Here is a 62,865-nt window from a genome sequence, read left to right on the forward strand (position 1 = left end):
ATACCAACATTCTGCAAACAATCCAATGGCATTTTCATTGTCTTTCCCATCTGTAAGCCTACTCAGGTACATGGCTCTGAAAATGCCCTCCACTAGACGTGGGCAGCACTCCTGCAGGATTTTGAGTCATCTGAGTCCAGCTAAGTAGATACAAAGTGCTCCTGAATGAGAAAGAGGGACAAGAACCTCCAAAGCTGAGTAGAGAGCAGGCATTTCTTGAGCTAACAGATTCAAGTATCCTCACAAAATTCTCATTGCCGTTCACAGACTGAAAACAGCACTCATATGCTTTGAAATGCTTAGAAGAAACACATTCTCCTGAAAGTTGACTCATTTCTCTTTCCATACTATTACTCTCTAGCTAAATAATGACATTTGTCATTATTTAAAAACTGAATTTATTAAATAGTTTGCTAAAAATTATTCAATCTTATTTCAACTATGCTCATTAGCTACAGACTTTTAAAAGCACTTGTCATCTGCCTTTTTCTGAAGGTCCTCACTTAATATAAATTTCCAGTAAGCATACATAAGCCAAAGTACTTGTTTATTCATCTGTAATTATCTCATATTTATTTGGGTGGCATTAGCTTAGGTGTGAAACATATCCAGTATCATGCTGTCAGAGATATCTTATTGTTTGAATACATTCTTCATGGGAAAAAAAAATAAAATTTAAAAGGAAAATTAAATCTTTTTTTTTATGCAAAAATTATGAGACTCTCTGAAATTACTTCTCACAGAAACCTAGAGGGGTTCTTCTGCTGATCTAACCATACATTTCTACCAGCAACAAATTAGCAATTGTGTTTTGCAAAGTATCATTGTTCCAACTTTGTGTTTTGTTTGAGTTGTTGAACTGTCACTTATATGAGGTACAACTTGTTCAAGATTCAAGAGCGTACACATGCAATAAAACATCCGACCAGAGATGCAGGAATGATTTAAAAACCGCAAGTATGCGTGTTAAGAATATCTGTAGATTACTTGCTTGGAATATCCTACAGTTGTGCCCTAAGTGAATGCTGTCTTTTGAACCAAAGATGTCACCTTATTGCTATTAAGAGATTATGCATGATAAATTGAAGAGTGAGAAGAATGCTGGATCTTGACAGGAGATGGAGTACAGTGGCTGTACCTGGTTTCGGCTGTACAGGTCTCAACATCTAGCAAAGCCATTTACAGCAGAGTCAGTCTGACAAAGGAACCTGCTGTGTCAACACTGTCGAAACTTTGGCAGATACCAAAAATATAATCAGAACTAAAAATATAGGTTTTTCATTTCCCCAGTCCTGTTGTACACAGGTGTCAGATTTTTGTAGCTGCATGTTCTTCTTCCAAGACAGATTGCCTTCAGTTTCTAGGATTGAGACCAACATTTTTTAAAGGTTCTGATAAGAAAACAGCACTTCTTGCCATAAAATTACACTTGTTTAGGGCAGATTTTATTTAGCACAAGTAGGATTGACTTTAAAATAAAATCCTACAGGTTTCCCACTTGATTTTGATTTAATGGACATCTTCAGATGAGGACCTCAGGGTAGGCTGGCTCTAGCTATTTGTCTTTATACTGGGTAGTTTATATATTTTAAGAAAGTGACAAATAGCAGCTTTAAAAAAACTCATTATGGTAATTGATTATTATAGGAAAACCTTGGAAACTTTATGAAAGAGAGACATATTCTCTAAATGTCTTAGCTGTAATCCAGATCTGTAATTAGATGAATCCATAAACATTTATCACATTCAGAGTGGTTTGGTCAGAAAGTTTAGAATAAAACTCTGGAGTCACTTTATTGTTCTGTGTTAAAATCACATACTTTAGCAGTTTTCCGTTACCATAGATAGATTAATTTGCCCATCTGAACAGAGGCCTGCACTCTCTCAGGACCCCTCTAAACTGAGTCCTGCAAGACTTTTCCCGTGCACAAACTCCAGGCAAGGTGGCTGGACTCTTAGACTGATATATTTATGAGTTTTCTTATTTATGAGTTTTCACTGTAGAATTTGTTCAAGAATTTGAGTTATCTATTATCCCTCCACTTTTTCTTCTTGACCTCTCCATCTATCTGAAAACTGAGTGTTCCAGCAGGAAACTCACTGATCTCATGTTCCTTCCTTGCCTCATCTCCCTTATTTTAGCTGTAGCTCATTCTGAACAAGTTTTGAGAGATTCCAATCCTGGATCCATATGTAATGGCTTTTAACTCATATTTAATTCAAGGCCTTTTGATTAAATAACTGATTTATTTAAGGAGGCAAAAAAAACCCATTTTATTAAATTACAGCTAATGCGGCTAGAAGTTTATTTTGCTTTCATTAATGAAAAAAAGATAGATATCTCAAACATAAAAATTGTGACCAAATTTTGTCTATCTAATGTTACATCACCAATGCCTCTGGAAGACAGAGACATTTCTTGTCTGTCTTTTACAGACACAATAAGCACACAAGAGTCTTACTGACTGTTTTCAGAAATACTGAATAGAAAAAAATATCTCTTTGATTTCTAGTCCTGCCAAGTGGTCACTGTTCCTGTGTACAGAAACATAAATATTCTGCACCTGATTCTTTAAGAATCTTTTGCTCCTGATTTTGGTCTGTAATATGTGACTCAGTTTTTCATATATATATAAGGGGGTATATATTTAATGTTTCTTCTAAGAAAGGAAGGAATGGTTGGAGTGCTCAGGATAAACCATAATAGAGCATAAAAGACAGAAAACATTTGCAAAGTTATACATATTACTATGGTACATATACTTCAACAGTTTTCAGTCCTGAGACGGTCTTTTGCAGCATGGCTTATCAGGCATAACCTACCATGTATGTAGTAGTAGAAGTAGTAGTAGTAGTAGTAGATATACAAGGTATTATTTCTTTTAACCAGATTCCATAATGGTAAACGTCAACATTTTTAGTGTTTTCTCTTATGGCACCACATCCTGAAGTAAAAGCACTGTATGAGAATGTCATCTTTCTTTTCTAAAAAGTGATCCTCTAGGTGTGAAAAGATTGACTTTGTCTGCTTAGTTATATATAAGGCTCAGAAGTGAGAATGTAAGTGAAAGAACTATAAAAAAAAAACTTAAAACTTCAATTGTTTTTAACAAAAATAGCTATTTTCAGAAAACATTCATGACATTTTTATGTCCAGAGTTGACAACGCCATTTATCGATCTTTCTTTAAACATGTTCTATTCCTTCATATAATGTCCTGCATATAAATTTACATATGTCTATAACAGGAACAAGCCACAAAATCTGAGAAACAAAGTTTTTGAAAGCAAAGATTTTTGACTATTTTTAGCAGACATGTAATAAAACCAAGCCCATAACAATTACATTTGTTCTTTCCCCAAAGCAAGCTCCATCTTTTAACCATTAAAATTTTTCTATTCCAAGTTTGCCTCAGTCTGTAAACCCCTCTTTAAGCATGAAATAAAAATCATTGTTCCTTTGGCAAGTGTACAGTTTCTTTGTCAAAAGCTGCTTAATTCAGATAGTCTGCTCACAAAGATATGTTACTTGGCAGCTTGATGTATATAGTAAAAGTGAAAGATATTTGTTAATAGCAGAGAAGAAAAATCATACTCTTTTTGTTTCCACAAAGCAGAGATTTTTCAAGTCAGACATTGTTTCAAATGGATAAATGTCAGGTAAAGAGTGCAAAGTCCAAAGGTCTAACTCTCTGAGTTCTTTTATCTGTATAGTCAGTGGGAAAAGAACACATTGGCATGTGGCAGCATCAGACCATAAGATTTCAAAGTCTGATGCAAGTGTACTTTGAGGTACAGCTGTGTCCTGTTCTGAGGCCCTCAGAACAGGAAGAACATTGAGATATCCAAAGGACAATGAGGATGGTGAAGGGTCTGGAACACATGTCCTATGAGGACCTGTTGAGGGAGTTTTGAGTTGTTTAGCCTGGAGAAAAGGAGGCTCAGGGGAGAGCTTATCACTCTTTACAACTACCTGAAAAAAGACTGTAGCCAGCTGGGGGTCAGCCTCTTCTTCCAGGCAACTGGTGATAGATCAACAGGACACAGTCTTAAGCTGCACCAGGGAAGGCTTAGCTGGACATTAAGAAGTTCTTCACAGAGAGGGTTATTGGTCATTGGAATGGGCTGCCCAGGGAGGTGGTGGAGTCACCATCCCTGGAGGTGTTTAAAGAATGTGGATGGATGGATGGATGGATGGATGGATGGATGGATGGATGGATGGATGTGGCACTTAGTTCCATGGTCTAGTTGACATGATGTTGTTCTGTCAAAAGTGTTGGACTTGATCTCAGAGGCCTATGCTACTTAAAATTTAAAATTCTGTTATTTTTATCCAAGTGAAGTTGGAGTCATTACATCTTTCATTGCCTTAAGATATAAACTATTGCTCTTTACAAGAACTTCAGACCACATCTCACCCTCTGTAGATGCAGCACTGTAATTCCTGAGAAGCTTGCCAGACTTGTGTATTTAGGTAAGAGTCAAACCTCAATACAGAATCCTTTTGTCACTTCTCACAGGAAAATTTCTGTAGCAAAGATAGAGCATACTCCAGCATGTTCCTAGATTTGGACTAGTTGGTTGGAGGCATAGAGTGGTAAATGGCATTCATTGGCATAAGTGAAAAGAAAGCCCCACAGTCCTCACTTTTGGAATGGGATTGGTTTTACATGTCATCAGAACTTTAAAAGATAGATATATAGAATGCAGCTAGTCTTCCTTTACTTCTTTAAGGGAAAGCATTTCATGTCCCAAAGCAGTTGGTCTGACCAGTCTTGAAACATGATGGCTGGTATATTTAAACTGAAAGAGGGTAGAGTAAGATTAGATGTTAAGAAGAAATTTTTTACTGTGAGGGTGGTCAGACACTGGAACAAGTTTCCCAGAATAGTTGTGGATGTTCCATTCCTGGAAATATTCAAGGCTAAGCTGGATGGGGCTTTGAGCAACCTGATCAGGTGGAAATTGTCCTTGCCTATGGCAGGGATGTTGGAACCAGGTGGTCTTTACTCGCCCTCCCAACCTAAACCATTTTATCATTCTATGATATAAAAAGATGACCTACAAGTCTGATCAGCTACATGTTGTCATCTCACCTGGGCCCATACATTTCTGTGGCAGTGTTATATTTATTATGCACTAAAGAGTAAATAAAAGAGAGTAATTTTAACTCACTCTACAAGCTGAATAGGGACGACGGTCCAATGATTGCAAAAAGGCGGCTACGCCAATACATCTCCTGATTACTGAGATCTGTGTTAGAATGAAGATGCCTTTTGCCTATGTATACTGGCAGAAAAGCTAGCAAGAATTCAATTCTATTTTAGTGCAATTTATTTTGCATATATTTGTCTGTATTCAAAAGCAATATTTTATGCTTAAAGGACAGAATTTTTTCTCATTAACCCTGAAGAGGTCAGTAGGATGTACAGAAATTGGGCATTAATTTTATATCATTTGCATACAGCAGCTTCATCTGGCATTTCCAGGATGCAAAACACTGTCATATGGAAATGCATTCACCAAAAGGATTTTTCACAGTATAAAATTTATTAGGAAAGCATATGCTTAATGATATATATGTTTTAACGCATATTTTATAAGGATTTTTCTTTCTCCTCTGTTATTTTTGCTTTTAAAAGTTGATTCATTGTCATTAAACAAAATCAAAGAGGTAAAGAAAAGCACGTGGCAGCTCTTTTTGTTGCTATCACCTTGTTTTATTATTTGTATTCTCAGAAGCTGTCTATTGTACTTTTATTGATCAAGGAATAGAATCACTTTAAAATCCAGGTGTTGACCACATGTTTATCAGACTTTCCATAAACAACAAAGAGGTTTTCTTTCCATATCTGCTTTCTTTGTGAAAATCCAACTGAGCTTTGCAAATATGTTAATCCAGGTCTGCAAACTCTTCAAGCTCTTGATTTGATTCATGCATGCTAGGAAGGGTCAAACTGAGGGGAAAGAGTAAAGCAACATTTCCTCTGAGGTGATTGTATTGCTCATGCCTTTGTATATCGCTACCAGCACAGAATGGTGGCAGGTTTTCACTGCTGAGGCTTAAAACTAATTTAATGTTTCTAAAGTAAACAAGCCTAGGATGCAAAGTTCAGACCCAAATCACAGATTTATCAAATTAGGTGTTCAGATATAGTGATAGGAATTTGTTTCAAATATAAAAAGCATTCAGATCTAGCTTTTTCAATTGTTCTCATATTTTTAGGTACTGATTTTTGACAACACTGTGAGGCTGAAAAAGACTCATACTTTAAAAATAGCCCTCTAATTTTATACCTCTTCTTATCTCACTCCTGCTTGCCAAGGCAAAGAATTAAAGATTAAAAGAATGGATTTTAGATACCCAACAAGAATTTTCTGCTCCTGGGAATCTCTGTTTCTGTAAATATTATTTTACATGTTCTTTATTTATTTTACAATGCTTGAATAAATATATATAATATGCATATAAAAAGAAATTGCTGAAACAAAACTGTAATAAATATCGATTTTTAAAATATGGAATAAATGAACAAACATAATATATCTTGAACTTGAAGATCTTGCATAGTTGTTTGTAATAATAACAGTTCCCAAACAAGTATTCAACAGTGAAAAGGAAGAAAAAATGAAGGAAGGAAGGAAGGAAGGAAGGAAGGAAGGAAGGAAGGAAGGAAGGAAGGAAGGAAGGAAAGGAAGGAAGGAAGGAAGGAAGGAAAGGAAGGAAGGAAAGGAAGGAAAGGAAGGAAGGAAGGAAAGGAAGGAAGGAAGGAAGGAAGGAAGGAAGGAAGGAAGGAAGGAAGGAAGGAAGGAAGAAAGAAAGAAAGAAGAAAGAAAGAAAGAAGAAAGAAAGAAAGAAGAAAGAAAGAAAGAAGAAAGAAAGAAAGAAGAAAGAAAGAAAGAAAGAAAGAAAGAAAGAAAGAAAGAAAGAAAGAAAGAAAGAAAGAAAGAAAAAAGAAAGAAAGAAAGAAAGAAAGAAAGAAAGAAAGAAAGAAAGAAAGAAAGAAAGAAAGAAAGAAAGAAAGAAAGAAAGAAAGGAAGAAAGAAAGAAAGGAAGAAAGAAAGGAAGAAAGAAAGGAAGAAAGAAGAAAGAAGGAAGAAAGAAAGAAAGAAAGAAAGAAAGAAAGAAAGAAAGAGAAATGAAAACGCATCTGAAATGACTGTAAAACAAAGGGATGAAGTTTTGAAAGAGTAAAGCCATAAAAAGAAAATTATGTGGTTGTTTTTGTTTCTTTGATATGTTGGCAAACTAACACCCTTACAAAAAGGCAGCATCTAGCTTTCTGTTTTTTCTTTCTTTCTTGACTAAACTTTTTGGGTTTTGCGTGACATAGTAAAACTCAACTGGCCGAAGAGCACATACTTCCCTGATGGTTGGGGTGAATTTCTCTGTATTATATTTGGTGCTTCATCATGTGTGAATGTGAGAGAAATTTATACAACTTTATCTAATTAGCACAGCAGACCTTTCAAACACTGTTAAAATTTAATTAGGATTCTTGTTAATTTGGAGTAATGTTAGCTTATTTTTCCTCTTACAATTAATTTATAAAAATATTTTCCTTAGCTCTTGGTGTTTATTTCTTCAGAGTTCAGTAGGATTAAGGTTTCAAAAGTAATGCCTTAAGTTACTTAGATGTATGGTTTCGGGTTTTTTAAATAAGATCACTTTATGCTGACAGCTCAGATTGGGTATTTTAAAAAGTAATCATTTGTTTGGCAGCATGCCAATTTTAAGTTTTTGTTATTGATTAGTTTTTCTCTGTCTTAATAAAGAAAAAATAAGTATATTTAAAATTTAGACTGCAATTCACTATCATTCTTTTAAAACTAATACATTATGTAATAATAATATGTCTCAGCAATAATCAAATGTATCATCGTGAAGGATTGTTCTGGTCTTAACATAAACAAACTGACATGTTTCTGAGAACTGGAAAAATAGAGGGAGTAGTGGTCATAACACCCTGATGAGTTTAGATCGCTCTTTGTTGTTTTTAGGTAGGGTCATTTCACGGGGCATATTTTCACTTTCTGTAAACTTATCCTTTGCTGATTAAAGATAGTCAGTCTAAAAGGTAGCTTCAGAAATTACCTTTTTAGTATCAGCAACACAGAATAGTTGAAGGGAAAATTGTTGCTATTCCTCATGATTTAGACTTAAACTCTAGGTTAATTGTGAACACAAAAGTGTTTGGATTAAAAGGTAGAATTAACATGGTTTTTGTCTGTGGTGTCATGTTGTCTCTTCCAAAAAAAGTAATATTTTCTACAAATATGCAACAGGCACATGGCCTGTTGGATCAGGTTACGTCAGTTTATGTTGTGTTACATGATATGACATGCCCTGCAGTGACCTGAGGCAATGTCAGCTTGTGTTACCTCGGTAAGGAAATACTGTTCTTTATTAAGCAAGTGAAGAGAAGGCTAATCATCTCTAGCCATGAGGAATTTCTGTGCTCTCTGTAGGTAAAAGCACTTAATGATAAGCAGTATGTTCTTTTGATTTTCTTTCAGCTACTTCTAGTCAGTCTAAACCCCATATGAATCATGTCTTCCTGTTATTTACTAATTGGCATGTACTTTTGAAATCTAATTTAATATGTACCAGAGTACACACTGAAGAGAAATTCCTGTAGTGCTACAAATACTTGTAGTACTTGGAGAGTGGATAGACAATAGCACCTATTTGGTTATGGAAATGAGAGATTTTGCAAAAGGGATATTAAGTAATCTTCTTAGATGGAAATTCTTAGTGTTGGGAGTCTAACTATTTATACATTTTTATGCATAGACTGGTCATTATTACTCTTCTACGGTTCTTATAAGATTCTTGCTTAAATAGTACATTATGAAAATGAGCTCTTGCAACTGCAAAGTATGATAAAACTGAGTCTGTAGTGTGACCCTACCCATGACTCTATCAGGATAGGTACTCTCAATAAGTCTTGAGTTATTGCATTATGGGATATTATCAAAGGAACCCATTGTACTTGGTCATTCAGTGTAATGATCTTTTATATTATTTCCTATTGATACATTCGTCATGTCAATTCACTTTTAAAACATTTGCACAAAGAAAGTGAACACTATTACACAGGTACAGCTATCTACTGATTTTGCAGTAAATTACTGGTGCGTGGTACAGAATGTAACCTCTTGGTTATATTATGCAGTAAAAGGAATGTGTTAGAGAGGTTTTTATGCAAATTAGTAATGCTCTGTGTTGGAAGCCTAATTGTACTTTTTATTGTTGGACAAGTCAATATGCTTTAATGCACATTTTATAAGCTTCTTGCTAAAATTGTATATGGAAGGGATTAGTTCCCATAGATGAAAAGCATAATCTGAACAATGAGGCCACGTAAGCAGAATGGTTGAAGTACTGATAAGGGATTTGTTAGCTTCAACATAGAATAAGTCTTATTAGGGTTATTAGTCATCACTATTTGACCCACTACAGTTCATTGTACAAGTCACATGTACTCAGTGATGGGACGAATATCAGCTACTGTATTCTGGCCAGATACAATAAATAGGAATGTGTGAACTACCTTGCCATAAATCAGAAACAACATAAATTCTTTTTTCATTAGTTATTGTTGAATGGGGAAAGCAAAACCAAAATAATTTCAAAACTGAGCTATTTTATAAAAACTACTAGGTAGCACATCTTGAAGGAGGCTGGAGGAGAAGTTCAAGGTTCAGGTTTTGCTTGCTGTCTCAGTTGATCTAAATCTTCCTACAGGCTCAGCAGTGATCATTATCACAAATAATAAAATTCAGATGTTTAAGAACTAGAGTTCAGTTCATCACAGGAAAATCTGAAGAAAATTATCTTCAAAATGGAGGTTTCACATTAGAAAAAAATTCAATTGTGTGTTTTCTTGGACAATCCCTTTTTTGCTTTTTTAACTTATAACCCTTACACAGCTTACACAGCAGCTTTTTTTTTTTTTCCCCTATGGCCATAACAGCAGTAGAGACAAGTACAAGAATCAACTTTTAACTAAAGGCTTTCTTTTTCTCATATTCCTTAGCTTCAAATAATTAATCAAAGTATATTAGAATTACTGAATGATGACAGCATAGAAAATAGAGACCAATGTAAAGCACAGCTGTAAATATGATGAGGCATCCATGGTCTTCAGTTATGTAATTTTTCTTCCTCTTATGCTGGATCATGGAATACTAATGGAAGGGTGAACAGATCCTTCAACTTTATCTGCTCAATCAAAATAATGCCTAAAAAAAAAGTATTTTTATATTAATATTTCTAGTTAATCTAGACTACAAATTGTATACATGCTTCTTTCTCAGCAATACATTTACTAATTTCTACTCTTCCCTGTGTGACCTAAGAAAAAGTTTAACTGTCAATATCAAGAATACTGTTTGGAAGGGCTTTTCCTTTAAATTATGCTAACCAATCTCTCCCAGCACTGCAGTGTGTTCACTGTGTCTGTCAGGAATATATTTCTCACATAACAGTAAATGTAGATGCTCATTTTAGATGAAAAGAACACCTGTCCTACTTCTAAGGATGCAGTTACTCAGCATTTACAGGTTCATAAGTAGTATATCTGCACATTTGGTCTTTGTCTCCTGGAAAGAGTTCTATCTATGAGCCACTAGTACAAATGAATATTTGCCATCAAATTATTTATTAGTTTCCCTTGTTTAAAGAGGTGTCTAGATAGTCAGACATCCTTCTATCTTGTTCCCTCTTTCTTATTTTTCATGCTAGCCTTTCCTTTTTTGAATATATAGATTTATTTATTTATTTATTTATTTACTGACTTACTTACTTGCTTATACTTTCTGGCTCATTTTAAGTCCTATTCTAGATTTCCAAAGAAAACCTAATTTTCACAGAATCACAGAGTCAACTGGTGATCAAGTCCAACTCCTGGCCCTGCACAGGACAACCCCAAGAGTCACACCATGTGCCTGAGAGCATTGCCCAAATGCTTCTTGAACTCTGTCAGGCTGGTGCTGTGACCACTTCCCTGGGGAGCTGTTCCAGTGCCCAACCACCCTCTGGGTGAAGAATCTTTTTCAAATATCACAACTTCAGGCCTTTCCCTCGGGTCCTGTCACTGGGCACCAGAGACAAGAGATCAGTGTCTGCCCCTCCTCTACTTGTGCTTTTTTTATTTTCTCATGCTAGTCTTTCTTCTCTTTTTAAAATTTATTACTTTATTTATTTATTATTTGTACTTTTTGTCTTTTTTTAGCTCCTGTTCTATATTTCCAAAGAAAACCTACTTTTCTCCAAGTCTAACAGACTCACACTCATACAGTCCTAGTTCTGCTTAAAATGAAAGGCACATGGTGGTTATTTTGATAATGAAATTTAGAGTTCAATACTCAAGCATTTCAGAGCAGTGATTGTACTATGTTGTGCAATATGAGATTTTGGCAAAGCAGAGGGTAAGATGATATCAAATTGTCTGAGAAATTGAAGACATTCCCCACTCTTTTTAAAAATATAGATATAGAAGTCAGAAAAGCAGATATTTATGGGGATGAGATAGAGGAAGACAAAGGCAAAGATCAATGGAGCTTGCTTAAGCCTTGTGCCTCTTCCTCATAGTGCAAGCAATCATTCATTTTATCTTACTTTAGCAGTTTAAAAGGCAGGCACCCAGGTTAAACAAATAATCTAGGTTTCCCTAGAGGCAATTGGAAGAGTTAGGCTCTTCCAGAGTGAATTTACTAATTATTGAAGCTGGAATAATTGTTTCAATATTTTATAGCCTGCTAAATGTTATGGGTCTTGAAATAGTGCCCAAAGGTGCCACAGCAGTGTTTAACTTGGCTCAGTTTTTAGTGTTAACCATTATGTTTGCTTATCTGTAGCTTTTTTATATATACATCATACAAGTAATAATAATTTTATTTACTACTGCTGTGACTAAGGTGAATGACAAAACCTTTTGCTCTTATTTCTTTTGTAAACAAATGTTGTTTTCTATGGTTTTGTTTTGTTTTCTCCAGTTTTTAGTTGAAAGATGCATTTTCAAAAAGAGATTTATCTGAAATTAGTTTATTTTTCTGATTATAGAAAGAAAAGCCTTATAGAACTAACTGTCTATGTTGGTGTTGAGATTATTCATGTATTGAATGTGCAGAACTTTAGCCAGATTTGTGAGGAAGAAACCTCCCATTACAGAGCACACTATCTACCACATGACAGAGAAACAGCTAGGAAGCTACCAGGTTCCTCCACTCCTATGATGTCTGTATCTATCACAGTCTCCAGAGATGGTGATATGAGGTCTTCCTTTGGTTGTCCTCCTTTACACAGTTTAAAAACCCCTGCTTTGATGGCATTGCCTTTAGTAAAAGGTCAGTGATTGTGCCCTTGTTTGACATAATTGATGGTGTAGTTAATTAGAATTATACTGTACTTAGAATAGCCTGTGCTTCTAAGATCTGTAGTGGAAGAGCTACCTCCTGCAGAGTTTCTGAGATCTGAAGAATGGCAGCTTCCTCAAGCACTGTTTACAAGCTCCTTTAGCATGATTGTAGCATCTACAATCTATAGCAGAAAGACTCCCTCCTGTGGATCTAATAAAATCCACAGAAGAAGTGCTGCGGATTTCCTGAATCCTCATTTGCCTGAAAGAATTTAATATGGTTGCGGAAATCTTTAGGTATGATGCCATTAAAATTCCATCACGTATGTTTTAGGTCTACAAACACAGGTCCATGTTTTCATTGTGTTCCTTCACTTTTAAGATGGTATAACTTTTATGACATAGGTAGTAACACCAAAACCCTCAAGATCTGATAATCTGATTAATGCATATACCGAGTGGTATCTTTAAATACCCCTGAGTATTCTAAGCAGAAGAAATAGGATGTTTCCTGAAACTATATTTTTCAGTAACCACTGCTGAAAGGACCCTAGTATTAACTCTAAATAGATCTGGCTAGAGCCTTTTACATTATAAAAGGCATTGATATTATTACAGAAACAACAAATTCATATATAGAATATATCAGTTCCAATAATACACCCCCCCCACATTTTGCTAGAATTGTTTGCAAACCCAAATTTTAGTGTATAAAAATTTAACAAATGCCTAACCTATTCCCAAGCCCCCTGAACCAAAATGGTTTTGGAATTCAGAGATTTGGATTCAGAGAATATGTCTAAGCTAAAATTAGAGGAGGTGACTTATCAATTAATTCTTTTTTCTATTATATAATATAGGAAGATAAAAAATCACCCAAAGAACCATTTTTTAACATAACATTTTTTGTTTATGTCTTCTATGAAAAGGATACAGATTTTAGATTATATTGGTATTAACTTTGGCTGACAGGACAATAACTGAGATCCTTTCCTTTAAGGATAACAGACTTTAAAATAAAATTACAGTATCTTCTGGTATGTTTAAAATTAATTACTATCTATTGTAGCTTCAACGCCATTTTAACTTCAGAATCGCATGCATATCTTCATGCATAAAATGCATTAATTTAGGAATGAAAAAAAATACAGTAGAAAGGAGAGTCTACTTTCAGTTCTTTCCTTTTGAACAGGCTGCTTACTTAACCCAGTACAAGAAGCTAGTGTGAATTTCATTGTCTTGATTAAAAAAAAAAAACAAACAAAAAAACCAACAGTTAATCAAAGAGTAATGGATAGGATGTCTTCATCTGACAACATCTGTTGATCTGAAACAGGAGAATAGCCACTGTGACAGTGAAGGTGTTCTCTACTTTTTTTTCCCAAGCTGAAAAAATGGGGCATAGAGCTGTACAACCCATAGCAATGTGCATGTCTTTATAAGATGTTGTTCACCAGAGACCTGTCAACAGACTGAGCCATATTGGTTCTGGCAGTCTTTCTATTGGGACAATATTTGCCTTGAAGTACTATCTTTTCTCTTTTTCAATGTCAGCCTGAAGGCTCTTAGACAGCATATGTTCATTTCATGTCTTAGAGATATTGCTTCTGGTATTGCAAATGCATTACCACATTGAGCTTTTTTTTTTTTTTTTTTTGTAAAACAGATGGTACATATTAAGGTCTCTGTTTCTTAGACAATTTCTGCAACAATTGCACCACATTCTTCACATTGACAAAAACATCAGCAACATGCAGTGAGGCACTAGATTATGTCAGAATGGTAAATGAAAGACCATAACAGGAAGAGTTACAAAGGTGAATCAGTTCCCTCAGAGAAATGGGGAAGGGTGTTACATTTGGTAGGCATTCAGTTAAAAATTAGTGCCTTGATCCTGTAAAGTGATTTGTTTGGGTGTAACTTAGCTTGCAAGGAGTGTTGCTGATAGTGTAGGCACCACATTTGAATAGATTTTATTTCTTGTAAGCCTGGGTTCTAAGACATGGTGGAGAAGGCAAAGATTTGAGAATGAGGTGAGCACAAGGGACAAGCCATAAAGCAGTCACTGAAGGATTGTAAGAACAGTGAAGCAGAGGTTCATGGGCCAGCAGGCTGTAGCACAGAACTGGGCCAAATTAGAACACCACCTAAGAGAGGCTGTCAAAAATCTGTGTCCACAGTGAGCAGGCAATGAACAAGGAGAAAATTAGTCACAGTCTCCTGGAGAGAGTGTAGATGGTACTCTGTGGTAACGTGAAGGTGCCTTTAGGCAACACTAGGGAAATTGGTCCAACTACAATTGCCATAGAAAAGAAAGGGAATGGTAAATTGGCATCAATAGGCTACTTTTGTGGTATTGTGTCTTTGCTGCTGCAGCATCAGCCTTTTTTGAAAGGGCACTATCTTAGTGACTGTAATGTAAGCTGGACTTCTTTGTCCTCATTTCAAGCATCAGATCAAATTCAGAAGAGTGGAAAGTGGGACTGGGTAAAAATAACATTTGAGGCCAGAAGTGAGTTAGTTGGCACAACTGGATGTCAAGACACACTCAGAAAAGTCCAAGTTTGCCCTGTTGTCATTGTTTCTTTTGCTAGAAGGACTGCTGAAAATACAGGATTGCTTTGCCATATTCCTACCCCATATTGGTTCTTCGCATAATATTGGTTCTTCATATAAACAGATCATATTAATTTGAAATCTACGTGCCTTTCTTCTGAGTGCAAGATTTGAAGAACATGAGATCAAACAAAAGAGATGGAGAGCAACATTTGAGCAATAGATTCCAGTGGGACATTAGTGTAGTGGGTGCATAGTGTGAGGGCTGTGTATACGTGTACATACCTTGAGAAAATAACCGAAGTTTCAGAAGTAATTGGTCCCCCCATTCCATATGAAAATGCAGCTTATTTTAAGAACTCATGAGAAAGCCATGTCAAAGTGTGTCAAGACAGCAGAACCTTACAAACCACAGTGCTGTTTTATACACATTACTTTTTACAGGAGCAACAGGTCATCTTGAAATGTCACAGATGGTGAGCACCATTTTCTGAGCTGTAGAGGTATTCTGAGGCTGCATTTGCTGACTATGTCTATAAATAATTCAGAAGGTCAGGATTTAGGCAAGAAAGCTTTACATTTACTTCTGTAAAGTGATAACATTAAGTGTGGCTTGTAAAAAATTGTACAAGAGTTTAGGTTGGTATTTCCAGTGTTACTTTGAACTGTCCAATAAGTGTGTCTCAGGAATTTACTATTTTTTTTACTTCAGCAACACCTACTCTCTTGTTCCTTTTTCCTATGTTCATCCAGTCATGGGGTCATTCTTTCTGTGTTGCACTTCTATTAGTCAAAGACAAATGGGACTTCAGGTTTCAAACTTGGTGCTTTCTTATTGTAAAATTTTTACCATTACATATAAAGCATTAAAGTCATCAGTTTTAATCAAAACACTCCAAATGAAAAGTGTAGCTAAGTCCTAAAAAGAAGATGGATGAACTCAAATGACTTCGTAATGTATTAAACAAATAAATAAATAAAGGAGTTCAAGGCATAGTTAAAAAGCCCCTATACTTCTAAGAGACTAGAATTATATATCATATGAGCATATAATATATAATAATATATAATTTTTATATAATAAACATAATCACCATTATTATTAAATATATAATTATATAATATGACCATAGTCTTCTTTTGCAGAAATAAGGACTTGTGCTCTAGGTTTTGGTGAGAATAGCTGAGTCCAGTGAAGGAGGGAGTAAGATAGATGATACTTTGCCTCTTCTTTCCCTTGGGGATCCTTTCTACCTAAATAGATAAGGTCAAACTTTTGACCTTTGTCATATATTATCAGACTTACTCAATTCAGTGTTAAAGGCATTTGGAAACTATTAATTATTCTGGTGGCCCAGACTGAAATGGCTTAAAATTGCCTGACTTTAAAAGGTATCCTACACCACTAAGTATTCTGGAGACTTTTAGTTTTTTTTTTTTTTTTCCTTGAAAACTAATTAAAAGTCCTATTCACAGACTTAAAATGCATCTTCAAATTCTTCTGAGTGTGATCTAAATAAAGAACATAAATGTAGATTCCTGAATCTAGACAGAGCCTGAAACAGAAGCTCTGATGCTTCCCAGTAATTACACGGAAATCTAGGTATCACCTTTAAGCTCCAGAGAGAACTTCTAAAAGACAGCATGTCTTCTTGCAAAGTGGCATGCAGTGGCATGAACTCCAACAAACTCCTGAACAAATGAAAATATTTTAACCGCTAAAAAATAGTATTATTCACACCAAAGTATAATCTGCTGGGCACAGAGAACAAAATCCAGATACACATTTGCCTTATTGGGTAGTAGGCTTTGACAGGGTTTGCAAGGATTTTCAGTTTACTAGGGCAGATTAATTTCCCTGAACTTATTGTGTTCCAAATTAATGATGGCACCTTGTTTTCCTACTTTGTATGCCCATTAGGGAAATGCATAATTCATTCTAAAGATGTGCATAAAGTGAGATTTTTTGTGTCTGTGATCAGCTTTTACAAACAGGACAGAAATGGCCACTTTATGTAAACAGCTACTTAAGCTGTATATTTAGTTATTCCCACTTAATTCCAGCCTTGTTTATTCACTCTGTTATTCAACAGTTCTACAGATCACAAGAAAAACTCTGCAGCAGATTTAATATTCAGCAAGAAGGGCAATGTACATATTTTAGAGCAGAAAAATAATAATTATTTTTTATGATGATTCTCTGACCTTAATATACAGGCAGATTAATAAGAGAAAAAGCATCTCTGATGTTGGTGGAAATCTCACAAACAGCAATTTAAGGTATATTTTCCATGTTTAAACTAACAAGCAAGCCATTCTGGCAAATTTCCAGTTTTCACAAATTAAAGATATTTTACTGATAAATCCTTTGTCTTTTAACAAATCAATATATCCACTGTGTTAATATTTTCTGATAATATTGCATAAAATTTATTTTTCTTTCATTGTCCTTCAGCTAAACATGGGCATGAAGTGAATTCTTGTAATAAGAAAACAAAGGATATATTTTTTTGAAACCAAAAGAAATTCTTCATATTTCACTTGGCCCTCTGAGCAGAAGGTGTGAAGGAAGGGGCTGAAATGCTAGAGACATCAAATACTTTAAAAAACAGCACTTGAGTGTTTAAAAGATAGACTGTCAGCTGAAATGTTTCAATGTGAGAGCGAGAGAAGGAGAGGCTCAAAGGTGTTTAAAAGGGCTGCTGGAGAGGCTTGTAGCAGGAGCAGTAATAGTGAGAAATTCATCCGTGCTGATGATGGGGAGGGCAGTATCAGAGACTATTGAGGCGCTGAATCTGCTGGCACTGGAGCTGCAAGTGGTGACACTGGTGGTTGTGGGAGGGGTGGAGGTGACAGCTTTGTTAGCAGCCTTGTGTCTGATGAAGAGAATATTTCTCTCAGAGTGTACCCTTCACCTTCACGTCAAAAATAGCATTTGGTAAGCTATTTATGGGGATTTGAGGGATTTTTGTTCTCCTTTGCCATACAGGTGGCTGATGACATTAGATTTGGCACTTTTTTCTAAACTGGAGATGGTCTGAATTTAAATGATGCTTTAGTCTTTGCAACTTTCACAGTCTATATCCCCTTTCCTTCATTTCCAATTGAACTTTGTGAGAAGATAAGCAAGAATACCTACATTAGATACACCTATAGTAAAGAAAGAGAAGCAAAATAAGAGTTTTGAAGCAGATATTGGACATTACAGGCTGCTTCAGTGTAAATTGAAAATTGGCAGCACTCAGATATGCTCAGATACGAAGTGTACTTCAAGAAATCTTTCCCTTCCTTTCCCTTCCTTTCCCTTCCTTTCCCTTCCTTTCCCTTCCTTTCCCTTCCTTTCCCTTCCTTTCCCTTCCTTTCCCTTCCTTTCCCTTCCTTTCCCTTCCTTTCCCTTCCTTTCCCTTCCTTTCCCTTCCTTTCCCTTCCTTTCCCTTCCTTTCCCTTCCTTTCCCTTCCTTTCCCTTCCTTTCCCTTCCCTTCCCTTCCCTTCCCTTCCCTTCCCTTCCCTTCCCTTCCCTTCCCTTCCCTTCCCTTCCCTTCCCTTCCCTTCCCTTCCTTCCCTTCCCTTCCCTTCCCTTCCCTTCCCTTCCCTTCCCTTCCCTTCCCTTCCCTTCCCTTCCCTTCCCTTCCCTTCCCTTCCCTTCCCTTCCCTTCCCTTCCCTTCCCTTCCCTTCCCTTCCCTTCCCTTCCCTTCCCTTCCCTTCCCTTCCCTTCCCTTCCCTTCCCTTCCCTTCCCTTCCCTTCCCTTCCCTTCCCTTCCCTTCCCATCTATAGCAAAGCAAGTGAAAAAATTCTGGTTTCTAGATTTTTGGGATTTGGGGTTTTTTTTATGTTGGATTAGTACTAGTAGTAGTAATTATTATAGTGCAATATAATAATACATTTTAATAAACAATATAATAACACATATTAATAAATACCTAAACTTGACAGAACTTTTGCTGTGGTGACAGAAATTTGTTCCAATTTATGATACACAGCAATTCACTTCAGTACTTTTGCTCCACTTTTCTGGTGTTGTAATAGCAGGGAATGTTGAGGAAGATTTTTTGTCACTAGGTGACAAAAGGTGGGGTCTTTTTTCCTATATCACACAATTTCTTTGAAAAATTAGTCAAAGTACCATGTCCTTAGGACATTTTCCAGAGCATTATAAAAGCTAAATCCCAGATCTATTGTTTTAGGGATCAATATTTTCAATGTATTTGCAACAGTGTCAAAGTAAAATACCGTGGCATTTGTTAACAAATTTTTAACCGGGCAATTTTTCTATAGCTTTAAATGTATTTTTCAAAAAATAAGCAAAGCAAAACTAGGTAGCAAACCTAGTTCTTTAGACAGGCTTTTCTCACATTATTGCCTTTCATGCAAATAAATAAAATTATTAATGTACTTTGTTTTTTAAAACACAGATGTGAGGACTTCCCCCTGTGGTTCTCTTTCAGACAGGCTCTATATTTGTCTAGCAGTGCTCCAACATACACATGTGTGTGACACTGGAGTTTTGAGAGCTGCAGTGAATGGTACCATTTCGGGGCCTTGTTGGCAAACAAAAGTCTGGAGATATTTATAGTTACTAGCATTCCAGCCTTCGAATAAATAGTTGAGTAGCCTTTTCAACTCCTGGCTAAATAGCAAATGTTAAGATCACTTCCAATGAGGCACAGGTATTCATAGCAGACACACATCTTGGTCTTATTTCAGTTCTTTACAGAGTCCAAAGAGCTGTTTCTAATTCTTGTCTGAATTTATAGCATTTCTGCTTGGACTTCAGATTGGCTCAGTACTCAAAGCCAACTGAACACAGAATCGGTAAGGCATCTTATTTTCACTAAAAACTTTTTTATTCTTTTAGTTGCTACCACAGTCACTGAGAATTTCAACTTCTGGAATTTTCTGAGCTCTTTTTGAGTTTCTCTAGCCTGCTCCCAAAAAGCATATGGATACACAGTATATTTAGACTATTCGTAGTTTTTATTCTGCATATATTCTTTTTTCTCTTTTTTTTCTCTCATTGATCAATGCTGTATTTTATAGAATACAGGTTGTGGGTTTTTTTGTTTTTCAACAAAAATGAAGGGTAATGTTTGAGAACATTGTTTTCACTGACATATAAGAAGTTCAGCTGTGTGCAGAGCATGTTTACCAAAATTGACAAGATTACCCAAGATTTCTGAAGTGCACAGGAGTTTTCTAAGCTGCCTTTACAAAACCAAACCAGAGAAAAAAGAGAAGTGACATTTCTCATTATGGCTACTTTTGGTAGGATGGATATTTGAGGGAGGTTTTATATCTATTTTTTGATACCATGGGGTAGGTGCCTAAAAAAAGACAATAAAATAAAAAGTTGCTTTCTGCAACCTTTATGATTTCTATTTGCAAATAGATTTAGCTCTTGCAGCTCTCCTGTTCACCTCTGAACAGGTAGTGCTCATGAAGTACCTTACAGGCTTCTATGGCAAAATTACTGACACAGCAAGTATTGTGCTGTGCCTTCTGGCTACCAAAACCTCACTCACAGCTGTCCCCACTTTGCTTACCTCACTTCTTGTGGTGGATGGAATGGAAATTGTGAGATGTGAAAAAGAAAATAAACAAATAAGCAAAAAAAGATATGGTAGAAAAAATATCGTAGTTCAGAAAAAGTAAAGACGGGGAAAAATAGTTCATGGTTTTGCTGTTTTTTAATTTAATGCCTTCTGGGGATCATAAGGTTGATCATAGGTAAGAAAAAGTGTAGAGGATGCCATCACTGGTGTCCAGAAAGTTCACTGACAAAAAGGAAAGATAAAATTCAATTATGTGTCTCCGAGTATATTTTCTGCTTTACTATAATTGTAGCATATGGTCTGCACTTTTTTTCAGTCTTTGGTGATTGACTTTTTAATCATATTCATGATGAATTTAGAGGAAATAACCAGCAACACCCAAGGCATTTGGACAATTTACAGTGAATAAAAGCATATCCCACTTTGTCCAAGCTTTCTGTATTACTTCAAATTCTTCCTAATATTTTTGCCTGCCCAACTCTGCTGCACCCATGCTTAATTGTTGTTGTTTGGCCGGTCCTTCAGACTGCAGAACCCAATATTTTGCAGTGTCCTTTTTCACTCAGAAAACCTCATTACAATGAACACCAATTTCATACAGCCAATTCAAAACATTTCTAAGCAAACTACCTAAAAATCCTCATGTAAACATTGTATAAGTTATTCATGAATAGATCCCTGAAGTCCATATCCTCCCATTGCATGTAAAAAAAAAAAGACACAGTGTGTGTGTGTCTGGAAGGTGGGGGGAGCACAGATGGGGAGGTTCATCTCAGAAGGTCTGGAGATTTTAAGCTATTTCCAAGCTGTGACACAGGCCCTTTGGCAGAAAGGTTGGCAGTGTACTGTGATGGCTGGGGGTGTTGCCAACAGCTCTCACAGAAGAAGTCTTAGAAACAACAGGACTCCTGTCTGCAGATCTTTGCCCACAGATATGTGAAGTATCAACTAAGCAAAATTTACCACAGCTGGTTTACAGAGTGTTTCCAGATTCTCCTCACAGTCGTAGAGTTTCTGATATATTTCAAAAAGTGCAACTCCTTGGGAGAAGTATAATACCCTGGATCAGGTCTCTCAGCAGCTTCTGAGCATGTGTATTTTGACCCACTTGTATTCAGAAACCCAAGTCCCTACCGACCCTCTGCACAGACTTCAGGTCTGCCTTTATCCACTCTTTCTTCAGTGTCAATTCAGTTGTGAACAGGCCTGCAGAAAACTGGAAAGTTACTGAACACAAAGGAAAAGAGGCCAATTACAAGTGACCTGGGGGGAGCAAAGTGCGTGTCTGTCTGATGGGTTATGGTGGAATGGCTGGCATGAGTCAAGGGTAATTTTGAACTAAAACTCTGTCAAAAGGGAAAACTGTGCACTGTGGATATTAACCAAAGAGACACACCTAACTCATTAGCGTGTGTACATATTTATTTTTATTTTATTCAGTTGTAGGAGAGATGAAGCTGAGATTGTAAAGTGTTCCAGGTATAGATCTGCTTCAGAAATCTATCAGATAGGACCCACAACTCAGAGGTACCTGTGAAAGAAAGCCTTCAAGTTTTAAATCATTATATACAGCCAATACACTGAAAATTGAAAGAAAAAAAAGGCAAAAAATACAAAACAATAGCTTAAAAAAAAATTCACCACCTACCAAGGCATATTTCAAACCATTATTAAGTGAAAATCAAAGTGTATACATGTCCAGTTGTGATTAATGATTTTTCAGTCCTATTTAAAACATTAAAACTTCTAATATTTTCAAAAATTCGTGAATATGTGTGCTCGAAGTCCTATTTAGGACCATATATTGTATATTATTGTCACACCATTTTGTGGATCTTTCTGATTTGAAAAAGGCGCAAAAGGCTATTCAACCTTTGAAAGCTGGTAGATTATTGGATCAGTAACTATACTACAGCAACACATAATAATTGTGATGTTGCTTTCTCACAAGACTTTCCCATATTTGCAAAGCCATCTCAAGGAGCCAAGCATTTGGTGCCAGGTTTCCTAACCACATCCTTTCCTAGCACCCCAGCGAGGAAGGAATTTTGTAAGTTTTGGTCCCTTTGCTCAACACTCTCTTCTTCATGTCAGATATCTCAGAGGGTGGGCTCTGCACTCCGAATTCCAAAGTAGTCATGAAAATTTTTAAGGTCACAGTGAATATGTGTTAATGTTATAATAGGTACTTTTTCCCTAGCTCCTGAGGGTCCTATTGGTTCTTCTGTATTCTGGTTTTTAGTTGGGAAGATACTACTGGGATTCCTTACCCCTGTCATGACTGTATGGATAAATGAATAAAATGTGGTTCAAGATCCAAGTCTGATTTCGAAGTATTTCTGTTTTCACACTGGATGGCAGAAAGTCAAAATGAGCAAGCAGAAACCTGCCTCCAGGTATTGCTGTGGATTTAGCCAGACCTCAGCCTGGCCTCTGTATCATTTCTTCCAGGGCAATATTCCCAACACAGGTCAAGCAACAGTTTGCCTGTCCCCAAACTGGCAGCCAGTCATAACTGAATAGACCATAAGACAACTGCACATCCAGATTTCTGTGGAACCAGCAGGGCAAGAAAGAGAGAAAGAGAGAGAAAGAGAGAAAATGAGAAAGAGACAAATAAAGAGAGAGAAAAAGAGAGAAAGAGAGAAAGAGAAAGAGAGAGAGAGAAAGAGAGAAAGAGAGAAAGAGAGAAAGAGAAAGAAAGAGAGAAGAGAGAGAGAGAAAGAAAGAAAGAAAAAAAGAGAGAAAGAGAAAGAAGAGAAAGAAAGAAAGAAAGAAAGAAAGAAAGAAAGAAAGAAAAAGAAAGAAAGAAAGAAAGAAAGAAGAAAAGAAAGAAAGAAAGAAAGAAAGAAAGAAAGAAAGAAAGAAGAAAGAAAGAAAGAAAGAAAGAAAGAAAGAAGAAAGAAAGAAAGAAAGAAAGAAAAGAAAAAGAAAGAAAGAAAGAAAGAAAGAAAGAAAGAAAGAAGAAAGAAAGAAAGAAAGAAAGAAAGAAAGAAAGAAAGAAAGAAAAAGAAAGAAAGAAAGAAAGAAAGAAAGAAAGAAAAAAAAAAAAAAAGAAATTTCAAGCAGATCCATACTCAAGCGATAGGTCCCTTGCTGGAGAAAATGGGGAATGGGGAAGTGGTCAGATGATACTTCCTAACTTCCTTGGCAAACTAACAATGGATCTGTTTTCTCACAATTTTTGTCAGGTCACGCAGTAACTTCACAAGTTGCCCCTAATATTAGAAAAAATCTGTCTTGTTCTGGAGTCATCGTGCAATCTCCAAAGTAATTAACTGGTCTTGTTAGTCTGGACTTCTAGTATCCACCTGAAAGCAAGTGCAAACAGTTTTCTAGGTTTTTGAGCTTCCCCTATGGAATCCAGCAGCAATGAACAGCTGGTCTCAGATGAAGTAAAGTGACCATCAACTCTAGGCAGAGCAACTACCTTCATTGAAAAGATGATACAGTCTCTGTCACCTTAGAAAACTTACAACACACAAATCTGTAGCATTCTGAGGTCAAGACAGCTTTTCTCACTGTACAGAATTTCCGACTTTATCAGTATTTTGTTCATTCATTCCCTTCCATTGAATAGTACCATGATATGTAGTGGCATTATGATAATTGTTTTGATCTCAAGGTGGTGAAAAATATTTCACAATAATGATGATCAAAGGGAAGAGCAGAAAGAGTGCTCAGGGAAGAACATTAGCAAAAGTGCAAACTAGACAAACCCTGTGCAGCTCAAGATTCTCAGCAAGGTTTCATTGATAGATTATCGTTGTAAATACCTGTTCTTCCCCTTTGAGCATACAGGTATGTAACAGATGCAAAAGACCAGACTTAGTTTTAAAGTCAATTTGTACACGTGCAAAATATTCCTTCCCAAAGGTACAAGGCATACAAAGATGCCCGGAAGACAGAAGCTGTGAGATTATTTTATTACATCTCTCTCTATTTCTTTTGTCAGAATAGACATTCATGATTAGTCACTGAAAGCTTATTTCAAGGACTGATAAACACATATTTATGTCTGAATGTTTAACATTATTTGATTTTTTTCTTTTTTCAGCATAAACGTAGTTGTTTTCTCCTTTGGAAAAATATGAGAGTCATTCCCTGATTGGTAAGAAGATGACATATGCAGTGAACTGCTCTTTCACAGTATGAAAATCAGTATTATTTTCTTACACTGGCCAGACAGTGTTTTTCATGTGGATACCTTTTATACTGACCTATCATACATCTAGACAGGACTTTTATAGCTGCATTAAGAAAACCTGTATTTAAATGCACAGTCTTCAGTGTGAAATGGTTTTTTTTTTAGTCTTTATCCACACTAGCCTTTTTACGTAATTTGATATAATTTGAAATGACTAACAATGGCTGATAATTGTAGGGGTAAAATGTACCCTTAAAGAAAAGAACTTTGATAGGTGAAGTGTAGAATCCTATATCCAACTGTTTTGTCCAAATTGATATTAGTTTAATAACGTGTAAACTGTGCTAGAAAAATGTAATTGTCCTGCATTACAAGGGTACTCCTTTAACTGCACAGTTTATTCAAACGTATAATCTAAATAATTGAGTACCTATGCATACAATAGAACATTGCTTCATATGCAAACACTATTAAATAGACAGTAATATCCAAACAGATGGGTAAGAAAGATGCCTGAATATAATTGGTTTGCTTTTGATTATTTCACAGATACAAATTTGCTTAAAAAATAAGTCTAGACAAGGTAGAGTTTGTTGTCAGACAAAATTCAGTGTGGGAAAGTGAAGCTGATGGATTTATGAGGCACTTAGGGGGACTGTTTTTTAATCTACTTCTCACCTTGCTGTTTAATAAGAGTAATATAAAAAAAAAAGCAGAGAATCATACTTATATCTGACCCACTATTTATTTATTGCTTTGAAGGGGATACAAAAAATGCTGTCAGTCTTTATCATAAAGTTATGCCATATAAGTGTGCATGTGGATACAAACATCTACAAGACTGCAGACTGCATTGTAAATATTTAACAAAAGAGATTAAAATTGGAAAATAGTAACAGGGCAACCACAGTTTCAAAAGCTCTTGGTACCTTGAAATGTACTTGAAAGTCTCAAAGTCTGCAATTGGTATTAGGTACAATTGTGGCATTTCTCTGGAAACTTCACACTTTCAGAAAAGCCCTATTGAAGTCAGCAGTGCTGTGTGTGAGCGCATGAGAAAGTCTGTGCTACAAGTAGAATTCAAATGGTATCAGAATCTGCAGGTAGATATGGACCTCTTGACATCCATCTCTGAAGACTATGACTGTAAAATTTCGCGGACCGCACTAAATTCTGGTCAAGTCTACTTTACTGTTTCTTAGACAAAGCCTTAGGAGAAGACTCAGACCAGTCAAATAAACTACATTAAGAGACCATAGTAAAATTTCTACCCTACAATATCTTACTGTTTCAGAGTTATGCTGTGTATGATTATACCTGTGGAATTACATACATACATATGTGTATCCATATGTATAATATATAGATGTATATATTATGAAAAGATATAATGCATAAACTCAACACAGTTCCCTAATAGATAAGAGAAAATAAAGAGCTTTTGCTTAAGATTAATCTGAGACACTTTATTGGTGTCAGAAGAGGTTGACTATTAATCCCCAAATGATTGGCCACTGCATCAAGAAGTCATCTTGAGACAGAATTTAGACTGCCTTCACTGGTGCCTAATTTACCTATTACTAATGTAATGTTTTAGTTCAAGTGAGAATGAGCAATTCAGACTACTTCGCATGTAGGGCTATTATACTCTTGTTCCCTAAAGTGAAAGAAGGGAAGTAATGCCAATGCCTAATTTAGGCACCTATGCTATGTGATTTGAATATAGCCTTTAATCACTTACCAATTATTTGCATGTATTGCCATTGTGGTCAAACGTCCAGATGATATTCTGTTGACAATTCCTTTTGTATCTCATATTGGCTATAATAAAATTAAGTCAAAAATAGCCTGTCTTAGTAAATCTTTTACAATTTGTCATTCCTTCTCCCCCCCTCCCCCCCTTTATCTCCTTTCTTTTCAATTCAGAAAAGCTCTAGGTTTGGAGTTTTTTTAAAAAAAAAACTCTTTCAGCAAATGGAAATAAAGCATTTCCACAGAATGCTGCCAACTTTGTAATAAGATTTAGTAGCTTTCCTGAGAGCTACTTGCAGTTCTAATAATAATTTTCTTTAAGTGTTCTGCTTTAGAAAAGGTCTTCTTTGTTACTGAAGTTTCCATATGTACATATGGAATTTTTTTTTGAAAATATTCCTTGGATTTTATTACCATTAATCATTTCTAAGGGTGTATATAATTTATCTCACAAACCATCAGAATTCCCACAGGGTAAATTACTCTAGAGGTCTCTGTGCCCTCATACTGTATCAAATTGACCTGCTTCTTGTTTGCCATTTTTGTGTACTACATTGCTTATTTAACAAGAAACAGAATGATTGTGATTCTGAGAAGGTCCTTTGATAGTAGTTTTGACACTCTGCCTGAATAATGACCCTCATTATGGAGCCCATGACAGGCTCTGAAAGTACTGATTTATGAATACATCACAGGTTCAGCATTAGAGCTCCCCCTACTCACTCCCGATATAGGAGGAGATATAGATACAGTCTTCAAAAAGGGTGAAGATGAGATAATTGCATGATTATGACCATTCAAGTAATCACTTTTTCTGACTTAACAAAGCACTGTCAATTCACTGTTAATTTCGATTGTCTCACAAGTTATTAGAAGCCTTTAACAAAATGTTTGTTAGGAAAATCTATTTCTTGTAGAGTTGGCAGCCATATCTTAAAGGACAGTAAGGCAGAAGTTACACATAGTCCTTTTCTTGCTAAGAAATTCTTTTCTATAGCAAACACTCATTAACTGTTGATATGATAATAGACTGTTAGAAGTAAGCTTAGCTAAGAGCTAGAAGTCTGTGTCCTAGCTAAAACAAATTATAAGATACTTTGTAAACACATTTTTGTGAGGATTCTTGTTGATTTATTGTTTCCTCCACAGCAGTTATTTAAATAAATGTAGCTAATTTAGATCGTTTGCTGCACTGTGTAATTTTGTTCTTTGTGTGATGGGGTTATATGTAAAAGCCTGAAGGAATCACATCCCCATTAATCTTTTTACAAGTGCAATAAATAAATAAAGAGAAATGGTTTAATTTTGCTAGTTAGGAGATTTTAAAAGGCAGTGGTAGCACTCTGATTTCTTCCTGTTCTTGCTGCTCTCCATGTCCTTCTCTCAAAGACATAGTAAGTATTCTTACTTAATGAGGTAATAGTTCTTGGTAGGAAAGTATGTACATGGACTCTTAAATACATCCATGAAGATGGGTATTTGAAGACACATCTAGAAGTGCTTTTTCCTCCCCTAAATGCTCATTATGGAATGTGTTTGCTCCCATCTACCCTGGAACATGGTGGAGTTTCCTGCTCAGAGACTTGAAAGCTGATGTCATGCTGAGAGTTCCCATACTTGCACAGGACATAAGTGTGCCAGTGGAAAGAGCTTCCACAAGGCTGAGTGAGTTTTTGCCACCTCAGCTGTAGAGCTGGGTATCAACAATCCAGGCAGAATCAGAGAGAGGTCCACCCTGGGAAGAAGGGGTGGAAGCAGTGCAGCATGGATGAGGCACATGGCATGTGGCAGATTGGTTGGCAAAGGGAGGAGACCACACCTCTGTAACCTCAAACCCTGCCTGGGGGAGCACCTGTTCCTTTGCATATAGGGATTAACCCTTAAAATATAAAGATTCAGTGGTTGTTAATGAAGATTGGATGCATACAAACACACATGCAGGTACAGGGGCTGACAGGCTTCTATGCCTGAACCAGAAACAGATGAGGCTGCCTTCAGCTTTGTGTTTTCTAAAAGCGCCAAAAATTGGTTGGATCTGACAATCAATCCACTGGAATAAACAACAATGTAGAAGCAGCACATTATGTCATGAAACTGGGTCATCTGTGTTAAAAGCAGTGTCATTGCCATCTGTATGCAGAATACCTGATAAGTTCTTAGTAATCTCCTAGTGTGTTTTATTCTTTGTTCACTCTGTCACTTCTATTCATGAGAAATTCTGGAAAAGGATATTTTCTTGGATGTTATTTTTATAGTTAATTGCCTGTTAAATAAAATTAAATTATGATGCTCATTTATTAAGTTTCATCATTATTTGGAAAACTGTAATCAAGAAGATCTATGAGGTTTTTGTTGCCTGTCCATTTCAAGGCCATCAAATTCACAGTAATTTTTTGTAAACTTAGTTTGTTTTAAAACAGTGACTTAATATACTGCTACCTGGTTAGCCGTGTTCAAAAATTCTAGTGATTAAATATATGAAAATTTGTGTGTGCTCAAAAGTAGGTCTGGTAAAATATTTTTTTAGAAAACTTTGAATATCCTTTTCAAAGGTGGCAAAGATAATTCTTGACTTTGTTGCTCCCCTATTTGGTAAAGCTCGTACCAGAGTATTGCAGTTCTGTAAAAGTATGTCAGAGCATAACAAAACCTTCTAGACTTTAATAACTATATATGACTGATCTGTCCTCTCTGGCAAGGTTAACTGTTTCTTCCAAGGAGTTAAGTGGCATATAAACTATTGTTCACACCATTTGTGCTAACAGCCTAGCATGACCTCAAATACTGTAGTGGTCATACAAGGTATCCTGTACAATACATTTATCAACAAAGGTAAAAGGACCACAGGGGCAGTGCTGACTTTAAGTGTATTAAGGATCTATAAGGATAAATGCCTAACCTCACTTCACAGCAAAAAGTAATTACTGAACTATTGTTTCTATAGTGTTAATATTTTTTCATGGTTCTTAAGAAATATAAGCTATTTAGTTCTTAGGTTGACATCTGTACTGCATTATATTTTACACAATGCATCGAGACTAAAGGGTAGAGCAATCATATAACTGAGATCATTGTACTTTTACAAGAAATCAACAGAAATAAAGCATGGAAAAGGGAACAGATTTAATTCAGTAGTTACTGTTTAATAGATTTAAATGATCTAATTAACAATAGCCTGAATTGCAGAATTTTAGGTTTTTATTTTAAAATTGCATGCCCCATTTACAGTGTGTATAATCTTGCATACTTATTCACACTTAATTTTTTTCCATCCATTAGCTGTTGGGTGCAGTAGACTCCCAGTCCTTGGACTCCTACCCACTTCATAAGTGAATGCCCTACCTGAAAATAAGGTAAAATCCACTCAAGTAAAGAATCACCACCTTCGTACTTTTTGAGATAATTGAATTCAGGACAGGAAGAAACAATTTATCAAAATTCTTCATTTGGAAATAACATTCTGGAAGACCATTCTGGAAGCTCGCCTAGAGAAAGCCCTCATATAGGCATTCATGATTTGCAGGATATTTGAAAGCAGCAATTATTCTTATCGTCTTTAATAATCAACAATTATATAATAATTATTGATCATTGAATATTGATTATAATTATTCTTGATTATTAATATATTATTTATTATTATAAATAATAATAATCAATAATTATCAGAACAATCATCTGACAGAGATTTTTACAAAGGTCATGGCCCCACATTCCCTACTTCAGGAAAATGTCCTCAAAGCAGATTAAAAAATTATAATAAAATTTTTAGAAGGAAGCTAGCTAATAGGAGCTGGAGTCAAATTATTCTCTTTTAAGTTTGTGGGAAATCAAAGCAAATATTAATACATGAATGTGTTGCACTGAGTCCTAAGGATGGCTACAAAGATGCTCAAAGGACTGGAGTACCTCTCCTATGAAAACAGGCTGAGAGATTTGGGGTTGTTCAGCCTGGAGAAGAGAAGGCTCCATGGAGACCTTAGAGCAGCATTCCAGCACTTGAAGGGGTCTCTAAGAGAGCTTTAGAGGGACTTTTTTACAAGGGCACGTAATGACAGGACAAGGGGGAATGCTTTAAAGATTAGATTAGATAAGATAAGATTAGATATTGGGAAGAAATTCCTCACTGTGAGGGTGATGAGACACTGGAGCAGGTTGCCCAGTGAAGCTGTGGCTGTCCCATTCCTGGCAGTGTTCAAGGCCAGGATGGGGCTCTGAGCAACCTGGTCCAGAGAAGGTATCCCTGTCTTTGGTAGGGGGTTGGAAATAGCTGATATTTAAGATCCCTTCCAATCCAAACCAGTCTATCAATAGTATTAATTCTATTAATAATGGCTAAGAAAAATAGTCAAGGTTTTCAGTGATCCAGTTTCCAGGAGGAGTTAATACTACAGGTATTAACAGGTTTAAAAAGCTCCAAACAAATAGTATTAGGATGAGTGAAAATTAATCCCCAAAGGGAATTTCCTCTCTCAACAGCAGTTGGTTCCTGCACTGAAAGTCATACATAGAATTTTCTGTTCTTTGCAATGTTTTATCCATTGCAATGCTACTGTGGTGTTTTTTGTAATTCGCCTAAGTAATCTGATCCTGCACATCTCTAAAAATACCTCAGGGTTTCTATGGATCATTTTTTCAAAACCAAAATTTTATTTTTTTCTTTTAATTATATAACTTGTTAATTTCAAAAAGTTCCTCTCTTACTATTAATATATCACATATAAATAGACACTGATATGTTCTTGCTTACATTACAGATGTATATATATCTACATACACACAACTTTTATTCCAGGTACCTTTTTCCCATTTTAACTGTGTAAAACAGATCTTTTCTCTCTCTCTGCACACAGAATCCCCTCTATCTTCTCCCGGGACTTGGCATCATGTGCCAACTGTCCCCTCCTGGGAATGGATACAGTGGGAGAATATCTACTCTCCTTCAAAAAAAAAAAAAAAAAAAAAAAAGCTACATATTTTGTGTTGTTTTTTTCATGCCAATAAGAACATTTTGCTTTTTACCACATGTATATCATAGCATTGACATCTGCGCTCAGGGTGAGGTGTCCTTTTACTCCACTTACAACTGTATCAAACATTTCAAATTATTGCCAATTTCCCCCAAATAAGTAGGAACCTTTCATACGTTTCCTATCTAACTGACATAATGACAATATGATGGCCAGATTTTTAGCCAGACTTCTGATTTTTGAGTCCACCACCACAGAGGCATAACATAGCTCACTTGGACATCGAACATCTGGAGTGCAACAGTCATTGTTTGCTCTGTTCTTTATGTCATTATGGCCATGTGACACTATGAGAAGGACATGAATTTAAACTGTCAGAAGGAGAGAGTCCCACACTGAGTTTCTGCTTTTTTCCCACAGTCAACCTGGCATTTCTTTCTTTTTTTTCCCCCCAGTTACTTCTTCTCTTTAAGGAAAAGGGAAAAATTTGAAATATATTCTGCATTACATAGTGAAAACAATATTGTTCAGTATTAGAATATATTTCGTTTGAGGCAGATGCTGCTTACAAGAAGAACCCTCTTATAACTTGAATTTACTCAACTAGGCGCAATGATTTCTTGACCAGTGGCCTGCAAAACTCAAACAGCAACATGCAAGGCAAAAGTAAAATCATGGTGTACAATGAAGGTTGATATTATCCAATATCCCTCTTAATTTGAAAGAAAATAGACTATAAAAATATTCATATGTGGTTGATCAAAGGCCATCTACATTATTAATTATCAAAAGACACTGCTATGACAATGAATATATTAAAAAACTAAAGAGAAAATCTTTATGAATTAAAATGTAGTCCTTCTCTTGGGACTACATCATTCATCTTTTTTTCAGGGCATAGCACAAGCTATTCTCTATTCTTCTGTGAATTCAAAAGCAGTTGAAATTGGACATTCAATGGCATTGTATGATCATCACTTCAATTGCTCATATAAGGTTCTGTCTTTCTTTTGCCTGTCCTAACATTTGAGCTACACCTTGCTGCCATGCAGAAGGTTTGTTTCGTACATGTATGCTAAACTCTAGAATATATTTGCTCAGCATTACAGTTAGCTCCTTCGAATTTCTCCTATTCAGCCTCTGCCTTGACCTTTTCATTGCCTTTTGTGCTAATTTTGCTGTTGGCTGCTGTAGAGTCAGACATCCTGTTTTTTCTTCATAGATGCCATTCATGGCATCTCACAGAGAGGCACAATTAAAAAGCCTCTAAAGTTTCAGATACTAAACTTTCTAAATTTTCCCAATATGCCTCTGGAACCCTAATAATCATCTGCTGAAGAAAACTGACAGCACTCATTAAATAGGTGGGGAAATTATTTTAAGAATTTCTCTTTTCCAAAATAAAAAAAAAAATCCACCAAATATAAATATCTCCAAAATATTCTTTAGAAACAGATTACACAATTCTGTTTTAATCATTTATTCTCTACATAACTTTTCTTCATGTACACATTATTGTTATTGACAGCAATTCTAAAGCCATTTAAAAAAAGAAATTAAACAGTGAATCAATAAAAAATTAGCTATTTACTGTAGATTATTACTTTATCATTCTCATAATTATAATAATGGTAGCTGATGGAAATTCTATTTATGTGAATCATTTTATACTTGTTATTTATTATTATTAATGTTACCATTATTATCTTCTTACCCTTCAGTTCACAAGATGTATCTCCTCAGTGAATTTTAATTTCAATATCTTGCTATTATACTGTACATAATCCTATCAAAGACTGTCCTTCATGCAACATTTTCAGTGATATATTATCACAGAGACCATTAATGAATGAGCTTCATATCTTACTAATACTGTTTTAGATACTATTTTTATTAATTTTCTAAGCTGTAATTCTTCATACAGTACCTATGTCTGTCTTCCATTAAAGTTGTGGTTTTGATTTTAACATGAGGATTTCAAAGGGAGGCATTAACTTTGTCTTTAAAAATGCATTTCATTTCATAGATTCTAAATGATGATATTATAACATCTGTGCTTTTTTCTTTCAGATGTTTTTACAAATTTATTTTAATATTTTTCCTTAGTTTTATTTTTATCAGATTCCTGTTAATAATAAAATATATTTTTTACAAATTATGTTTCTTATAGCATGCCATATGGATGGAAAAAATATAACTGAAGAAATTGCTGATTTTCTTCTGAGTTGTGAATTATTATAATGAAAGGAAGATAAATATTTATCAGTTTCTAAGCATATGTTACAAGTGATGAAAATAACATTACATATTGTAAGTTTCTATTAACTAATTTTTCAAATAAATGCCAATTTTATTTATAAAGGACTGCTATTATGATCAATGTGCTCATTTTTCTGTTTTTTTCTTTGTTCTTATGGTTTGATGTTCAGATTACTGGAAGAAATGCCATTATACATCAGTATATGATATTCACCTCTTCAAATACTTTAAATATGATGACTTCAGTTCACTGCACTGTCGAAGATGACAAATAACTTTGGTTTAGAATATCAGTTTAAGGGCACAACATCCTTATTGGCATTTTGAGACCTGATTTCACTCATCTCATACTGTTGTTTAATCTTTTTTGCATATACTAAACCATTGTGATGGTATAGGATCAGTGGCCAATATTAGAAGGTCTTTAAAGCTGCAAGATGGATAGAAAATGTAAATAAGTCTTATAGAGTTTCTGAAGATTATTAAATATACATGTACTTTGCAGTTTAGATTAATAGCTGAGGAAGGATGCATCATTACGGTAACATAAACCTATGATATATTTAACAAACAGGATGCCATTGTGACTATTTTGGAAATACATAAATCATTAATCATTGTACTGAACATATTATATTTGCCTATTTTTAAGTGAATCACACTACAATAAAATTCAAAATCTATGAAGAAAAAGTAACTTGCTTGTATGGCATACTGCAGACAGTCATATAAAACTTCATTTGCATAACAATGTGAAAATGTGAAAAATCTAGAAATAGACATTAAAAAAATTTGTACCACTTATTTTAGCAAAGTTTTTTCCTGTAAAAAGCATATGAATACACATGAGCATGAACAATTCTTTGCCTGTTACAGCAAACTCATAGTTATGTGAGATTCATTTTTGTTTTAACATTTGACTTTTTCCAATGGCACTTCTAGAGCCTTTCAGGTTTAAATGTTTCTATTGATTTTTATGTCTGGATTTATTGTGCACATATAAGCATTACAGTAGAGCAGTTTGTCTAATATCTTAGGCAAAGCAATGTGATGTACAAAAGCCAGAGGATTTTACTTTAGCCGACATATAAAAGGGAAGGTGTACACTGATGGACCAGTTCATCATGGTGCTTAAGCACACGCCTAAATGTAGGCATGAACTGAAATGTGCTTAAAGCACATCAAGTGCTTGAGTCCTGGATGAACCAAGGATTTAATTCGGTTTATATTATTTTGGAATCCATTTTTTATGTACTTAGTTTTCAGTATTTGCCATTTGGTTAGGCATTCCTAATGGATTTCTTCTCCTCACAGCATACACAGCTCTACCCTTTGTGCTTAAGTATGACTAATTTAGCTGAGGCTTGTAATGCTGATAAGATACAGGCATTGCATCTTTATTAAGATAGTGACTTGGCAAAGCATTGAAATATGTGTTTTACTTCAGGAAACTGTAGAAAATCAACTCTATAGAAGTTAACAGGGTTAACATTCTTAAAGTTAAGCACATGCTTACATGTTTTGCTGGAGTGGGGCCAAGGGTATCAGTTCAGCAAAACATTTTAGTGCATGCTTACATCCCTTTGATGTTAATGGGATTTAAGCTTGAAGATTTACATATATGCTACAGGATTCGCTGAACAGAGATACAGGATGATTTGAAGCCTCAGACTGAAACATTCAATGTGGAGCCATCTCCTAGTGATTTCCAGCAGATGTGGGGGAAATCCCTAGAGATGTTTGGAAACTTCCCATTTTATAAATCTGTTTTTATGTGCAAATATGCACTATCAGTCTAGGTCCAATACACTTTCCCTGTGTTTCCTGCCTGGAATTCAGGTTGCTATTCTTATTATCTGTTTTTCCTCTTTGGTCATCGGGGCTTTATCCTGTCCTAAAACTGTGGTCAGAGTGAGTGGAATTGCTCTCCCTTTGGAGGTACATTCTTCCCTTGATGGACTGCAAAGGGAGCCTAAATTAGATACATGCATGTTAGACAGCTAAATTCAGCTGATGTAAATTGTACTCTCAGTAACTAACGTTATCTCTGGAATCCAATCTAAGTGTTATAACTTCTTTATTTTTTTTCTCCAGGATACCATTAAAATTACATTTGAGACTCCACAAGGAGCTTCATAAGAAACATTACAGAGATTAACATCTACTCTGAATATACAGTGCTTATACACTCTGAATATACAGTAGTTACAGTATCTGAAACATGTTTCTGTTGTGATCCCACAGGAGCAATTACCATGGACAATATTTACTAAATATGTCATTTTTCAGCAAAGACATGTTCCTTCTCCTTTTTTTTTTTTTTCCTTAAATCTAGGAGTGTTGGTCTGAGAAAAACAGCCGTTTTCTTTTCAGTGTTTATGGAGTAAAATTATATCTGTCAGGGATGAAAATACTATAATTATGTCTTCTTATAATTTATTCATTGCTTTATGGATCTAAAGACTTCCAAGGAATGTCACAAATCCACAAAAATGTTTTGAACACAGCATTTAGCAACTTGATTTCTGATGTAGTTGACAGATTCAGATAAACACGTTCAGTTAGCGTATACGTAGGTGATATTTGTTCCTCCTTTCATGAATGACAGTGAGCTTTTCTGAGAGTGCAAAACTGATTTAAATTGCAGCACCAGCTTCACAGTCACTATAAATTGGGTGAAGTTTTGCAACTTCAGCAGTGGGTCCTACAGTATTCTTCAATGTGAATATTCAGAATGGCTGTGTATTTAGGAATTGAACTTGATCATTCTAAGGGCTCTTTCCAACTTGAGATGTTCTATGATTAGTATTAGATTTAGTATTGTTTTTGGCAATATATTTACTGCATCTAAACTCATGGTGCTCCCAAGATCCTCCCAAACATTCATATCTCCCTTAATCTGCATTAGTTCTACTTTTTCCTGACTCTTTTTAACAATTATTTATTGCACAAATATTGTTTAGTGTGGAGAATTAATGAAAGTTGATGTTTGAACATTAAACCAGTGCTGACATTCTTCCTGTCACCTCTTTAATTCATATTGTAGGAATTTTTCTTTTCCGATTGTATGTTTTGCAATTTTCATAGCAGACTTTCTTTACTATTAAACACTGTCTTCCATGAGGAAAACAGAGAAAGTAGCAAATTCCTTTCAATTATACCAAGCCAAAAAGGACAATTGGCATTTCATAGGTGTTTTAGCCAATAGTCAAAATTATTTTAGGAAATAGTCTGCATTTTGCAATTTAGACATAGAGCTTGCTGGGCCTGATCAATTTATTGAAAAAGTTACACCCCTTAGGAAAGGGTATAGTGAAGGAGTAGCTGAGGGAACACCTTAGCTTGTATTCGAACCCTGGCCTCAGCGTGTGCCAAGGGGAAGGATCCAGCTGTTATTAAAATCAAGATGACAGCATAACTTGGCCCCATGAAATGGTAATAACGATACAGAGCAGAGGGTCCTCAGGCTCAAGGGCTCTGCAACTTCTGTTTTCTTGTTTGCTCCTGAACACCAAAAGACCAACCAAATATCCCTTTACAGCTTGATTCTGCTCCTATTAAAGGCAACATAACCCCTGTTGCCCTAAGCAGGACTGGGTCTTTATAACCAGAACCTTTTATGTATCTGATAGAACGATGTCCTCTGTGTCAGTTCTGTTCAATGTTTTTTCGTAACTTCTTCTCTTTGCCTTCATGTTTGGTGCTGCGTGAAATTCAATTGTGCCAGGTGTTTCAGCAGTGCTTTACTGATGTGGTTTTCCCCTTGAAATTAATGTCTTTATAATCACACACATTTAGAGATTAAAGAGGCATTTGATGAAGTACAATGGACTAAGTTAACTTCTGGCTTTAATGTCATATTCTTACCTTAAGTACAAATATTTTATGTTGTCTTTCCTTATGTCAGTGATTTTTAATGTCTCCATAAAATGACTTGTTCTATGAGTTGCACACTCATATTTGTTTTCAGTTAACTCTACTTGTATATCCCTCAGGAACAGAATTACAGTCATGGAAGCTGATGCAGTGAATTTGGTGGTTTATAAGTAGGAAATACTTAGATTTTGGGGCATGTGCAGCCTTTCATGTACAAAGTTCTCATTTTAATATACCTCAGGCTACTGGCTTTACGATTTACAGTTAATTAGGATTCTGATTTGAGTTGAAAATTCCAATACCTATATGCTTTTGTACATGCATTTCAGATCATGCTGGCTGAAGCAAATAACTGTGACTGTAGTCAATAAATGAATGTATACCACAGGGACCAAACCCTTCCCCCACCCTCCTCTGACAACCTGGAAGAAAATCATACTGTGTTCCCAGTTCACAACAATATCATCCTGACATCACTGTGTGATAGCTAGATTTCCCTGCCTATCAGTTAACAAAATCCCAATACCATAGTCTTACTCTTTGCAAAGTCTCAGAATCCCTAATGTATCCCATATTTGCTCTCACTGCATTTCACGTTCAAATTGACGTCTTTAGATAACGGAGTTCTAATCTGCACATGGTATATGCAACTTTTATTAGCATCAGTCCTCACTGCATAAATGTGTGGAAGGGTAAGTAAGATAACTTCCAAAATAATAATACTGGAAAGAAACTAATAAGGCATAAAATTCAGGAATTTAAAGTTAGAACTCATCAGTGAGTTTTTGTATATATTGATATTTAAAATAATGCTTGTATATATCAAAAATGGGTAATTTAATGTCGTTTTACTAGAGTTTTTAAAGTTCTGATCTTTTAAATAGCTTTTTATTTTCCCTGTATTGAACTTCACTTGAACACCACAAAAATCTTTCATAGAGCCTCTTTCTTAGTTTTGTCATTTTTATTTGTTGAAGAGTCAATATATTGTCAGTAAGCAAAAAAAAAAAATCCCAGTTACCTTCAAACATTAATCTCAGAACTTCTCAGTTGAGTACATAATCTTAATTTTGAAGCTAATCCCTAGGATGTCTGTGACTTAGACTGAGCTGAGACCACATAGTTTGAACTTGGTACAGCAGGAGATAGCTAAGATATAACACCAGAACACACACCAGAGAGCTCTCTATGTTTCTCATATGACCGCAGAAGGAATAGAAATGGCAGGAAAGGCAACATCTGCTACTGGAAAAGACTACTCAAAGTGAGCATTTGTCATCTATAAGGTCCATTCCCCATGAAGGCAACAGCGAGGGTGGCTTCAGAATTGAGCAAAGACAGCAGAGCTTTAGCTCTTTTTGCAGTACAACCATGCTGCCATGAGTAACTGCATACTTGCTTATTCCTAGAACCAGGCTTAAAAAAAAATTTGTGATGAGAGTCAGAATTTACAATAGCACAGAATTTATACTGGAAGGGGATTATATTTTGCACAATATACAGTAAACAAATACTCCTTTTGTGTCACGACAAAACATTCTTGCTTAAGTTCTTCAGGGATAGTAGCAGCATAATTCTACATAAGAGGTGGCGTAACACCTGTACATCTACAAATGAGGTGTTCCCACAGAGGCAGGACAAAGCATATTTTGCAGAGGAAAAAATGGAAGATGAAGAAATGCAATGGGAATGCTGAAATTTAAAAAACCCAGCAAGGATATTTAGGAGCTTGCATCATTTTCAGCAGTGCAAATATGGATAAATGCAACTAATATGGAAACTTTATGCAGACATGCCTTACTACAGAATAGGATGTCCACTTTGGTACATAAGGGAATAGAAAATCAGTGTAATTCTGTCCAGTGTATAGCAATTTATGTCTATTGAAAATTGTTTAGCATCAGGATGAAGAAAGTGTGCAAGTTCTCCTGCCAATATTAGACTCCTACTGCTGTATGCTTCACATACCCTTATGAAGCACCCATCTATGCCCTACAAAAATACCTGCTCAAAATGTAAATTTTTTAAATGGAATTACTCAACGAATAAACTACTTTTGGGTCTGTGTTTCTGCAGAATTACAGACTTAATAAACAAGATAGAAAAGATACAGAAAGACTAGCAAGAGAACTCATGGGGATTGCCCAAGGTCTCCTGTCACGTTAGTAACAGAGTAGGCAATGAAATTTAATACAGAATCCTTTCTTATGTCCCCATTAGTAAATTATGCCATAGCATGTCTACAGAGTCCAATAAAAGAGATACACATGAAAGCTATGAACAGCTGAATCAGAGCTAGGTGCTCTCCTATCCAAGTGGTATTTTTATATATTGGTAAATGAGTACCTTTACAGAAGTCAAGAGACCTGTATCTGCTGCTTTCAAATCAGGATGGCTAGAAGTGTGTTGAAACAAGGGTGAAAGACAGAAACAAAAAGAAACAAACCATATGGGCAAGCTTAAGTTCCTTTTTAAAGTCAATTTAGTTTGAATAAAAGGTATTTTTGAAATAATCTGCTCTTTAATGGTAGAGAAAAAGTACATTAAATTCCAAAGTAACAATAGTTAAAGCCAAAGCTTAAGGTTAGAAAAGAAGGGTAGTGCAGCTACTGTTTAGCACAATTTTTCAGTCCATGATTTTATCCCCATCTTTGCCACAAACCTATTGTATTTTGGCAAGAATATAATTTGCTTCACGTGAGATAAGTATTGTTCTGTACATTAAAAAAAAAAAAAAAGCATATAGAGGCTAAACACATTTCAAAAAGCTATTTCCAAGTCAGATTGCCTCCATTTTTGATTGCATTTTGAACTACCTGTTGTTCCATATTCAGAATTCGGTGTTCCATCAGTGCCTTTTGAAGATTAACCCTTAACTTTAATGTGTCTCCATTTACTCAAAATCTAACTTGCAAAAGATGCTGCAAGTCTACTACCAAGGGCTACTACCAATACACTTTGTGTATTCTTTCCATTCTCCAAACAGGTTTAAAAGAAAAGACTTGCTAGGAAAAAAGTGGAAACTAAACAAAAGCCTCTGGGGTTTTTTGAGTTTAACAAACAAATAATTGGATGGAAAATGCTCTCCCTGGCATCCCATCCAACAAGTCATTAACAGAGGATGCACCATGAGCCAGATAGCTGTTGCAATGCCTTATGTGCTGTCACTGGAAGAGGCAGTGGCAATCTCAGTATTTAAAACCCCATTCCTTTTAGTTCACATATGTGAAACACTCAGGATAGGTTTCACAGCAGTGTGCAAAATCGGTCAGGTGAATTGTACTCCAAAAGTGCCCATTCCTCTCCATTATCTATAAATAAATCCTGAAATCCCTTATTCAGAGATGAACATCAGCCCTTTATGTCTTTAAAATTAAGTCAAAGAAGCTCCACCACAAAGGACAGGGTCACTTACAGCTTCAGAGGACTACAGATCCTTGTATACCTACTAAGAATATCTATAAAATAAACACAATTAAAAAAAAAAATGTAACATATGCAACAAGTCTGGTGCACTAGTGCTGTAGACTGAGTGTGAAAGAGCTCTTTGCACATGTGAGGGGTTACTGGGGGTCCCAGGGATGGCTGGCAGCCCTTGCAGGCCCTGGTCATCCTGAGTGTTGCACCACAGAGACACTCAGAGGGAGCAACTTGGTCAGCTTTGATAAGCATGTATTTCAGCAGCAGCCAGGAACAAAACTGCTAGGGTGGTTGGTGTCACCAGGACATTACTCCTGCAGTTTGCAGGATAGTTTTTGGCATGTTAACATACTAAACTCCATTGATTCACATTTGATACAGCAGCAACACAAAATTTACTTGCATATGGGAGAAGATGCATAGACCATCTCCACTGCAATAGACTATCCATCACCTGGAGCTTTTCCTTGTACCAGAGGATTTGAAGGGCCTCGAGTTATGCTCACCTGGAGTCTGTTGAAGATCACTCTCTAATCAGCATTATAGCACTTTGGTTCTTTCCCAAAGGATTACTGGAGATATATATGCAAGGTAGTATAAGCAAATACAGTGGGTGGAGGTGTGGAGCAAACATTTCTCACTGCTGGGAAGATGAGCAAAGTGCACAGCTCAGGGTGTGGGTGCTTCAAACTGACACTGCTAACCCAACAAGGAAAAGTGGCTGGTGCCCTAAATCTAATGCACTCCAGTCACACTCCACCAGGTCTAGTAATTTCTTCAGCAATTGTATGAAACTAAGAAATCTTTAAGATTTCCTGCCCTTGTGACTCCTTCTAATACTCAGAGAATCATGAAATATTTAGGGTTGAAAGGGGGCTCTGGAGATCATGTAGTCAAACCCCCCTGCTAAAGCAGGTTCACCTAGAACAGGTTGCACTGGATCATATTCAGGTGTGTTTCAAATATCTCCAGAGAAGGAAGCTTCACAACCACTCTGAGCAGTCTTTTACACTCTTCTGTCTCCTTCAAAGGAAAGAAGTTTTTTGTCACATTCAGATGGAACTTCCTGTTTTTCAGTTTGTGACTATTGCCATTTGCCATATTGCTGGGTACCACCAAAAGGAGACTGGCCCATTCTCTTGACACCCACCTTGCAGATACTTGTGTGCATTGATGAGATCTGCTCTCTGTGTTCTCTTCTAGATGCTGAAGAGGCTCAACTCTCTCAGCCTTTTCCCATAAGAGAGATGCTCCTGTCCCCTAATCATCTTCATAGATGATTCATGTGTTTGTTAAAGAGGAAACTTCTGTTTTCCAGCTTAAGTGTATTATTGACTAATTTATACCTAATTGACTAATTCATACATCAGGAAGATCATACTCTCTGGATTTGGCTAGCTTTCTGAAACAGCAAGTTGCTATCCCATTTGTTTTTGTTTTTCTGAAAAGATTTTGGTTGCCCCTACTGGCAGACTTTTAATGGTCAACACCTCTATTAATATTGTCTCATGCACCAAGCAAGTGACTAATTATTTTGATACCATCACCACTTAGGCTAGGTTTATCCTAATAGTACAAGATATGTGGAGTAGAAACCTCATTGTCTACTGGAATCCTTTGGAATATGTTTGATAACGATTTTTTTTTCCCCACAATGGCATAAAGCATGTGGAGGAAGGATACCAGTATAAGTAGGTATGCTCCTTCATAACAAACATAATTTTGTCCATTCTAATTACTTAGAAAGCAGAATAGTACTACTGTTTCCTGCAACTACAAGGAAATGTAAGGTATATTAGTTGCTTTTACAAATTTGAAACAAACTGATACTGTACATTTTATTTACTCATTATCAGTTCCATAACTTACTAGCAGGCCTTTGAGGGCTTGCATGAAGGTGTTCATCCACACAGGAGGTAGGAGAAACAATAACAGATATATCTGAGTAATTTCAGCTGGAAGTAAGGTCAGAATTGAGTAGAGGTATATGCATTGACTGTAATTCAGGAATTATCTGGAGATGGCTAATTATATAAAATGCATTGTTTCAATATATGAGACCTTATTTGAAGCCTATAACAATCAATAGAAAGATTTGGCTTTTGTTCAAGCTTTTAAACTGGGGAAAAGTCTGTGATATATAACCCACTGTCATATTATCACAAAGTTATTTAACTGATAATGGCCTTTTTCATTAAACTATTTCTTTGAAGAAACAATAGCTTGTTTTATTGTGATGCTTTCTCCCGGTATATAATTTTTGTTAACCAAGTGTTTCTTTTATACTAAGGTCTGGATGGAAAACTGCTTTCATAAACTGCTATCCCTTATGCATTTGAAAGCCCATTGAGTAGATGATGCTTAGAGTCTTTGATCAAGAAATTGAGCTCATCTCCTTTAACCAATTAATTTAAAGTCATATCCTCAGCAGTAGCTGCTTATGTCATGTTTTTATATGGAGCAGAATATTACCAATAACTTGTCACAGAAATATGAGACTGTCTAAAAAAACACATTTGTCACCAAATGAGAGCTAAGCATCTACCACTAAAACATGAGTGTGGTTAACAGATATTAAAGCAACTAAATGAAAAGCCTTATTTTAAGTTTAGGTCTTCTTTAAGTTGCCATTGCAGTCATGTTCACATCTTCATAAAAGGAAAGTATAATTGGAGAGCAATTCTCAGATCCTAAAAGGGTAAAAAGATGTGGTTTGTTGTTTATCATGAAAGACTGCTATTCCAACTACTAATCTTTCTGTCCTAAGAAGTGTCTTATTCTCTTTTCTGTGTTGGAAAGCTGCCTAACAAATGTATTTTCCAAGACAATGAAGGAAGCAGACCTCTATTCTTTCTTATCAATTTAATCTCTTTCATTCAGCTGACAATAATGTCCTCTTGTAGGCTAGGTCTCTTTCCACATGAATTACTAAGTGACAAGTTACTTTTGCTTTTTCCTTTGTTTTTTTTTTTTTTTTTTTTTTTCCCATACCAGAATCTTAAAATATAACAAAAAGGATTATTGGTATACACATTGTTTTTAACTATAAGAATACCTAAACAAAGTATTCAAGGCCCTACTATTGTAAAACATGCAGACACTGTTATTGCAATGATAATTATTCCTGGCATTTTATCATTCAGAATTTTCATATTCTTTTTTAATTAAAAAAAATATTCAAAGTAGACTACAGAGAAATTTGCTATCTGTTGGTTTCTCTGTAACAAATTCACGTCTGAGCCCTGATTAAGTCAGAAAGAATTTAAGATTTTGTCACTGAGATGAATTAATTGCAAATCCTATATTGCCCTCTGCCTCAGTTTCTCCTTTTGATAGGTAACTATGGTTTTGTAAAACTGGCTTTTTCAAGCACGATCTTTATGCAGGAAAATGTTGTCAGTTTTAAAATACTGTCCATATAAGTCATCTTGGTAAAAAAAAAAAAAAAAATTACTGTCTAACTACTGAAAATTACATGTGGCTAAGAACATTTCATTATACCTATTTAACAACCTTATTCTTTTCATCACTAGGAAATGTGAGAAAGGGAAAATGGAAAATAGCCCTTTACAAGCAACAAACATCTGTAGTATTAAAGACATAAAATAACATCGTGACATAGAAATAATTTCATGATCTTCATAAAGGAAAACATTCTTTCCCCTCTGTCCACCACTAGTCCCCAAAACAAATCCTGACTATGAAAACTCAAAATCTCCTTTATGTGGCAATGGAAGTGTTTTTCTTTGATTTTTGAAGATGATTCAGAAATTACTTGGAGTGAAAAAGGTATCTCCCTCTAACCAGAGATGGACTCAGAAAGGACAGCAAATTTGATATTTTTAGTTAGAAATCATTTCTTGGGGAAAAACCCCAAAACATTACAGCATCCATAGAGCATGCAATGTCAGCTTCCTGAATTCATGGCTGTGTGTTCATCTGGTATTTTGTCTGCTAGACAATGTGATAACCCTGATGAGGCACAAGTGCCAAGAAGAACACATTGTCACTGTCCACACATAGAAGCACCACTCTTCCTGTAGAGATGTTTACCTCTGTTATTGTCAGTCCTGTCTAGATGGGGAGGGAGCCCAGGCTGTATCCATCATGCGTAACATCAGGGAACCAAGAGATACTCCCTTTCCCTTCCATGCCCTGGGGTAAAATGTTGCTTGAAGAATAGTTTATACTTTGCTGCATGATAGAAGAGATTTGCCCTACTCATACTGGTTACATGAGGAAAAAGTTTTTATTAAGACAAGAATAAAGAAAAAGTGAAATAACATAGCATCATACTGAGTCTTACAGCAAATACACAAGGACAGGGCAAATTATCATCAGTCAGCGTCTGGGTTTTCCATTTCAATGAACTATGTTAGAAAGCATAAAATGTTCATATTTATGCAAGTTAGTTAGCAGATTGTTGTCAGAAAAGATGAGTGAGGCTTTCTAGAGGCTTCCTAAGCCATAATTCTGTTTTCATTTTGCATCAAATTTTTTCAACAATTTTGAAGGGGAAAGAAAAAAAATTAAAGAATAAAGGAGATTAGTAATTTGCTCTTACTTGCCATTTGCTTGCATCAAAACTCTGGGTTATTGCCTGCCTTTTGATTCAGCTGTTCCCTTGGCATGGGAATACACTTAGACAAATAGGAAATATAATAAGAATCAGGCTTCCTTATGGTATTTCCAATTGGAAATAGCACAAGGAAAAAATGTTTTATCATTTTTTTCCTAAACAGAAATAATCTAAGAAAGCTTGTTCCTCACAACATTCCCTGACTGCTTAAATAGGTGATACACGTCAGGGGAACATTTTTCAGTAAGCTTCACTGGGGTGGGAAGTGTTTCAGCTGTCATGGTAGCTCACTGCTCCTCTGGAGGAGTAGGTAGTACACCTGAGAAACAACCTGAATTCACATTTGAGACAAACCATACAAAGTAAAGTAAACCTAATGACCCAAGGTCTCAGGGATCTACTTCAGAAAATTGTCATGGTGCCATCAGAGAGAGTGTATTAGAGACTAGAATTGAGGAGTCAAAGAGGCAGATTTCCTGCAGCTAGTGTGTCTATAGCTATAAGTATTGTTGAAAATCAGGGCTGATTCTCTTTTCACACAAGCTTTATTCAGTGTATGTATTGATCTGCTTGGTGTAAGAGAAAAGCTACAGGCTTATTTCCTTTCCTTGAGAAAAGGAAATTTCTCAAATATATACATTCAAGTTACGTACCAATATAAACCAGGAAGAAAAATCATAGCATCTGCATTTATAATGGGATTTAAATTCATGAAAAGAGCCCAAAAGCCACTCCAGTTTGGAAAACAATCTGCTGCTACATCCCATTGACTCTGATAAGGGGTTGTATTCTTTTACTCCTGGTATTGGGGAACTGATTTAGGATACTCACATTGAAAATCCTGAAATATTGATTTGCTTTATTTGTATCCATCTGTCTTTCTCTTGTCTCTGCTTCAACAGAATCCACATAAAAAGCAGCTTGCAGTCATTGTTTCGGGAGGCGTTTGGACAAGTTCTGCTAGGTAAATCAAGTCTGTTTTTCACTGTTATCCTAAAGATGAAGTTTGGGTTTTCCCCGCTATCATTTTTTCCCCACTTTTCACTATCTCTTACTTGCTCTGGAACACAGTGAAAATTAGGGAAATGCAGAGGAAGTTGCAGGACTCTGTTTTTTTTTTTTTTTGATTTGCCCTGATAGAACTCAGAACATCTCCAAACCCACTTTAACTCCCTTCCCTGTCACAGGGCAGAAATTAGTGGAGTTAGGTTCTACCAGACCTCCACTACAGTTCCCTGGTAACACATCTTTTCCTACACCACATGTTTTATCTTGGTATCTTTAGGAAAATAGGATAATTTTGTTTTAGATAAAGAAGGTCATTATTTAACCTTCGAAGTGCTGTGAATTAAACCTTTCCCGAACTTTTTTATGTATCTTAATTACTACTGTCCAGCTTCAAAAATATTTAATTGTCCTTTAACTCACAAATTTCTAAAAGCAACATGAAGAGTTTTTTGATACAACATTTAAAAACACCACCAAAATAAATAAATGAAAACAAAGGTGAACTAAAGGTAGCCCCAAAGCCCTCCATAAAATCATCAAAGCGTCATCTTTATGTTTTAAAAAACATAGGAATAATTTTTTATTATGCAACTATGTGACAAAATGCTTTATTTTTCTTCCTTACTGGTTTTACAAAATCTGTAAATACAAATTTACTAGAAATACAGAACAATAAGCTGTGGGAATTACCTCCATGATATTAAACATGCTGTTGTTTGTCAAGTTTTCTGACAAGCAATGCACATAGTTTTAGAAAAATAAAAAGTTTGAATTTGTCTGTGTAATTTCTTTTCTTTGTGTGAATGCACAATTGAACTCCGAAAAATTGTAAGCTTCACTCTCTATGTTCCCTAAACTGGTTTCCACCACATCACATTTTCTACTTAAGCAGAGCCAAAGAGGCAAAATGCTGCAGATACTCTGGGTAGGAATTCCATGGTCAGCAATGTCTGCTCTGCTCTCGCTGATTTGTATTGTCAGACAACTCCAGAGGGGCTTTACAGCGTGAGTGGTTGGCCACTGAAAGATTTTGTTATGGAATCTCTTTGCTGGAATAAGTTTGCCATACTGGGTACTGCATCACATTGTATTTCATCACCACACAGGAGTGAAAAACAAGAAGAGGCACTTTAAGGTTGCTTTAGAGCAGAAGGTTTTGCAGAAGGTTAGAGCAGAAGGTTTTGCAGTGCAGAAATAAATGAAACTGCTATCTGCCCTGACCAGTGCTTGCCACTGTAAGTTCTCTGGGGGTGCGTAGCAGTTATCTGTTGTATGTTGAGGGCCATCCCTGTTGAACCTTCTGCACCTGGCAAAATGCCCCTTAGTCAGGAGTGCCAGAAGCCCCATTCAGACACAGCAAAAAAGAAAGTCTGTGTGATTTTTTTATCTTATATTGCTAATATGGTCTTGCCTTTCAAGCATCACTGATACACTTTGTTAACAAAATTTCCAGAAGAACTTCTAGAGAAACGGTTTGCACAGATAAAGCTCAGTCTCAAGATCCTGTGTTTGCAAGCTGTGCAAATCAAAAGTTTTCTAAAGAATAGCTCTTTTGTAGTATGCGCTGCAAGTATCAACCAGGCTCTTTAAACAGTCTCAGCAGCCCCACCAGCAGGATGCCCAAGCCTAACGACTGATCTTCCAGGGCAAACAGATGTTTTAAGATACTCAGATTTATTATGCTTCGAAAAGCTTATTAGAAGAAGCAAACTAAATGTTAAATTTTTACAGTCCAGTATGTTATCATATACAAGTACATTAGAATAAACTTCTCCCCTTCCACACCCAATTTCATCACTGGAATGGAAATTACGGTGTTAGCACTTAGGAGAGGGAGTTGCATCTGCATGCAATGAGAGGAAGAGATCACATAATGGTTTGTAAGGCATATCAGATTTATTCTGTGAGGTAGATAAAGGTCTTTTAAAGGTCTTACTCCACTTGTGGAATGAATCTCTTATCATGTATAAATTCTGTGTAAAACATTTCTTTTTCCAGGATGTGGTTTGTTTTCTGAGAGGGGAGAGAGAAGCTAAATATTTCCACTCCTGTATAATAGAAAATCCTCTGATTTCAAAAAGATCACACCCTGAGTTCTTAGTTAATACTGGAAACATAAAAAGGTACACTTTTCTGAAAGATCATTTCATTCCAGCTTTTCTAATCAGAAACGGAGTGAATAATGCTGCAGTATAAGAATAACCAAAGAATAATGGCAATTTTTAGAGGAAATTAAGTGTAAATTTGGGAATCAAACTTAAAGCAAATTTTAAAATGTTATAAATTATGTATTAAAAAAAAAAAACAGAAACAAGCCTCGGAAGCTGTTTTGAGTTGGTTTATAGCCATATTTCCTTTGCTAAAAAAATAAATATTCTGGGTTTCATTTCATATAAGAAGTTTGTTAAACAGATAATCTGATAAAACAGCATCAAAATTCTTCCAAGGAGAGCTTAGGACATGAAAGTGATTTAGTGACACCAGTCCAAACAAAAATGAACTCACGAAGAGGGCTTCCGTCGGCTTCAGCAGGCTTCCAGAAAGGGTCAAAATGATTAATGGAACTGCTGACAGGGAAAGAGATTTAACTGGCAGTCTTGCTGCTCTGTGCCATTGCCCCTCTTCCCAGAGTGAACTGTATCCCCTCACTTTGGGATGTTCTCCCATGTTTGTCTCCCTCTATACCTGACCACAAGGACAGGGGCTCTGCAGGGAGCTGAAGAAGCCATTCTCAAGTGTTAGGAATGCAGGGAGCATCCCCACCATTCCAAGGAAGGTACTGGACAAAACAGAAGTGAATGCTATAAGGCAATTAGTTAATTGTGCTGTCAAATGGAAACTGATTTCTACAGCTTCAGATTGACTATTTTTAGGTAATTAAGACAGCCAGTTGCACTTTTCACAACCACTAGCAGACAGATTCTCCTCTTACTTTGGTTAGTGAGAGGAAACAGTTATTTTCTTCCTGAATGTTCAAGTCCTTCAAGTACATATATCAGTCTACATTCCCCCTTTTTAAGAGAGCTATATCACTATTCCACAATATTAAAATGCCACATTCTACTGCAGGCCAGCAGGAAAAATAATTCTGGGATAAAATTTTCAATATTTTTATATTTTATTTGGATTATCTTGTAAATAAGGCCACACAGTTATTATCACTGTTTTTTTTTTTTTTTTTTTTACTTATTCACAGTTATGATGTTCTTTACCAAAATGTTCTGGTTCAGTCTTCTCTCATTGAAGAAACATGGCCACAAGTTTTTAGATCATTAATATATTTAGGAATTCACCTGGGCTTGTCACAGACACAGAGATATTAGCAGATGGCAAAGCAATTGAATGATGACGTGGCCTTGGCAACCCAGGACTTTATAACCTTCCAACTGAACTCTAACAGTGTGATCTATTTAGCATAAAAATTCCAGTCTTTAGAAAATTGCAGTTAGCACAGAGCACAGCAACAGACATTTTCATCAAAGCAGGACGTTGTATGTGCCAGCCTTGTCTTCTGATTGCTGTGCTGTTCATCCACCGAGGATTGCATACAGTTAAGATTGCAGGCTTCTCTGCCAGGACCAATTTGGGGAGGGCTATATATCCTGAAAGATATTATCTGTATTTCAGGATCTCAACCATTTTCAAATATTGCTCTCCTCAGGTAAAAGTGCAATAGTATAAAAACAAGAGGTTTTTTGTTTGGTGCAGAATAATTTTTTTTTTGTACTAGTTGAGACCACTTCAAATACTTTCATAGCAGCTGCAAAATGATTTTTCAACTTTTGCTAGTAGACTGACAAAGCATAAAGGGGCCTCCTCATTGGTTCTTAAAAATGCAGAAGAAACCTGTTATGACAGTTCCTAGCAATGCTGCTTTAGGCGTTTTTCGACTGCTCACACAAATCTGAGGAGAAGTGAGTGCAATGGGCTGCCCACAGAGTTAGTTCAAACATCAGAAATGAGGTGGCCACATTAATTCTGCCTGGATTAATCAGCCCTGCCAAGGCATCCATGCATTAGCCCATGTGGAACACTGACATGGCTCCATCCCCTCTTTCTGGGCATCAGGTCCTTAGAGCTGGACTGGATTTCTCTCTGTTCTACTGCCTTGTGCAATTCCAACACACTCAGTGGTGCCCCTGCAGCAGTTTAACAAGTAGAGTTAACTCTGTGTGATTCCCACCTTGTTCTTACCATATCCGTTCAAGGTAAAAAGACATTATATGCACACATTATGTCAGCAAATTAGAATACCAAATACCCAAATGGACCACTTATGCCCAGTAAACTGACACACTCAGAATTCCCTAGGCACAGCAAATCCTTAACTCTCACTTTTGATTGGGATGCAAACTTTCCATTTCATGAAAAATTCCAAAGCCCCCCAAAAGTCTTCTGATCTGGAATAAGGTCTGTATCCAGAAAAAAGGCTGTCCTGAACAAAAGTACTTTAATTTTCTAGGAAGTAAAAGTGTTAAAAACTGTGTAGCTCATATGAAGATGTTTTAGTTGATGGTTATCTTTTATATATTTGCAGTTACAATGAAGGAGGAATTTATGACATGAAGAAAAGGCAAAACTGTTCACAAAAATGTTTAAAACAATTGTGCATAGTTGAAACATAATGTACATACTTTTGAAGTATCTGTATGCTTCATCGGAGAAATTCCTACACAAAAACTTTGCAGTTTTCCCATGGAAAAGGACCATATAAAATAATTCTCATCTTGGTCTAGCACCAAGTTTCCACTGCTCCTTTATCAAGACAACAATATAGTGTATACTTACACTGTGAGTGATCTGACCAGAAGACAGACTCCCCTCTTGTGAAATTTTTAAAAATTCGGTTTACTATACTGATTAAATTAACTTTTCCAATTTATTTTCTCATTTCTTACTTGGAATTGCAGTTCCTAATTAGAACTGGCAAAGTTGAAGAAAACTTATGGGTAACTTTATTCTTGAGTTCTTGAGTCTTGCCTTTTACCTTGAGTATGAATTCCTCCAGTTTTCATATAAAGCTTAAAATTGTTGTTATTTTTTTATAACGTCTTAGGTTAGATTTATAACAATGACTAGAATGTCTCGTGATTCCTAGAAATAGTATCCTCTCCTTTTTTTACTCAATTTCCTCTAGTTTTTCCATTTTTTTAAATCAGTATGACATTGATCTGATTTCTGTAGTTATTGCTGGAATCTTGCTGTTGATTTGGCATGATTAGGAAAAGTTGCTTTACCATTATTCTTTTGATCTGATGGAGTTTTTTTTTGAAACAGAAACCTTCTCTTCCAGTAACAATATTAGTAGGCTAGTTTAATAAACCCTTAAACCCCCTCACTCCTGATGTGGTGAATTGCATGGGGAACAGATGATCCTGAATAAAACTTATCTAACAAAAGGAAAAAAAAAAGGTGTGTGAGTTTTTTATTTGTTTGGTTGGTTTTGTGTGGGCTTTGTTTGTTTGTTTTGTTCGGTTTTTTAATGTAGATCAGTCCTTTGATACATTCCAATAAGTGTTTTCTTTCCTTTCCCTCTCTCTTAAGGCAGCCCTTGATGGCCAACTTCCCTTGATATGCCCTGACCTATCACATCACACATGATGTGGTAGAGCCCTAGTAGGACATAGTGGTATGATATTCAGAGGTTTCTTGTGTCAAATGAGGAGTTGGGTGCTTAACTCTGGGATGCATGATATTCTGCACTTCTGATTCGGATGAGGACACAAGGGAGTGAACAGAAAATGTTAATTAGCTCGCTAATATACAATAACAAAGAGTTATTCAAGATGGTGTCTTTGTCCAGGAATAAGGAGTTTCTGCATGGCTGGGATTCTCATGCCAGATGCACACAGTGTGATTTTGTAACTGAGTCAGGCCTTCAGTTATAAGTGACAGACATTTTCAATTCTTAATAAAAGTAAATAGTCCTTTGTACAATAGCCTGTTGTTAGAGCAGTCATGTTAGAGGAGGATAACCTGAGATGAATTCTCCATGTCAAGATAACGAAACCCACATCTCCTATAAAGTCACAGTAAAATCCTTAGAGCAGATTCTTGAACTAAAATGACCTTAAAGATGGGGACAGTTACCTAGCTGCTGTGCTCCCTCTGAGAATGGCAGCGTTCTTAAACCTAGCAGAATTCCTCAAACTTAATGACTTTTTCTTGAAGAAAAAAGTGGAGTTATCTGCAGCCTCTCAGAACAGTTAGGTGGGGTGGTTTTGGAGGTCACTATCTTAATTGTCTGAATTTGATCCAGTTGTGGGTTTTTTTGCATCTGAGTGCTATTTTGGAGCTCATCTGGTTTCAGCAGTAGAAATCCAGGTTTTACCATTCAGCAAAAAAAAAAAAAAAATCATTTTCTTGATGCTTCAAAATAATTCTTTGTAACAGCCTGGGGCTCCTGTATAATGTTGGAGAGTTCCTTAGTTAGAAATGTCTGATAGTAGGCCCTAAGTCAGAGGAAAATCACATGGATATTCATCATTTGAATTACCACACTAGATTTTGCTGTCAATAAAGAAACATTTAATCAGCTTGTTTTTCTGCTTTCTGTATATGGCATTAAGACAATGACAACCTATATTGTTTTCCTATTTTGTTGCATAACAAGTGATTCAGGCAGTTTCTTCATAGCTACCCTGGAAACATTTTGCTTGAACTTATCTGAATTTTAAAGTCCATGTACAATCTGCAGCTATCATTACTAGTCCTGGAAGACTAATTTTTTAAATATACAAATATTTGGGCCCTTATCATGAGTTCTACAAAATGTACATCTCATGGGGATTGGTTTGAAAACACAGGATGACCTGCTAAAAAAGGCTGATGGATTTTTCTGAGATATTTGAAATATATCAAATCATTTAAAAATGCAATGTTATTGAAAAGTTCCTTGAATAATCTATGGAAAACTTTGATACATTATTATAGTGGCTCAGTACCATCACTGTTAAAAAAAAATGCACCTAATTTTGAGCCTAATTTTGTCAAAGTTCAATTTCAAGCTATTGGATATTATTACATTTTTGTTAGCTCTGTTGAAGAACCATCTTATTATGAAATTTCTGTTTCCCATGTAGGTATTTAAAGACTGTGATTAAGTTATCTCTTGATAAATTGACAGTGTCTCTTGAACCTTCTGCTGGAAGATATATTTTTCAATTTAATTTTCCAGGTTTTTCCCTAAAATCTCTCTCACTTTCCAACAGATTTCCTTAATTTTAGAAAGCTGAACTGGACAAATATTTAAATAGTTGTGATATGTCAAAAAAGCTCAACTTCTGCTTCTTAAGTTACAACATATGTAAATGAGGGGTTTATTAACCCTGTAAAAGAAAATATAGCAACGTGAAGCATCAAGATGCAGATTAAATAACACACGAATCTTCATAGTAATTTTTTCTCTTGGAGTTGGTTGTTTTGTACCACTGACATTATCAATGCAATGTTTCATATTTGTTAGGGCTTAATATTCTTTATTATTTAATATTATTTATTTATCTATGCCGTTGCTTGCAGCTTTAGAAAGTCTCAAGATATTGTGAAGATAAGTCAAGTATCTTATTCAGGCTTACATTTTTTAAAACTTTTATGGTTCTCAGCCAAACTTATAAGTACAGCAAGTCAGTTTGCAAAGATCCATTTTCCACAGATGTTTGTTGATTAGCATTTACTGTCATTTAATATTTTTTAATTTTTTTTGCACTGATTTCATATCTGCTATTCCATGAGTTGTTACAAAGTGGAGATTTTTGCTCTATGTCCTGGGAATGGGTTGCCTCTTAAAAGGTCATTCAACGTACAGCTAAAGCAACTTTTCTGACTTATAACTTTCTTGCAAAGTATTAATTTGTTTTACCTATGTTTCACTCACTCACAGGCAGTCCACTGTAAGTGGACGATGGGTAGGAAAAGCTTTCCTGCTCAGTCATTTCAAATCTTTCTGCTTTTCTCTCAGAAGGTCAATTGCAAAAGACCTCCAGTGAAATCCTCAGTCAATCATTTTAGAACAAATGTCATCTTGCTTCTTGTATCCCATATGAAACAAGGAAAGTTATGGAGACCCTGGAACTAAGAAACCTGCTCTCTAGGCTGGTTTTTGAAGCTCACTGTAATATCCCCTACAATGCAGAGAGCTCTATGAGACCGAAGGAAGATTGCAAATCAGTGTCTTTCCTATAAGCTGATTCTCCAATTTGGGATTAACATTTCACTTTTCTGTGTGTTTTTGGGTTTGTTCTATAGACATCCAGTGGTAAGCTTGATTGGAAATAAAGTGAAGGGTATAGTTCAAATAGTTTCTATTTTATTTCAAATATCTTGGCTTTTCTTTTTTCCATTCAGTGAATAGAACAAGTTCTTTTTCTCATGGGTTTTTAGAACCAAATTTTCCAACCAGAAACTGTATCTGGCACAAACCATCCCTGCACTTTTTAGATTTTTATGGTCTGACGTATCAAGTCACTAGACAGGATTCTGTTTCACTGAGTGCTTCTCACTTGAACATGGATCTTATTTTGTCCTATATCAGGCTATTTTCTAAAGGCATATTTGCCATGGGCTGAGGAATATTAGACTGTGGCATGACATGAAAATAGAGATTGAATGGTATTACAGAACATTACTTCTTGTGTAGGTAATTACAGAGACATGTAGAGATTTAGCTGAAAGACTCCTATTAGTAGCAGTAAAAACCTCATGGCTAAGTGCTTGTGCAAGGATTAGGAAGTTTGCAGATTTTCAAATTTTATTGAAGGGGTGGTAATGCAGCATCATAGAGTAAAACCCTCTTTTTGTACAAAGTAGGTACAATATAGGCAGCTTTAGAGAAAATGTCTTCCCTTTTCCCAATGAAGAACATTCATGACATTCTGCAGTGACCTCTCTGAGCCAGGAGAAGGTATTCACCTCCTATCATTCAAGGCCAACTACAAATGAAGAGAAGATAAACATTAAGAAACTTCTCATGGCAGGTTCCCTCCTCTCTTTGCTTCATCAGTGAAGTGGGCAATATGAAAGTTGGGCAGAATGAACACAAAGGTTCTTCCACATCTCCGAAGAAAAGGAAGTTGCATTGTAGCCTCAAAGTGAGATCCCACCTACACAGAAAACTCATGGGAGTAAAAGAGGAGCTCTGAGATGGCATTTCATTGAGCTAAAATAATTTTTTAGAAAAGAATAAGAACAAATGCTCACCTTCCATATAAATCTCCACATCCAGCTCAGGCATTTGCTTCAGAGACCAGTTACAGGCCACAAGGAGGGCCTGGAGGCAGAGTGAGAAAAAAGGGTGGCCATCCTGTCTTTGTGACAAGGTATTTCAGTGAAGTGATTTCAGTGAAGAAGAAGCTCAAAATCCTGTGACCTGTGAAAGAAAGATGGGGAAATCTGTGTCTTGACAAAAAAAGCTGAAAGATCAGTGGGATTTGTGAAGTGCCATATGTGACACAGGGAGGAATGCAGAAGAAGAGCACTCATTTTCAGGTAGCACAGAAGCAGTGAAGGGAACTGAGAGAAAGGCCATTGGTGTGCATAGTGAAGAAGGGCTCAGAATGATTGGAGAGTTCCCACAGAGAAGATACAGGACTGAGTTTAATTTGGAAATTAGGGAAGTGCACATGTACAGTGTGTAGGTGAGGTATAATAGGTAATTTCCTCATCTGTTTTGCAATTACCACTCCTGCAACACAGTCATTGGGACAAACAGCAATGGCAACTTGTTGCAGCAATGTTCAAAAAGGCACAAATTAAAGCCAAATGAAAATAAGAATTTAACAATTCATAACACAAATGAATCTTAAAGATATATTGTTTTACTTTGTGATTATGCTGAAAGCCAGCAAAAATACACCATCATCTATTTCACGAGAAATACATAAAAATTACCTTTAAGCAATAACTGCTTTATTTAGATTCTATTTATTGGGTGTTAAGTTCTAACTATGGCTTTATAATTTAATTAAATATAAAATTGTTTTAATGTTCCATTCCCAAAATTGAGGAAAGCATTGGGGAAATTGATTAGAAACTAGAAAAGTAAAAAGCAATGTAGGCTCAAACATAAAAAGAGAAATCAAAGTGTCATATGAAATCTCATTTTGTTTGATATTGATTCCATTCATTCACAAAGGATGATGTTTAAGGTATTACTAATAAAAAGAGCATTTTTAAAGGCTATAAAATAATGCAACGATGCAAAATTATAACAGATTTCTAAGTGTTAAAATCTCATTGGTACACTTTAAAAATACTCAATTTTTGTCTTTTGTTTCTCGTCACAGAAATGACTGCAGTTTACATGCCAACAGAAACACTGATGGGTGACTCACGGTTTTAGTCTGTAGCTCTGATAGCATTCCTCTTTGCTTGCAACAGCAGCTGTATCAGTACTCTGCAGTATAGGCAGAAATAACTTCCATCATCAAATGCTATATGGTTACACAAGGTTTTAAAATACAAAAATCACTATGAACTCTGCTATCCATTATAATATGTTACTCTCTGATTGAACTTTTGAATATCTTGAAACTCTTTTATTTTAGTATAAATGCTATATATATAAGAATAATATATTTTCTAAAATATTTTAAATTAATTATAAATAATATATTAATTATAAAATAATAAAAAGGTAACTTTCTGCTAAAGCCACCTGAATGGAGCAAACATATTATTTCAGCTTTTGTGAATACAATTGTGCTTCAAAGTGTGTATATTTTAATTTTAAATCCAGATTCTGTTCATTTCCTTTAGTCAGGTTGTATCAACCCATGGAACCAACTTATGTAACTAAAATTTGGCCATACATTTGGCCATACATAAAACTGAAAAGCATACCAGAAAGAACTGTGGTTTTAAGTCTGCACAGCTATGCTACATTCTCACCTTTATGAGGCATGACTTGAAGCCATGCAGAATGAAGAATGTGAGATCAGGAATCCATGGAAAAACACTTTTAAACCCATAGACCTGGGCACAAACACTGACATTTTAATCTGAAATATTTTTCTGAAACAGTCTTCAAGTACAGTGAAAAACATAATGACAGAAATGTTCTGTGTGATGCCAAATGCTGTTGTTTTCAACAGTTGGCAATATAAATATTGCCAATTTATATTGCCAAAAATGGCAATATAAAAGTGCAGGTGGTCATCTTCTTGCCCCCCGCCTTCTTTTTCCACATCTTTCTCTTCTTTCCCTCTCTGCTTTATCACTTAAAAAAAAAAATATTTTTATTTATTTAGACAGTGGAAAAGCAGAGAGAAGTTTAAAACAGTGAAATAAATTAAACCTGTGAAAAGCACAGATGTTATGATGGGCTCAGAACAGTAGGTCTTACTGCATCACTATTTCTTTGAAATTCTCGGACCTATGGCCTTACTACAGAGCCATTGAAATTACCAAGAATTTGCAGAGAAGCTGATAGTGTTTAACCAGTAACAGTATCAAGAGTGGTATCTTGATTTGCCATGGAATTTGCTGCAAACAAATCACTTTTCCCCAACTTCTGTCTTCACTGCCCAAATAAGTGCTCCTCTATCAGTCACCTACTTCTGTGCTAGTAGGTGTGGGATTTGTGCGTGTGCAGGTGGTATATGTTAGACAGATCCTTATTCCAACAATGTGTCTTTCCTTTTTTCCCTCTCAACTAGACCCATAGTCATATCACTAACATAATGCCTCCTTTTGCGCAGTGTGATGAGAAGGAATTTTCAGGGCCTGGAGATACTTTTAAAGAAGTCAGGCAAGATATTTTTGAACTGGTATTTATTTCCCACGGCAGTGAATCATCTTTATGGTAAGGGTAATATCATATGGTGCCATGAATTATATCTCAAAATGCATACAAATGGATGTCTTTGGTGGAAGGTCTGTTCATTTTTTTAGCATTTCATCAGAGTGGAACTTTGAATGATGTTATCAAAGAAGAAGGAAAAATCTGCGTGAACATGATTTCCAGGATTGGCATAGCTGAATAAGAAACAAATAGCTGAACAGAAGGAAATGGTGTTAATGCTTCAGAATGACTAGGGGCCAGTAATGTGGAAAACCCCCAAACCCTACAGTATTTCAGCCAGATGGCTGCAAGATGACTTCAAGAAAGACAGCACTCACTGGCAACCTGTCCTTGCAGCAAAGAGAGGAAAAACCCAATTATCCCTTGTCTTTTCCTTAGAATGAGTTCCAAAGAGTCCCCTCCTACCTGGCAGCCTAGATGTGAAGCTTAGTCAAATTTTTATTGCTCCCTGGTTTGCATCCCTTCCAAGGCTTCCAGCCATTTCATGGCCTAAGCAGGCAGGGCAGCTTTTGCAATCCGTTTGGAGGAATGCTGTCATCCATGGGGATCATGTTTCACCTCCAAAGTGGAGGGACGCCCAGAAGGAACCACACCAGGCAGATCTCTAGTTTCAGAAACTCTCCCTTTAGCATAACTAAGGGAGAATTTCTAATGCCAAGAAGATGCTACTGGACTTCCTAGGGCTGAGGCACTCTCCCACTTGGCATCCTGTATTTTGGAAACAATGGCAGCAGCCTGTGCCTCTTACCATGTTTCCAGATAAGTCTTCCAGGAAGAAGTTTCTATCTATGTTCCAGTGCATGATTAAAGACATACTTTGAGCTAACACAGCACACACCGGGTTTTCTCCATCCACCAACAGCAAAAAAAAAAAAAAAAAAAAATCTCAGCTCCTGAGTGTTTCTTATCTGCTAGTTGTTTATAATCCCTAACACTATTTTTTATTTATTTAGCTCTTAAACACAGACAGAAAAGGCAGGGTGAGCAGGATTGTCTCTCTATTGATGTCACAGGGGATGCAATAACTTTCACCACAATTGAATTTTATTCAAAATCTATGCAACTATATAAACATTTGCTTTTTTAACACAGCAAATATACTTCAATCTGAGTCCCTGCAGGAGAGTGAAAAGTTAGTTCTTATTTGTTTTCTTACTTAGGTGGCACAAGCAAACTCCTCAGTAATGGCTATGTGCTCAAAGAGTGGGAGTTACCTTTTGAACTGATAGAGGCAAAAATTAATTGCGTTTTTTGATTGCCTTTTTGTCGCTTACAAATTATCCAAGGATACGGTCAAGTTTGATACAGTGCTATGCCTCATTGCACTTCTGAATGAATGTTTATGGCTAAGTAATACATCCCTGGATAACAGATTTGGAATATTGACCTTATGGTGCAAACTGTTTCTGTAATACAGGAGAAATTAATGCTTGTCTTTCATTTTGGTGTTTTGTTGGTTTTTGGGGTTTTTTTTTGTTTGTTTGTTTGTTTGGTTGGTTTTTTGTTTGTTTTATTATTAATTTGGAAAAAGCTATATCCCAATTTGTTAACCTTTGAGCAACTTAATCATTAAAAAAAGAAAAAAAAAAAGCAATTTGCAGAATATGTTGTCGGCTTCCCAATGGCCAAATCATCCTTTTGGGGAACCTTTTGTGTAAGCATGAAGTTCCTTCAGATTTCCAAGTCATGTATGAAAGGTTGGCAGGAAAGCAGGAATTCCTCTGCATGAAACATTTGAAATTATCTGAAAACTTTTAGCTCCTCAAAGAAAAAAATAAAATTGTTTCCCATTAAGAAAACAAAAAAGAGAGAGAGAGGGGGAGAGAGACACTGCAGCACAGACTAGCCAATGGTGATTAGGGCATCTGCAGATCAAGTAGTGCCCTGGTCTGCCTATAGGAAAGTGGTATGATGAAAGGCTCTTTCTTTTCCAGTCCTGAAATCCTCCCCTGAAACTGAGATTCTGTCCTAGGGAAAGTTTTGACAAATAAATTAATTTCTGTGGAAAACTTTGATGTCAATGGCAAAAATTTCACTGTAAGAAATCCTAGTGTATAGGAGCTATACAAGAAGCTTGGCATCTTTGTTAGCTTTCCTTAACCCTGGAGAAGCCCACCTGAAAGACCTGGAAGTAAGGTCCTTATTACTCTCCTGTATTCACTTTTTAATATATTTTTATCTTCCTGTTTCTCACATATCCCCTCTTCCCAAATACTTTGTTCATATGGCATTGAAAACATAAAGTAGGACTCCTACAAAAGCCTTGAACTCTAGGACCATCCGCCACTATGTCAGTTACGGCCCCAGATCAGAACTCCAGCTCTATTCAGCAAAATACATACCCAGTTTCTACTCTTAAGTGCTTTGCCTTATCTGGGGCCTTTGAGTGTGACCCTGCAAACCTTATACATACAAGTAGTCTCTGTTGTCCTTATATAAGTAACAGTTAACTGCTTGTGCATGTAAAGGTTGCAAAGTCAGTCCCTTTGAATATCATTATCCCAAATATAATAACTGCTTTGCTGAAACTCACATTGTCTTTCCAAAAACAACCCATATTACTCAATAGAGAATTCTGGAGGAAAAAAATGCAACATTTTGAAAGCAGGCAGAGGTCATATGAATGCTGCCCAAGATTTTTGATTGAGTAATGTACTTTGGAATAACTTGCTGTGATTCTTTGGCAGAACACTGTTTATTGTTCAAGTGAAATTTTTCACAGTTAATAAGATGGTCAGTTGCAGGTATCGAAAATATTTGCCCTGCCAAATACCACAAGAGTGAAAACCTTCAAGCTGGTTGAATAATGAAACAGAAATCATTCCAACAAACTGCTTGACAGCTGCTGGAGAAATTTCCACAATATTATATGACCCAAAATGAAACTGTTTTATTGAGTAAAAATAAACAAACAGAAAAACATTTCTGAAGAAAATTACTAAGATATTTTGATTATATAATTTGCAAGGAACTGTTTGACACAGCAAAACTGCTTGATGGATGTTTTTTTAAAGAGGATACTACAGTTTATCCAGATATTTTTCTACATTCATAGACTTATTTCCATTGGCCACATGATATCATCAGTTTTTAAGCAGATTCTCCAGCGGATGTTCATGGAAAATTCTGCTTAGAAAGCTCTGGTTAATTTCTTCTGCTTTGCAAGTGGAGAAAGAGTATGAAACACATCAGTGAAGCTGAATTTGGACAATGAAACCCAAAAAATCCACACGAATGTGTGATGATTCAGGAACAAATACTGCTTTCAGGAACTAATATGCTTGGCCTAATAAGGATGAACACTTGGTGCTACTGAAAATACAACTCAGCTTTTGCTGACACTGTTTACAAATAATATTCACATATCCTACCCCCATGTTCTGTAAGGCAGAAAAATGTTTTTCTGACATGGGCATATCCGGACTTTGCCTACTTCCAACAATCTGAAATACATCTTTGCCGTAAATTACTAAAGACACAGTAACACTTTCACTAAAATCTCATGTAAAATGCACTCAAATTCTGTAATTACTTAAGTACAAAAAATACACAGATGTTCGCATTGTTTTTATGAATTTCTGGGAATTAAAATGGCAATAAATAATTCTCTTCTTATCATGGAACATGAATAAGTATCTCAGAGAACCTAAATCCAAATCTGATTTAAATTTGGAAGGACTTAGCAACAACAGCAGCAGCAGAAGTCTTGTAAAGTAAAATATACCCAGCCAAGAGTGAATAATGCATTACCCCAACAACCAATCCTCCCTTTCCAGTGAAAAGAGCAACTGGACTCTTACACAAAGCCTGAACTCACTGTTTACATCCTGAGGGTAGAAAAAAGAGAAGACATTTAGCATAAACTAGTTCCATGGATAAAGTATCTATACTCTGTGTGTGTGTGTTACTTAATCTGTTTCCCACCCATTACCCTAGGGAAAAAAAAAAAAAAAAAAAAAGGACGAAAAAGAATAAAGAGGGAAAAACATTAACTACAGTGTGGTTAAAATTCAGATCAGCCATCTACGCCACAGATCTGTTGTGTTCAGCCTACTTACTCACTGAATGTGGCTAAGATGCTCAGGAGTTTCCAGTATACCCACCCACTTGAGATAAGATTGTAAGTACTGTACTTGGGACTGCTAAATTTGCAACCAGGTTAATTGTGTACAGCATCTGGGAAGCCTCAGCGGATTCCTGCAGAGACGTTGATGTTTATTCGCGGTGCTGGGAAATCAAGTCGTTAAAACAGAAAGCAAAACCAGGGACAAATACTGATGGTTCAACGCCAGTGAGTAGCCCCGGTGATAAAAGGCTCAGGAGAGGATGCCAGGGCTCGTACGAAGTTTTATCGTAAGAAGCTTTGTGGAACCGTAGCTGCTTATTCCTCAGATCACCCTCTGAGAGAGCGACAGAGCCCCGGGAGGAGCTCCCTCGCGGGTGGTACCTCTGTGCTGCTGGCCCCGGGCAGAGCCCCACGCTCCCCACTGCGGCACACGCCCGCACCCCACGCCGCAAACTTGCGGTACCGGGCAGAATTGGCCGAGATATCCGTATGCGGGGAGCGGGGGACGTGGCCTGCGGG

At 36.1% G+C, this 62,865-nt stretch overlaps 1 long non-coding RNA gene across 3 annotated transcripts; it reads right to left on the reverse strand.

The window, feature by feature from the left end:
- Positions 1 to 21,914: 21,914 nt before the first annotated feature.
- On the reverse strand, positions 21,915 to 60,701 carry LOC128788619 (uncharacterized). Of its 3 annotated transcripts, XR_008431146.1 has the most exons (5): positions 60,623 to 60,701; positions 56,812 to 56,873; positions 55,679 to 55,847; positions 26,358 to 26,437; positions 21,915 to 22,000 (listed from the first exon to the last, which is right to left on the reverse strand). It is a non-coding gene; the product is annotated as an uncharacterized LOC128788619 (long non-coding RNA). The 3 variants fall into 3 exon arrangements; XR_008431144.1 differs by lacking the exons at positions 21,915 to 22,000; positions 26,358 to 26,437 and adding an exon at positions 55,212 to 55,410; XR_008431145.1 differs by lacking the exons at positions 21,915 to 22,000; positions 26,358 to 26,437 and adding an exon at positions 55,212 to 55,581.
- Between the last annotated feature and the right edge of the window lie 2,164 nt (positions 60,702 to 62,865).

Source organism: Vidua chalybeata, chromosome 5 (assembly GCF_026979565.1).
Source record: "Vidua chalybeata isolate OUT-0048 chromosome 5, bVidCha1 merged haplotype, whole genome shotgun sequence".
Lineage (NCBI taxonomy): Eukaryota > Metazoa > Chordata > Aves > Passeriformes > Viduidae > Vidua > Vidua chalybeata.